Genomic DNA, 61246 nt, shown 5'->3' on the forward strand with positions numbered 1-61246 from the left:
AAGATTTTTTTGAAAGGCAGATTTACAGAGAGAGGAAATACACATGCACTCACATACACAGACACATTCAATCTGCTGGTTCTCTTCCCAGACGGCCATAACAGAGCTGGGCTTGTCTGAAGCAGGAGTCTGGAGATTCTTCTGGCTTCTCCAATGTGGGTGCAGGATCCCAAGGACTTGGGAGGACAGGCTTTAAGTGGGGAGCTGCATCAGAAATGGGGTAGCCAGGACATGAGTTGGTACCCATATGGGATGCCAGCACTGCAGGCAGAGGCTTAACCAGCTGTGCTACAACGCCAGCTCTGAGCTTCCTTTCCTTAGAGGAATTCTGTAAAGGACAGCAATGCTCAGTGTCCAGCAGAAGACACCAGCCATGGTGACAGTGGACAGCAGAAAGGGAGACCATCCAGGTAGCATGCAGAAGCAGTGGGCAGGAGCCACAAGTGAAGGGCATGTGGAAGAGGTGGTGGGGAGCCTGGGAGACATCTCAGGGAGAGCGGAGGTGCTCGGGTGGGGTGGGAGCTTAGAAATGCAGTGGCCTGGGAGGTGGGGGTGGGGTGGCACCTGCTCTGGGTGTCTGGTCCTGGGAGGGGACTGGAAAGCCCAAGGGGACACCCACAGTTGGCATGCCCATCCCTGCACTGCCCCCCGCTAAAGGAGAGAGCCCCAAGGACTAAGCCTTTCCAAATGAGAATTAATACAAAGACAACCCTTGGCTTTCGGGCAAAGGGCACCACCTTGACCTGCACTGTGTCTGGCACACAGGTGCCCAGGCCTGTTATATCACGATGACGTGTGTGGACACACATCGCCTCTCCCCTGCTGGTGCCCACTTCTGCATGTAATGACCACAGCACCCCCTGGCATGGACAACACCCTACTTTATTTGTACAAGAAATGCCTTCCAGGGTTGGTATTTCTTAACTCACGCGGGAGGGGCATTAACTCTGGCCCTGGTGCGAATGCCTCACGCTGGCCTGGTGAATGCCTCACCACAGCCCCAGCATGAACCCTTAACCTTTGGCACCAACCCGAACAGCTCATCTGCAAGGCTAGGATGTGCCTACCTGGGGCAAACTGCAGGCAGCAGCTCTGGCACTGCTGCAACCTTGGGCTCCAAGACCAACTCGGGCTGGAAGATCTGCCTCTGAAAAGGTACTCAGGCATGGGCTGGGGAGCTTTGGCTCCCTGTTGTGAGGACCTGTCAGGCCAGGCAGTGCTCAGCACCCTGAGGGTCACAGGCGCCGGGCCTGTAGCATGGCATGTGAGTAAAGCAGCTGACCGCCATGCCAACATCCCATACGGCTAGAGTCCAGGCTGGCCCAAAGGCCTGAGACAGCAGTGGAGGACTGCCGAGCTCATGACCCCCTGTGCCTACATGGGAGGATGTGCCTGCGTAGGAGGCTGTGCCCACGTGGGAGGCTGTGCGCGTGAGATGGAGCTCCTGGCTGCGAGCTGCAGCCTGGCAGTAGCTACATTCTGGAGAGTGACCCAGCAGATGCCAAGATGTCGCTTGCTCTCTCCCTCTTTCAAATAAATAATAATTTTTAGAAAGACTCAAAAGATAATTTTCAAAATGAGTAAATGCTAAACTGTGTTGTTCTGGGCTTCAAAAATCTTTTTCTTCTCTGTAGTCATTTTATTTTTGAAAGAACTATCCCATCTGCTGGTTTGCCTCCCCCACGTGCACATGATGGCCAGGGGCAGGGCACCCAGAGCTCCACTTGCTCTCGCCCCACTGTGGGTGGCAGGGACCTCTCAGGGTGCCATGGCAGGGAGCTGCAAGGGAGGCAGAGATGCTGGACACTGTGTCTCAGTGGCAACTGCACCAGTTCGGCAAACGCCAGCCCCTTGCTCGGATTTTAAAAGTGATGGTTTGCTTGCAAGTCTGTGAATGTTGTGAGACACAGTGGTACCCACCCTAAAGTATGGGGCAGAGTCCTTCTAAACCAGCTTCCTGCTGCTGCACCTGGCCTATGTGCGTTGCTTCCTGCCACCACCAGGAGCCTTGGTGGCAACCCTGGGCTTCTCCTGGCTTGAGCCTGGCCCAGTCCCGGCTACTGTGGGAAGTAAGCCAAGTGTTCGCTGTCCTGTAGCGATGGCATCAGGCTCTTATAGACTGAGGCTCACATAGGATAAGAGAGGAGGTATTGAGGAGCTTCCGTAGTTCTCATAAACCCTTTTACAGAACTCATCAATTGTCTCCACACCCTTGTTAGAAACTATCTTTTGTTTTGTATATCCACTCAAGTGTCATTACAAACACTATCCACTCAGTTGTTATCCTATGTTGGCTGTTCTTCCCTAGTCAGGGAGTTCGATTCTGTTACTGTGCCTTTCACATCATGGGATGGAGGGGAGGAATGAGGGCGAGGCGAGAGAAGACTAGTCTAAGCAGGTGAGAGCATCATTTCCACAGCGCGGCTCCCTGAGCAAGAGGAAGTGTGGATGTGAGGAGCCACTCTTGTCATACAGTTCACGAGGTGCGATTCAGAAACCCCTTGCACACGCACAGACATCCCGAGGTGAGCGTGACCTAGGGACACTTCAGACCCACCTGCGCACCTTACAAAGGAGCCTGGGACAGTCCATCTCTACCCAGATCAAGAACAGGCAAGCAGCTGGAAAGCCAGCAGGAGCTGAGGAACACTCCCCTACACCTGAACCGTACATCACTTCCACGGGTGCAGGCTGGGAATACATAACATACACCCGTTCCCCGCCACGCCCCACTCCCCAACACACCAGCACCCCAACATCCGACTCCCCAACATGTGCCCATGACCCATCCCCCACACTCCTCCAAGCCCCTCTCCTCAACACACACCTGCACCCCAACACACACCCGCACCCTGTTGGGGTCTGTGCAGTGGATGTGGGGGACACAAAGGTGTGAAGAGTATTGTTCCATTGCAGGCAGGGCCACAAGGAATTTCCCGCTGTTTGGCAGGGCCCAGTGGATGTTTCTACCATCACCTGAATGCAGCTCTACCTTCCTTTGCATGGACACTGGACCACCCTGCGGAAGAATTCTAATCCATTCAGGCATTGTTTGCTACTGTGGAGCTGACTTTTTACTCAATGTGAGCTTGGAGGTTAATGTCAAAAACCCTTTTGTCTTGCAAAAGGGCCTTCTATTATTCCTACTGTCTTGGCTGTCCCCACTGACCTTATGCTAATCAAGGGACCTGTATTTAGGCTTTCATTCTTTCCTCCATTTTTAGGTTCTCCTTTTCTGATACAAGATTGAGTTGTAGAGTAAGAATTGTAGTAGGAACTTCTATTGTTTCTTAGGTAAAACAAATGGCAGAGTTATTCTTAGAAACACCCACTTGACCATGACGTAAAAAGTCTGAGCCAGAGTTTGACTGGTGCTGTATAAACAAAGCGGACAGCTTCCCCCCTCCCACATTGTCCATTATGATCATGAAATCCTAGTGGTCTCTTTCCTCCCTCTTTGCGCCTCATCCACGCACCCTTTGCGAGTTCTGAACTCAGCTGGAGCTGGATTCCGACAGCACCCCATTCCCCATCACACACCAGAGCCCCACTCCCAGAGACCTACATGCACCCTGCTCCCTGTCACACAGCTAATGTGTCAGAATCCATAGTATCTCCCTAGAGATGCCCTTCAATGTTCTGCAGCTCCAGCTACAACCTTGCCAGGAAACTTTTTTTTTTTCTTAAAGATTTAGTCATGTGAAAGGCAGTGTTTGTGTGAGAGAGATAGGAAGGAAGGAAGGAAAGAAAGCAGAGGACAGCCCAAGTCCTTGGGCCCTGCACCCACGTGGGCGACCCAGAAGAAGCTGCTGGCTTGGGGTCCGAGCCCGGACTCCCTCAGCTTTGCTACTGAGCCCATTTGGGGTGTGAAGCATTGGATGGGCCAACTCTATGATGCTCTTTCAGATAAATGATTTTATATTTAGAAAGTGGAATGGGGGACCTGCAGGGCAGCAGGAGGATTTTTCTGGCTTCTGTCCAGCAGGTGCTCAGCCAGGGCAGCGTCACTTGAGCTCTCAGTAGAGGCCAGGGCTCCGAGGCTGCCCTGAGGGACAGCGGTGTCCTCCCAGGGACCGCACAGGGCCGGCATGCTCCCCTGCCACAGCTGCCGGATTCTCCCCAATGGAGACCGGGGGAATGACCACCACGCCCCGGGGATGGAGACTGGGGGAGGCTGACCGCCACGTCCCGGGGGTGGAGACCTGGGGGTGACCACCATGTTCCGGGTTGTAGGCGTGCCGGTCAGCGGCAGCCCCGAGAAGGCGGACCTTCCCTGCGTCCCCTTCCTCCTGGACCCCGCTTGCTTCCTCGCGAGTCGGCGGAAACAGCTTTGCTACAGAAGCACACATTTCCGTTACCGAGGGAGGGCCTTCCACACAGGATCCCATTGGAAGCCCCACAAGCACCTGCCTTTCCGGGCGCCATGTTGGGGAATGTGTGGGTTCCCACAGGCCTCTAGGCCGCACGCCTCCGCGGCCCGGAAGAGGTGGGGCCACGGTCTCCACGGCGACGGCGCCGCGGCGGGCAAGGCCCCGCCCCCGTCCCCGCTGCGGCCCGCCTCCTGCGCATGCGCCCGCTGGTTCCGCCCCTCGCGCCGCCGTCGGCCATTTAGCCGCTTTACGCTCGGTTCGGGGCTCGGTGGGCGTGAGGGTCTCGGTGAGGAGCGGGGGCGGGGGGGAGCCGGTGAGGGAGCTGGCGGCCGCGGTGAGGGAGCCGGTGAGGGAGCGGGCGGTGAGGAGCCGTGAGGGAGCCGGTGAGGGAGCGGGCGGCCCGTTGAGGGAGCAGCCTCGGTGAGGGAGCGGGCCTGGTGGCCTCTCCCGCCGCTCTTCGTCCCGGGGCTGCCCGCGCTCTGAGGGCGGAGGCTGGGCAGGAAGCGGGGAGGAGAGAGCCAGCCCGGGATGGGCCGAGGGCGACCGGATCCCGCCCTGCGCGGGCCTGCCGTCCGCACGGGAGCTGGGTGGGACTTGCGGTGACGGGCGGCCTGGCCCCGAGCTGGGTGCCGGCGGGTTGGCCGTCCCGGAGCAGGAGCGCCGCGGTGCGCTCGGCACTGTCTCCCGCAAGACACCACGGTGTGGTTGAGCACCTTAGTGTGGAGGCTGGGCGTGAATTTCGGTTTCCGTCCTGAGTGACTTAGCCCTGCTTGTCCGTTTCTCCTGTGGGGTGCGGTGGACGCACCTGTCCTTCTGTGAAGAGCTAGAAGTTAAAACAGGGTGCCGATTGGACAGATCGTCAAGATAAACATGTCTAGCTCCCATAGATTAATCTTACGGGCACTGCTTCCCAGTTTTGATTTTTGCATGATTTATGTGTTGTTCATATCACAGAATTTTGTGTTCTGAGGTCATAGACTTTCCAGCGATATTGTTAAACTTTCAGACAGTTTTTCAATAGGTGCATTTATTTATTGGAGAGTTAGAGGACTGGGGACCTTGCAGCCATAGGTTCACTCCCTCGATGGGCTAGGCCAAGTCAGGAGCTTCCTCAAGGTCTCCTGCTGCTTTCCCAGCGCGTTAGCAGAGCACTGATTGGGAAGTGGACAGCCCGGACACAAACCGGTGTCCCCGTGGGATGCTGGCTTCGGTGGCTGCGTCTCTGCTGTGCCGCAGCACCATTGTAGATGGTAGTTTTATTGGTCATGGTAATGTAGTTCTCAAAGCTTTTATCTTGCAGCACTATCTTGCAGCTGTAGCTTCTGAAAATGAGAGAGAAGAAGGTATTATGTTTTCAATAGGAAAATCCTAGAAATGCTGGACTTAAAATTTACTGGGTTAGGCCTACCACCGAAAACAATGAGTGTCACCAAGTCCTTATCTTTTGCGGTCTGAAACGTGAGATTTCGCAAAGTTCAGAAGCTGCTCCAACATGGGAATGTGGCAGTTTCAATATGGCGAGGAGGCCTGTCATTCATATCATCGCAGTTGGAAGCGCAGCTGGCCCGGCCCGCTGCATGGCTGCGTGGAGCTGCAGGCCTGGCGCACCGGAATGCACCGTAGGCGCTCCTGGCGTTGGCGACACCGTGATACCAGGGGGACTTAGCCAAGAGTCGGTAGTTTCCGGTTTTGGTAAAGATGGTGCTGATTTTTTTTCCCAACTTTTTTTTAGGTTTGCCAAAGCCCCTGAGCCATGGGTGACGTTAAGGATTTTCTGTATGCCTGGTGCGGCAAAAGAAAGATGACGCCGTCCTATGAGATCAGAGCCGTGGGCAACAAGAACCGGCAGAAGTTCATGTGTGAGGTACGGAGCACTGCTGTGGGCTGTGCGTCTCGCAGCTCAGGTCCGAGTTAGGACAGTAGTTTTGTTTAGAAGTGGTTGTGACTTGCACACTGGAGAAGAGCAGTTCTTTATCGGGTGCTGTGGCGGCTCATGTGTCTCATCAGTGGTCTGATAGGGCAGTTTCTGAAGCCCCGAGCCGCCTCAGCACTCGGGGCTGGGTCAGCTGGAACAGGTAAGGCAGCAAGTGCAGGTAGCAGGCTTGCTGTGTGATATGTAAAGTCATATTTTATTGTGCAACACTAAGTACAAAGAACGCCAGAACCATTTAAATGGATTATTTTATCACTGGACAGTATAATTTAGTCTTTCTCATCAGTTATTCTGTGAATTCTGGTTTCGTTGTATTTAGAGTATGAGTTTCTAAAAATTAGCTATTAGTTGTTTCTTAGTTGAACGACACATTTTTTAACATCCTGGAGTTACCCCAGTAAATGTGCTCATCTTGCTCTTGGTTCCAGGTTCGAGTGGAAGGGTACAATTACACTGGTATGGGCAATTCCACCAATAAAAAGGACGCGCAGAGCAATGCTGCCCGAGACTTCCTTAATTACCTGGTGCGAATCAACCAAGTCAGGAGTCAGGACGTTCCGGCTGTGGGGGTAAGTCCTGCAGCTGGTATGGGCAATTCCACCAATAAAAAGGACGCACAGAGCAATGCTGCCCGAGACTTCCTTAATTACCCAATGCGAATCAACCACGTCAGGAGTGAGGCCGTTCCAGCTGTGGGGGTAAGTCCTGCAGCTGGTATGGGCAATTCCACCAATAAAAAGGACGCGCAGAGCAATGCTGCCCGAGACTTCCTTAATTACCCAATGCAAATCAACCACGTCAGGAGTGAGGCCGTTCCAGCTGTGGGGGTAAGTCCTGCAGCTGGTATGGGCAATTCTACCAATAAAAAGGACGCGCAGAGCAATGCTGCCCGAGACTTCCTTAATTACCCGGTGCGAATCAACCAAGTCAGGAGTCAGGCCGTTCCAGCTGTGGGGGCAAGTCCTGCAGCTGGTATGGGCAATTCCACCAATAAAAAGGACGCGCAGAGCAATGCTGCCCGAGACTTCCTTAATTACCCAATGCAAATCAACCAAGTCAGGAGTGAGGCCGTTCCAGCTGTGGGGGTGAGTCCTGCAGCTGGTATGGGCAATTCCACCAATAAAAAGGACGCACAGAGCAATGCTGCCCGAGACTTCCTTAATTACCCAATGCGAATCAACCAAGTCAGGAGTCAGGCCGTTCCAGCTGTGGGGGTGAGTCCTGCAGCTGGTATGGGCAATTCCACCAATAAAAAGGACGCGCAGAGCAATGCTGCCCGAGACTTCCTTAATTACCCGGTGCGAATCAACCAAGTCAGGAGTCAGGACGTTCCAGCTGTGGGGGTGAGTCCTGCAGTTGGTATGGGCAATTCCACCAATAAAAAGGACGCGCAGAGCAATGCTGCCCGAGACTTCCTTAATTACCCGGTGCAAATCAACCAAGTCAGGAGTGAGGCCGTTCCAGCTGTGGGGGTGAGTCCTGCAGTTGGTATGGGCAATTCCACCAATAAAAAGGACGCGCAGAGCAATGCTGCCCGAGACTTCCTTAATTACCCGGTGCGAATCAACCAAGTCAGGAGTGAGGCCGTTCCAGCTGTGGGGGTGAGTCCTGCAGCTGGCTGCATTTGCGTGCTTTGTTGGGAGTAAGAAATGGATCATTTCTACCCTTTTAAATTCTGTGGCTGTGTTGGGTTACAGAAATGAGACCAAATAAAGAGAAGGCACACAGATTTACTGTGGGCAAATGGTTCTGCATGAGAGAAAAGGAGGTTTGGGGGCTCACGCCTGTGGTCCTCAACGTTGGCAGGATGTAAGCAGTGTGCATTGGGAGCAAGCCCCATGGCGTGTAGCCTCTGCATTGGGCACAGGCCACACAGCATGTACCTGTGTGCGTTCGGACCAGACTGCATGACTCGGGCTGCCCTTGGAGCTGATGTTGGCCTTTCTGCAGACTGAGTGGAGGATCCGTGTGCTCAGGAGAACGAGTGTTTATTCATCTGTGGGTGAAGGGATTAAGCAACATGATCTTGAATCTCTTGAGAGAATTTTGCAGACTCTTTTTTTTAGAGGTTTTCTATAAGGAGTTACTGTGAGAGGGAAAAGAAGAGGTGGATTTTCCAGAGGGCTGCAGTGGCAGAGCTGGGCAGGTTGGAGCCAAGAGCTGCAGGTCGCCCACATGGGTACAGGGACCCAACCACTGGGGCAGCCTCTGTTGCTCTTCCAGGTGCATTAGCACGAACCTGAATCAAAAGTAGAGCAGCTGGGATTCAAGCCGGTGGTGCCACAGGCAGTGGCTTCATCCTCTGGGTCATGTCTCCCATATCAGTACCTGGACGAGAATGCTGAGGGTTTGATAGTTGGAGCCCTAGAACCAGCATTGTGGTATAGTGTGCTGACTGCCTGTGCTGCTGACATCCCATGCAGGTGCTGGTTCTAAGTCCTGACCAGTGCTCAGCCAATGCCCACACTATAGACTCCTGGCTTCAGCCTGACCCGCCCTGGCTGTTTGGCCATCGGGGAGTGAAGCGACATATGGAACACCTCTGTGTCTGCCTTTCAAATGAGTAAATAGACCTTGAGAAAACAAAGCCTTAGTTGTATTGTGTTTGGCTCTACTAATCGTATAATTTGGCTCTCATTTCCTCTTTGTATTTGGGGTGAGTTTGGGTTGGATTCTGGCATAGGAATATTCAGTGTGCAGGCACTGGATGCTGTGGCTTTCTTGTTTCCTTAGGTAGTTAATTGGTGGGGCACAGAATATATCGAGTCAGTAAATACTGAATCTTGTTTCAGTCTTCTGATCCTTTGCTAGGAGTCTGCCTGTGTGGTTCAGGGTCTAAGAAAAGCTGTTTGCAGACCTCATGGAGACTGTTCTGGACTCTTTCTGCAGTTCTCTTTATTTCTAGCAAATTTGGTTTCCTGGTGCTTTTTAAAAGATCTATTTTTATTGAAAGATTTACAGAGAGAAGCAGATCTTCCATCTGCTGGTTCACTCCCTAAGTTGGTGCAACAGCCTGAACTGAGCCAATCTGAAGCCAGGAGCCTGGATCTTCTCCTGGATCTCCCACACAGGTGTAGGGTCCTGAGACTTTGGCCTGTCCTCAGCTGCTCTCCCAGGCCACAAGCAGGGAGCTGGATGGGAAGTGAAGCAGCCGGGTGTGAGTGTGGGTGGGTGCCAGTGCTGCAGGCAGCAGCTTTACTTGCTACACTCCACACCAGCTCCTCCTTGAGCTCCCGTGCTAGGTTGGGTATGTGTGCGCGCTTTCCTGTGGGTGGGTTATTGTTAGAGGTCCTTGTTGTGACTGTGTGGGGAGGGAGAATAGCACACAGGGAATTTAGTGGGCAGGATGCTCGATGGTAGGAGGCCTGGGTTTCATTCCAGCCTCCATGCCCCAGCATTGTCTTTGCAGGGCTCTTGCACACAAGAGGGCTGTATCTTCTCTTAGTGTCTCTGTCCCAAGCCTGTCGTGTGCAAAGCTTGGGGAAAGACCATGTTTTGAGTTTGAACTGACACTTCAGTTTAAAACCCTGAGCTCACGAAATCTCCATGTGCCTTGTCCCTCACCCAGGAGCCTTGGCTCCCGGGAGCGCTGCAAGACCAAAGCCGCCTTGCTTGGCTAGCAGTGCAGGCCCAGGGACGGGCTCCCTGCAGAGTCCAGGTGGTCACTGTTGGGTCTGATGCTTCTGCTACTGTCTTCGCTGTCTTCGTATTGGCTGATCTAACTGCAGCTGCTCAGTGAAGCCAGAAGGAGTAACGTTGCTTTTGATTTTAAGGGATTGTCCTTTTAAGATAGTTTTTGTGGCTTTGTGTTAGATTTATTTACAGGTATTCAGAAAAGTCGAGCCTGTAACCCTGCCTTCTGTTTTGTTTTCTTCTGGTTTCGGGGTTTTATTTTTTGACTTTAGATCAATTTTGTGTTTGAAAGCAAGTAATAATAAATTGCTATCTCTTGCTCTCATTTTTTACTAATAGTGTTTTACTGCACTCTTTTTCCCATCATCTGTTTGCTTGTTACCTGTGTGCTTCCTTATTTATTAGGGCTTATTTGAAAGGGAGAGATCTCAGAGAGGGACAGTGGGAGAAAGAAGTTATCCATCTGCTGGTTCAGAGAATCAGAGAAACGACCAGGACGTCTCTGGGGCTCCTTGGATGGCAGGGTCCACGTCATAGGACACGAACAGGGAGCTGGACTTGAACCAGCACCACATGGGTTGCTGATGTTGCAGGCAGTGACTTCTGTGCTGCTCCACAGTGCTGGCCTTGATACGTTCATCTTTTGATGCTATTTATCATTCAGATGACCTCAGAAAGTGTCTATAGAGTAGTGGGCAGAGAAAATCTGAAGACAGTAAGTTGCTGTAGGAAAATGAGACCTACTGTTGGGGCAGATATCAGAGAGATCAATGTTGGGCAGGCGGGCTGCGTGGGGCATCTCTTTCTGAGTGGCTGGGCTGGATCTGGCTGACTCCTCTCACAGACCTTTGCCTTTTTAAATTTATTTAAAAGTCAGGGAAACACCTTTTTCTTTTTTTTAAGATGTATTTATTTATTTTCAAGACAGAGCTATCTTCTCTTCAGTCTACTGAGTCACTTCCCAGATTGCAGTGGCTAGAAGGGGCCAGCCAGGAGCCCGCTGCCACTGCTTTTTCAGGCACTTGAGCAGGCAGCTAGATGAGAAGTGGAGTAGCTGGGACTTGAACCAGAGCTCATATGGGACCCAGGCATGGCAGGCCTTGGATTTACCCACTGTGCTACAGTGAGGCCCTGAGTGAGATCTTCCATCTGCTAGTTTCGTTCCCCTAGTGGCCAAGGTTGAGCCAGGCTGAAGCCAGGCTCTGCATCCCATGTGGGTGGCAGAGTTCCAAGTACTTGGGCCATCTGCTGCTGCTTCCTCAGGCACGTTAGAGGAAGCTGGATCATAAGTGGGACTGCCAGGGCTCATATCGGATGCCAGCATCGCAGGAAGTGACTGAACTTGCTATACCGTAACATTAACCCCTAGCAGTGTTTTCTGACTTACTTAAAATTGACTGCAAAGTAACTGTCCTTCAGCAGTGATTCTGCCTGTCTGTAGTAGACTCTGATAGTGAGTGGCTGGTGGCTCGAAGAGCTGCCACAGTGGGCCTCGTCTTGGGGGCCCCGTGTTCCCTCCCACTGTGTGTCTGCCCAGACGTCAACGTGAGTGTATCTTCCCTGTTTTAAGCAGTGAGTGCCCAGTCCCTGGGTTTCAGTCCCATCATTTCATGGTTACACACTCACATATTTGTTCAGCTCTCTGCATCAGAGCTTAGCTCTGTGAGGACTGTTGGCCTTCCTGGTGCATGATTGTATTTCTGTACTGAGAGTGGGACCAAAGTGTGGAGTAGTTCACTGTGTGGGGTAAACCTAATCCACCTCTTGTGGGAGGGTTGTACTTGCATACCTATTCTATTACCTCTCCAGGAGAAGAATTGAGTAGTGGCTTTTTTTTGCCTGAGTGAGAGCTGGGTGGCATGGGGAAACGTGGGCATGCTTGGGTGAGAGCTGGGAGGCGTGGGGAACATGTCCTGAGTGAGAGCTGGGAGGCGTGGGGAATGTGTCTCCTGAGAGAGAGTTGGGTGGCATGGGGAACATGTCTCCTGAGAGAGCTGGGAGGCATGGGGAACGTGTCCTGAGAGAGAGCTGGGAGGCGTGGGGAACGTGGGCGTGCTTGGGTGAGAGCTGTGTGGCATGGGGAACGTGGGCGTGCTTGGGTGAGAGCGGTCTCGTCGCTGATAGGCTGCACACTCATGCTGCTCTGGCTTTTCCTCTTGCAGCTCGCCCCTCCTGTGCCCACACTTAGGGATGGGCCTGACAGCAACATGGCCAATGCTGGAGGGTTACCGACTGCCATGGGGGCACCGCTCCCCCCACATCTGGCTCTCAAGGCGGGTAAGGGCCTTTCTTGCACACACAGCGGACATGTAGAAAAAACAACTGAAAAACTTGGTAAGAGAGATAACTCAAAGTCAGAGTTTGCAAATTGTACCTAGTTATTTTTAAATTTTCTTGTTTTAATCATTTTTATTGGAAAGGCAGCTGTACAGAGAGGAGAGATAGATCCTCTGTCCACTGGTTCACTCCCCAAGTGGCCACAATGGCCAAAGATGTGCTGATCCAAAACCAAGAGCCAGGAGCTTCCTCTGGGTCTCCCATGTGGGTGCAGGGTCCCAAGGCTTTGGGCTGTCTTCCACTGTTTTCCCAGGCAAAAAGCAGGGAGCTGGATGGATGGGAAGTGGGGCAGCCGGGACATGAATTCACATCCATATGGGATCCCAGTGCGTAAAAGGCGAAGACTTTATTTTTTTGTAATTATTATTTTGATAATCTTTGCATAATTGATTAGGGCACAAAGGGTCAAGGGCTACAGGAAAATGGGTAAGACCATTGTTTCTCGGTTTTTTTTCCCCTGTATCTGGGGTAAGGGGGAGATAAAGGGAGAAGCCCCACCCATGCCAGGTCCCAACGTGGGGCGTGCTCTGAGGGCATTCTCTGCTCAAGTGGTTCATAGTTCAGCAATTCTGAATTGCTGCCAATCAAGCATGATGAAATCTCTCCAGAAGCCACTGGCTGACATAGTCCACCTTTGAGTCTCCGTTTGCCCAGATTTTCACTGCAAGGCAAGGACTTTAGCCATTAGGCTATCACGCTGGGCCCAGGAAAACTTACATATATTTAGGATTTTTCTGTCTTTTCATCAAGGGAATAGTTGCTTTCCTTCTTTAACAGAAAATAATTGTGGAGTTGGTGCGTCTGGCTATGGTCCTCCCGGGCCCACGTGGGACAGAGGAGCCAACTTGAAGGACTACTACTCAAAAAAGGAGGAGCAGGAAGTCCAGGCAGTGAGTCGGCCCTCCCAGGTACAGCTAGGAGGGGCGGTGGGTGGAGGCCCAGGGGTAAGTCGGCCCTCCCAGGAATGGCTTGAGGCCGTTTAGGACTTGGTTCAGAGCAAAGTGTAAGATACTTACAAGCCAGTGACTCACACAGGCTGGTCCTTCAGTTGCCTGTGGGAAGAAGTGTGGTGGTATGGAAGGGCTCTGCTTTCTAAGCGCTGTTGTCTCAGCCTGGGGCGCCAGAGCCACAGGCAGAGGCTTAACCCCACGCCATCACCCTGATTGCTGCATTTAAAAGTGTGGTGAGCACAAAGATGTTGTCAGTAATTTCTCTGGAACAGTTTAAATAAATACGAATTTTAAGGAACAGAAGGGTGTCTGTTTTCAGTTAAAGCTGATGGAGCCAGGAGCATTTATGGGAAGGACGAACCGCAGAAGGTAGTATGAGGAGTTCCCCTAAGGTAAGCCTGACTGACACTAGCCTCCCTGCTGACCCCGCAGACTCTGGAATCGGAGGAAGTGGATTTAAATGCCGGACTTCATGGAAACTGGACCCTGGAAAACGCCAAGGCGCGTCTGAACCAGTATTTCCAGAAGGAAAAGATCCAAGGGGAATATAAGTACACCCAAGTGGGTCCTGATCACAACAGGTTTGCTTGTTTCACTCTTTCCCCCCATAGTAAGTTGATTGAATATCCGTCATTGAATGTGTTCTATTTTCTGTCTGTGTGAATCGGCTTCACTGGGTCGATTACCAGCGAGCTGCAAATCAAAGACAAGAGCGCGTGCGGGTTTGTAATATGCTGTTACCGTGGCCTTCACCTTGTGCACTCAAGCGTGTGGCTCTTCGGCAGCCGGCTCAGACGCTGCCAGAAGGATGGTTGTGTTCACTGTGGTTCCAAGTACTGGTCATTTAGTCATTGGTCAGGTCTTGAAAGTGGATTGTATTGCATTTGGGTTGAAATTTCACCTTAGCTTTCAAAGTTTCCAACCCCGAGAAGTTGTGTTGCCGAAGGAAGAGGAGCTCGGCGTGTGCGGTGGGCTCCGTTAGCGGGGGGTGGTGGCAGTGGCAGATGAGCTCGGCGTGTGCGGTGGGCTCCGTTAGCAGGGGGTGGTGGCAGATGAGCTCGGCGTGTGCGGTGGGCTCCGTTAGCAGGGGGTGGTGGCAGATGAGCTCGGCGTGTGCGGTGGGCTCCGTTAGCGGGGGGTGGTGGCAGTGGCAGATGAGCTCAGCGTGTGCGGTGGGCTCCGTTAGCGGGGGGTGGTGGCAGATGAGCTCAGCGTGTGCGGTGGGCTCCGTTAGCAGGGGGTGGTGGCAGTGGCAGATGAGCTCAGCGTGTGCGGTGGGCTCCGTTAGCGGGGGGTGGTGGCAGATGAGCTCAGCGTGTGCGGTGGGCTCCGTTAGCAGGGGGTGGTGGCAGATGAGCTCAGCGTGTGCGGTGGGCTCCGTTAGCAGGGGGTGGTGGCAGTGGCAGTATGTTTCTCAGCCTGCCTGCTGTGCCTCCCAGGAGCACCGGGGTAGTAAGGATTACTCCCAGGAGGCTCATGGATGAGACGCTTTGCTGGGTGCCATGTTCATGTCGGAAGGGAAGGAGGTGGCAGCAGAAATTGGAAAGATCTGCCACGTGAAATTCTTCAGAATGCATCTAAACCATTTTTGAAAATTTAAGCGTTATTCCTTGGATGCATCCAGCAATCCTATCACCAAAGTAGAACTTGGACATTATGGGCCGATTATGCAGGGCCTTCTTGCCCCTGCTTCCTACTGCCCTGTCCAGTCCTGAATTCTTAAATGCTGTCTGGCCTGTTAACCCTTGAGGCTTTAAAGCAAGGGTCCATTTGCTGGTGACGTGTTCCCTTTAACGTGCTGTCCTGAGCTGCTTGGGCCTAGTAGGCACAGTAAGGTGCCGATGTGTGGCTGAAGCTCGTTGCAGACAGTTTCTGCTGTGACAGAAGCAAAGAATTCAGGACGCAATGAGGTGGGAGGCTCCGCCCTGGGGGGCAGCACAGCACTGCTCCTCGCCTACCACGTAGACAGCAACACCAGAGGTCTGTATCAGACACATGTGCTGCTGCTTAGGCTGAACTAAGCAATCACATGGCAAACTACTGTCAACTGATTTCTGGTGTCGCTGTTCCCCCTAGGTGGAGGAGAATGAGATTGAGTGCTGACTTTAAGCCTGGCTGAGAAACATACTGGCATCGGTGTCATTAATGAAAGGGTGGCTGTTGTTCCCCTGAAAGTCAGTGGCCTTTGACCCCTGAAGCCGCTGTGCCTGAAGGTCAGTTCACAAGAGGTAGAGGAAGGAATCTTGTTTCGTGAGCTCCCCCGACCTTTGCTTGCAGTAGAGTGAGGCCAGACCATCCCTGGTGTGTAGTTGTCCAGGGCAGTTCTTCCATGGCGAGGACCCTCGTGTGTGCCTGAGAGCCCACTGAGGTCTCGGCTGCACTGCTCCCTACGACTAGCTAAGCAAGAAGGGGGTGACTGGCCCCGTTGTGTTACCAATGGCTGCTTCCCACTGCAGGCAGATCCTGGAGTGTTGTATGTGCATGTGTGAGTTGACCTTCTGAGCTGCATGGGGAGGTGAAGAATTCCATGAGAGTTTGAGGCCAAATTGATTCCTTGGCAACATGCTAAGTGGAAAATTCCTTTTCCTTGAGTGTTAGGTTCAAGCCTATGGAATAAGAGTAAGTAAATAGATGTGTAGAATCGAAAACCCTACGTTTTCCTCCCATGGACAGTTAGCTCATCAACTTTGTCATAACTGTCTCATGCCATATTTTGTAGTGGAGTTTTCACTTTGTTTTAGAATTGAATGCAACTGAATACCTAGTATTTTTTTTTTTTTCCTTTCTGTGATTTACCTAAGCGGTTGGAAAGCCTGCCTGACTTGGAGGCCTGGATGTACTAAACTCAACAGTGACATCCCTAACCTTCTTTGTGTTGTTACAGGAGCTTTATTGCAGAAATGACCATTTATATCAAGCAGCTGGGCAGAAGTAAGTGTTCCTGCCCCGGGTGTGCTAAGCTATAAAAAGCACAGTGTCTGAGGCTGGGACCCACAGACCATGGGGAGGAACATAACCAGTGTGGGGGGCCCTCTGAGGCTGATGGATTGATGATAGATTAGTTGGGGCACACAGCAAATGCAGACTGAGCCTTGAGGTAGCTCAGCAAGCAGGCTGGGGTCTGGCTCTGAGGGAGGGTTGGAGAAGTGGTCCATCCAGGCCAGGCTCCAGACCCCAGGGTCCTCTCGAGGGCAGAGATCTTCCCCAGGTAAAAAGCAGAGGTAGATATCCATATCCAGACCGAATTCTGTCTGGTTTCTCCCCTTGGTGTCTTGAAAGAGATAAGATGTGCGTTTTGGTGTGGCCTGTGCTGTGTGACCCACAGCATATTTGCTATTTAAAAATACTTATGGTGACATAAATTAGCCTAGTCCACATTTACACATGCAAGAAAATGACACTAGGATTAAGAAGTGAGACGTAGAAGGATGTTTAGGACTGTTCCAATGTCAAAAAATGTGAGCTGCTCTCATCTTCCGGTAGCTAGGATGAAGGGTGAGGAGTCACAGGTGACCGCCTGGCCTGAGATGAAGGCCACAGGGGGAGATAACCAGAAACAGCAGGATGCCATAAGTGGGGCAGATGGTGTCTTACACTTTTTTATTTTAGTTATTTGTTTGGAAGGCAAAGTTAATAGAGACAGCTTCCATCCACTGGTTCACTACTCAAATGGCTGCAAAGGCTGGATCTGGGCCAGTCTCCACTGTCCCAAGGGCGTTAGCAGGGAGCTAGATGGGAAGTGGTCGTGGCTTTTCTGCTATACCATAGCACCAGCCCCATGTTCCTGGTTGTTCCTTTCAAATATCGTGACTTGGAGTCAGCACACTGAGCTCGGTTTATTTCTGTGCAAATTGGCAGAAACGGCTAAAGTTTCTTTCACACTCAACTTCTGCAGTTTGCACGCAAGTTCAGTGTATAAAAAAACCTTTCTAATACTATCATACCTTTTGAATGGTTCCTTGGGAGACAATTTTAACAATTATGGTTTTCGGTGGCTAGGATCAAGAGAAAGAAGGTAAAGGCAGCCTGGACTGCTGGCCTGAGCGGATCCTTGGGCCACTTTGCGCGAAGTTGGTTTTCCTGCTTCCTAGCATGAGCAGAGAGGTGCCAGGAGAGAAATCATGGTTCCTGTTCACGTTGGGAGGCACTGCTGGCTCCCACTGGTGCTGCCGTCCGCACACTGGCCCTCTGGGGAAGTCCATCTTTGCTGTGTGCAAGGGGATGGTTGGGTTAGGGCACAGCTACACTGCTGCCCACATCAAGGGCTACATGGTAAAGGTTCCTGCCTTACCAAGCCAACCAGATCAGTCTTTTTTATTTTTGTCTAATTTTCCAGGCTTTTAGAGAGCACACAAATTACAGACGTGTGCTGTGTCGAGCCCTGGTTTCCCTTTAGTTAATGATTGCCTTAACACAGTAGGCAGAGTGGAATGGCTGGGAACTGAAACACTAATTCAGAACCTAAAAATCAGGCTGCTGGGGATTTGCTGATTCTTGAGCTGCCTTGGCAGGGCCGTGAGAGAAGTCCTGCCCTGCCTTGTGTCAACTGCTCCCTGCCCCATGTGGTCGGTGAGCCGGGTGCACTTCACCCCATGTAGATAGTCACTTTGGATTTAAATGTTGTTTGCCTCTGTATTCTTGTGCTTTCTGAGGTTAGAAGGATGCTCTTCCTCTGTCTGATGCTGTGTGATTGTGATGATAACTGGTATGTGTCCTGGTGTCTGTGTTGGTAGATCAGGAAGAGGAACGAGGCCCTGGCGCCTTCTGTGTGAGGGCTCCTTTGGGATGTAGGCCTGCGGAGACATGGCCTCGTTTTTTGTAATTCTGACTTTACACTGTAGGAATCTTTGCACGTGAACATGGATCAAACAAGAAGTTGGCGGCCCAGTCCTGCGCCCTGTCTCTGGTCAGACAGCTCTATCATCTCGGAGTGATTGAACCTTACTCCGGACTTACAAAGAAGAAGGAAGGCGAGACAGTGAGTCTAGAAGCCTGAGAAATGCATTTGAATGTAGCTTGCTTTCTTTCTTTTTAAGGATTTGTATAAAAATATTTACAGTTGAAAATCTTTTTAGTCAAAGCTGGAGACTGCCCCTCCTGCTGGTCTGTGTACCCAGCTAAGATCCACTGCTTGTGGGGGCACTGCTGACCTGCCGGCCGTGCAGTGGGCGTGTAGCCCGGCTGGCGGATCTGCATCCTGTTCCGTGTGCTGTGAAGTGTTGATGCTCAGTCTTCCCCCCCAGGTGGAGCCTTACGTAGTGAATCTCTCTCAAGACTTGGAGCTTCAACTGCAGAACACAGTTCAGGAGCTGAACCTTGAAGTTGTGCCCCCTGTAAGCATACAGCTTTTAGGTGCACCCTTTCCTGGTGTCTTATACCACAAGGGATTCATGCTACATGTTGGCTTTGCTGCTTCTTAGCCCCAGGACCCCTCGATGCCGGTCGTTCTCAACATTGGCAAACTGGCTCACTTTGAACCATCACAGCGGCGAAACCATGTGGGAGTGGTGCCCTGGTCCCCCCCGCAGTCGAACTGGAACCCTTGGACCAGCAGCAACATCGACGAGGGGCCGCTGGCCTACGTGAGTTCAGGATTGTCACGGGTTCTGCTGCAAGTGGAAGTCATGCCCTTATATGACTCCAGCTGTCTGCTTTACAGGCCACTCCAGAACAGATAAGCATGGACCTCAAAAATGAGTTGATGTACCAGCTGGAACAGGACCAGGATTTGCAGGCGGTGAGTGTGCAGTGTTTAGGCAACTGGTTGCAGAGCCGCTGCACCTCAGCGAGGGGCTGGCCTAGGGGGTGGAGCAGAGTGCTACACCTGCCTGCCTGCCAGTCCTGGTTTCCCATGAGGCTGGGGCTGGGAGGCGAGGGCCTAAGAGAGAACTTGACTCTTAAGTGGAGCTATTTCACATAATAACCTAACTTGGAAACATGATGTTAGAAGGGTTAGAGCGTGTGGAATGTTCATTGGAAACAGGGAGACCAAAATGTGGTGATGACCACAGGATTTAGTGAGAAGAGGGTGTTCTGTTACAGATGGAAATACGACCGAGTGGGAAGGAGTAAGTTCTTGCAGAGAGGGCAGTTCTTGTTGTATGCAGGAGTTGAGGTGTGGCTGTCCACACAGGTCTTGGAGGAGAGAACGTTGCTTCCTGTGAAGAAGTTTGAAGATGAAATCCTGGACGCAATTAGTCAGAATTCAGTTGTCATCGTCCGAGGGGCCACAGGGTGTGGCAAAACCACACAGGTCCCCCAGTTTATTCTAGACGACTTCATCCAGAGTGGCCGAGCAGCAGAGTGCAACATTGTCGTCACACAGGTGAGTCGCACACCAGCCTGGAGGCCGTCTTCTGCTCTCCCAAGTGCATGAACAGGGAACTAGATCTGGAGTGGAGCAGGAAGGACACAGACCAGTGCCCGTGTGGGGTGGAAGTTTTGCTTACTGCACCACAACACTGGCTCCCATACATAGTTGCTTAATAATAAATACTTCCATCATAAGTTTTGTGTACACTTCCTGGCTATTTTGTTGGATAAATGTTTCACTGTGGAATTGTTCCAGATTTGTATTGTTTAATTTGTGTGCAGTTTTACTGTCTTTGAAAAACGTGCCTGGATTCCCCGTAGAATCAACAGTGAGTCAGGGCGGTACTTCTTTTTTTCAGTGTGGTTTCAGATGTTTCTGGTTTCTTTCTTTTTTTATTAAAAGATTTTTTATTGGAAAATCAGATTTACAGATAGAAGTAGATTGAAACAGAAAGATCTTCCTTTTGCTCAGCCAATCTGGAGCCAGGAGCCTCCTCTGGGTCTCCCATGCAAGTGCAGGGTCCCAAGGCTTTGGGCCATCCTCTACTGCCTTCTCATGCCACAAGCAGGGAGCTGGATGGACAGTGGAGCAGCCAGGACACAAACTCGCATCCATATCGGATCCCAGCACTGGAAGGCAGGGATTTAGCCACCGGGCCATGATGCTGGACACGTTTCTGCTTTCTGTTACTTGTGAGGGCTGCTGTGACAGTAAAGCAGCTTGTTGAAAGGGCCCAGAAAATTCTATGAGTGTGATTTATACAATTAGTGAAATGTTTGCACATGCCCTGACTTAGACTCATGGCAGACCTACACCATGGCTAGTTACAGAGCCCATTTCCTCACAGAACATTTATCGAGGGCCTGGCGCGGTGGCGCAAGTGGTTAAAGGTCCTCGCCTTGTACGCCCGGGATCCCATATGGGCGCCGGTTCTAATCCCGGCAGCCCCGCTTCCCTTCCAGCTCCCTGCCTGTGGCCTGGGAAAGCAGTCGAGGACGACCCAAGGCTTTGGGACCCTGCACCCGCGTGGGAGACCCGGAAGAGGCTCCTGGCTTCGGATCGGCATAGTATCGGCCCGTTGCGCTCACTTGGGGAGTGAATCATCGGATGGAAGATCTTCCTCTCTGTCTCTCCTCTCTGTATATCCGCCTTTCCAATAAAAAAATAATAAAAATAAATCTTTAAAAAAAAAAAAAAAGAACATTTATCGAAAGGTATTTGATGGAACAACAGAGAGCGTTCTTCCATCCGGTTGCTTCACTGTCCACGTGGCCACACAGCCAGGGCTGGATCAGACTGAAGCTAGGACTGTCCTGATCTCAGAACAGCAGCAAGCCAGGCGCTCGGGCCATCTGCTGCCACCTTCCCAGGTGTATTGGCAGGGCTGCATGCCAGGTTGGCCCACGCAGAGCCGCGTCTGCACTTGTCCCTGGTTGCCTGCTAATGGGATCTCGGGGCGTACATGGTGCACCAAGACTGAAGCAGGAGTTAGACCTTCAGATCTCTGTCATCTCTATAGCCCTCCCTTGCTTGCAGGCTGAAATGGTAGAAAATGCTTTACAGCATTATTGGAAGAGCAGATGAATGCAGAATAGAATGGCTAGCCGTCTGCACGCTTGCCATAGGGAAGCAAGGTAGGGTCCTGTAGACCAGAAGGAGGTGTACATACACAGGAATGGTAACATCTGTAGGGACAGCTGCTGCTGTTAGCCCGTAACCCTGGGCATCTGTTTGTATTTAGAAGACATTGATAGATGTACAAGCATTTTAGGTTTCTTATGTTTTTAAACTATAGGAGCCTTTGTTTTCTTAGTATATCATCACTTGTAATATTGTAGACTCTCACCTAACTTTGAAACAGTTTCTCATGCAAGGAACTAAAATAATATTCCCAAGAACCTGTAGGGGATTGCGTCTACAGATGTGTCTGCACCTCTGTAGCCTCATATAAAGTGTGGTTCCTTACCCATTGTGTCCACTAAAAAAAGATGTTTGATTTATTTGTACTGGAAAGGCAGATTCACAGAGAGGAGAGGCAAAGATATTCCATCTTCTGGCTTCTCTCCCAAGTGGTTGCAGTGGCCAGAGCTGAGCCAATCTGATCCAGAGCTAGGAGCCAGGAGCTTATTCTGGGTCTCCTACATGGGTGTAGGGGCCCGAGGACTCAGGGCCGTCCTCTGCTGCTTTCCCAGGCAGTAAGCTAGAGAGCTGCATGGGAGATGGAGCAGCTTGGCCGTGAACTGGGTCCGTACGGGATATTGGCACTGGCCAGCAAAGTGTTAGCCTCAACAGCGTGTTGAGGCATCGTGCTGCCTTCCCATGATCTTACAGTTTTAAAATTAGTGTGTTTAGCATTTATCTTGGGGTGCTTGTTTCTTGCTGAAAGCTAGCGAGCCCTTAGTGTTCCCTGCTATGTAAGCTTAACAAGTAGTGAGTTTGCTAACTTTCTCATCTTTGCCCCCTTCTGGGGCTCCTGATGCGGAGGTGCCACCGAAGGTGCTCCTACAGACAGGGCTAAGAGGTGATCTGTGTGTCCAGGGTTTGTGTGGCGTGGCAAGCAGTTATGAGAGTCTCTTCCATGTGTTCAGTCCCTTCATCGCTGGAGACTCCCTGGGACCAGTAGCAAGGTGACCTTTAAAACACAAAATGGAAGATGTTATTCTTGTCTGATACAGAATTAAAAGTTTTTCTGCCTTGGTTCTTTTAAGATAAATTTTGGAGCTTACTAAAAAAAATAGCACAGCTCTTGATGATTGGTTATTCTGAAGTGCTAAAAAGGCCTGCCCTTTCTCAGCCCAGGAGGATCAGCGCGGTGTCCGTGGCAGAGCGGGTGGCCTACGAGCGCGGCGAGGAGCCCGGGAAGAGTTGTGGCTACAGCGTGCGCTTTGAGTCCATCCTGCCCCGGCCGCACGCCAGCATCATGTTCTGCACCGTAGGTCAGTGTGTGTGTGTGTGCGCGCCTGCTGCATTTGGAACGTCCTTGGGGGCCATGTGAAGGAGTGGTTAACAGAACAGTGCCACTCAAGCTGATGAGCCAGTCTCCAGGTTCTGTGCCTAGAATGTTCTGTCGTCATTTTCCTGGTGAAGAATACAGAGGCCTGCTGGTCTTGTAGCCTGGAGGAAGTGCAGTCAGTGAGAAGCACATGTCCTTCAGCTTGCACTCTCACTTTCTCAGTAGTTTCCGGAAAAAGTTGTTTGTTTCTACATTGGCTGCCTCCCGTCTTTCTGGCCCATCCTCCTCTTAGTAAGGTTGTTGCTGTTTCTTTTCAAGGTGTGCTCCTGAGGAAGTTGGAAGCAGGCATCCGAGGCATCAGTCATGTGATTGTGGATGAAATACACGAGAGAGACATTAACGTGAGTAGTGGGTCTGCAGACTGCTGCAGTTGTAAACAGCAGGAGTCCAGGGCAGGGTGGGGGGTGGTGCTGATGGCAGACCAGGAGGGCAGGGCGGCCGGGGATGCTGATGGCAGACCGCAGGACTCGGGGCCGCTGGAGGCCGCTGGAGGCCGCTGGAGGCCGCTGGAGGCAGACGGAGTGCAGAGCCCAGGTTGAGTCTTGGGGTGCTTTGTCATGAGCCAGTGCTAGCTTCTCAGGTCATGGACTTAGTGAGTAGCACTGAAGGCATCCATTTGTGATAGAATCCCTGCCTCATGCGCATATCAGTAGGGTCTTTATCTCAGTCTACTGTGCAGGAGACAGAATGGAGCCAGCACCATTGCTTCAGGTCCGCACAGCATTTTTAAAGACAAAATAGGTATAATTATTTTTTAAATACTTTATTTAACCTGCTGTAGTGAAAACTTTTTTTCATTGATGCTTGCATAGTTGATCAGAGTGAGACGGATCGAGGGTCAGGGAACAGTGGGTGTGATCATTGTTTGCAGGCTCTCTGTTTCTTTTTCCTGTATCAGGAAGGAGTAGACAAGGGGAGAAGCCACACCCAGTTTCCCACCTGCCCCAGCACTCGGTGATGGGGAACGGCCACCCATTGTTGACCCAGAGTCCTGATGTAGCGTACACTCCGAGGGTTCTGCCCAGGTGGTTTCAGAAATTCTGACATATTGTTGATCTTGCCAATCCAAGGATGAAAGAATACTTTCTTTTAATTTTTATCTTAAATTTTGAATTTTGTGACACAATTCTGTAGAGTCTGGGATTCCTGCAAGAGAACACTTTGGATGTCCACCGGGTAACTTAGCCCAGCTTAGAGTCTCCATTCGCCCAGATATTTGCTGTCATTGTTGGACTGGGGTACATGTCTTTCACTGCTACAATAGCAGATGTCTTCCGTAGGCCCCAGTGGGTTGCTATGTCCTCTATGTGGATCTGAGCCAGCTGTCCACTGCTACATCTTTTCTACTGAGGAGGACATTTTTTCCATTGAAAGATACTTTGACGAGATTCTCGTACATTAGTATAGAAGTCTAGTGCAGGTCAGTAAAGACTGCATCACAAGTAAGCAGAGACGGGCATGTTCCAAGAGGAGCGTGTTGGCCCTAAGGCTCCTGGCAGCAGGACAGCGGGACACTGCCATGGGTGACCAGTGAGGTGCTTTGTCTGCTGCTAAGCAGGGACGCAAGGTGGTGGGGTTAGGAAGGCACCTCCTGGCGTACTTGCTCGTGATCATCAGAAACGGGCATGCTGAGGTGAGCAGATGCCTGCTTCTCGGTTTAGTGTGGGTTTTCCCTTGTTACTAAAGCTGTGGAGCTGCACATTTTAATTCTGAGATAATGTTTTTTCCCTTTTCCTTATCCAAAGGTACTCATTTTTAATCCTCACAGGTATCTCGACACAACTTTTTTGTTGTTACTGTATCCGTTCATTGTGATGAGCCTCCCTGATGTCTCCTGGCTGGGTCACAAGCCTGCAGGTCCACCTCATTGTACAGACATTTCATTGCTGCTTTTTTTGTGTTTATATTTTCATAGACTGACTTCCTGTTGGTTGTACTGCGTGATGTGGTGCAGGCTTATCCTGAGGTTCGCATTGTTCTCATGTCAGCTACGATTGACACCAGCATGTTCTGTGAATATTTCTTCAATTGCCCGATCATTGAAGTTTATGGGAGGACTTACCCAGTTCAAGGTAAATACTGACAGGAGAAGGTGAACACCTCGTGTGCAGGTTTAGAGTACAGTGTGGTTGTCAGATGTGTCAGCGTTCATGGGGATTTCTTGTCTTGGTACTAGTCAGACAAGCCTGGTAGGCCGTACTGGATGACTTCTGAAGAATGGTAGCTATCCAGAGTGACGTCAGGGGCTGGCACCATGGATTGTGCCCTGGGAAAGCAGTGGATGTTTGCCAAGTTCCCAGATCCCTTTGCTCCTGGCTTCAGAGTGGACCAACTCCAGCTGTTGCAGCCATTTGGAGAATGAGCCAACAGATGGAAGATCTCTTTCACTCTGCAACTCTGCCTTTCAAATGAAAGTAATTTTTTCGTCCAAATAAAAAAAGTGACTTCAGAGGGGAAACTTGGCCACTAGCTCAGTCAACCTGCCAATGATTGTGAGGAGTAAGTGACATCTTCAGTAAGTCCCTGGCTGGAATGGGATGGGATGGGATGCCAGTGGCCCGAGGTCAAGTGTTCAGGCCGCACAGGCATCCTGGACCCGTGAGAGAACGCCAGTGATGTGGTGGGCTCAACTTGTCCTTCAGCATTTACACTGAGAACCTTCTTGGAACATAAACAGGAGCTGGCTCTGTGTATGCATTCTTACTGTTTTTAAAGATTTGTTTATTTTTATTGCAAAGTCAGAGAGGAGGAGAGACAGAGAGGAAGAGCTTCTGTCCGATGATTCACTCCCCAAGTGACCGCAATGACCGGTACTGTGCCAATCTGGTCAGGAGCTCTTCCGGATCTCCCATGCAGGTGCGGGGTCCCAAGGCTTTGGGCCATCCTCGACTGCCTTCCCAAGCCACAAGCAGCGAGCTGGATGGGAAGTGGAGCTGCCGGGATTAGAACTGGCGCCCATATGGCATCCCAGGGCGTTGAAGGCGAGGACTTTAGTCGCTAGGCCACAGTGTTGGGCCCCCTTACTGTGACATACTTTTCCGTGCATTTATCTCCTCCCATATAGCTCCCAGACCCTAGGTGTTTGTGGAAGGATGCACATGGCATAGGTTTGGGAATGTTGTCCCAGCACAGCTGGCTGGTTCTTGGGAGCACATATCAGAGGTACCTCCTTCAGGGTCTACTGTCTCACAGGCCCCTTCCCCACAGAGACGCATTTGGGGGTCAGACATGTGGTACACTTGTGCTGCTGTGAGACAAGCCTCTGTACAGACCAGGATTGACGCAGTTGTCACAGCGCAGTCCTGTATGGCTGCTAGAGGCTTTCTGATAGAGGGGGAGACCAGAAGATAGGCGGGTTCTCTGTGTGTATGTGTACATGTGCGCAGGCCACCCCCAGATGCAGCCCCGCACCTTGCACCTGCACAAGCGGGCAGTGTAAGGCCACCTGCCTGTGCCCATGTGGGAATGGGAGCCAGCTAACAGTGTGGCTGCTTTGCTTGCTTGGCAGTTGTGAGGGTCAGGGTTATGAGTGTGGTGGTGGTTGACCACTGCCGTATCATGAACCTTGCTGCGGCTTGTTGTTGGCAGAGTACTTTCTGGAAGATTGCATTCAGATGACCCAGTTTGTTCCTCCGCCAAAGGACAAAAAGAAGAAGGATAAAGACGATGATGGTGGTGAGGATGATGATGTAAGTTGCTCTCGTGGGCATAATGCTGAAGAGAAAAGAATGTGGGGGAATTGATTGAAGTCCGGCTCAGTGACCAGCTCTTTGCTGTCAGGTTTATATCATTGATAACACAAAGATTTAAAAAAAAAAAAGATGCAAAGAGAAAGTGAGATAAAGGCAATGGATTGTTCTAGTCAGCCCTATTTTCTGAGATGGACTGTTGGACCACAGCTTGTGGAAAACGTTGAAAGGAAGAATTTTGTATCACACTCCTGGGTGTCCTGTGCTACTGCTAAGATGGGGATGGCATCGTGGCATAGCGGTTAAGCTACTGCCTGCAGCACCTGTGTCCCGTGTGGGCCCTGGTTTATGTCCCAGCTGCTTGCTAGTAGTTGGGGAACAAAAGTGAAAGATGGCCCTTTGGGCCTCAGACCCGTGGGAGACCCAGATGGAGCTTCTGGCTGCTGCCTGACTTGCTTTCTCTGTGATTATGCCTTTTTAAGTGAATAAGATGAAATTGTTTTACAGATTGGTTTACTTTTTGAAAGGCAGAGTTATTGTAGATAAGGGATAGAGATTTTACTGTCCTCTGGCCCCAATAACCAGAGCTAGGCTGGTTTAGTGCCTGGGGGCTGGAGCCAGGAGCTTCTTCCGAATCACCCACATGAGCGAGGCCCAAGTACATGGGTCATCCTCCACTATTTCCCAGGCCATCAGCAGGGAGCTGGTTGGAAGTGGAGCAGCTGGGGCTCAAAGCACCCAAAGGGAAGCTGGTGCCACAGGTGACTGCTTTACCCACAGTGCCACAGCACCAGCCCCTGAAAAGAGAGAGAAACAATTAATTTGGAATTAGGAGATGTAGCTGTTGACCATCCAGGAATGTGTCACTTTTTCTGCAGGCGAATTGCAACCTGATATGTGGGGACGAGTACGGGCCAGAGACGAGGCTGAGCATGGCCCAGCTGAACGAGAAGGAGACCCCCTTCGAGCTCATTGAGGCCCTGCTGAAGTACATTGAGACCCTGAATGTGCCTGGCGCTGTGCTCGTGTTCCTGCCTGGCTGGAACCTTATCTATACCATGCAGAAGCATTTGGAAATGAACCCGCATTTTGGTATGAGTCCAAGTTCTCCTGTGTGTGTGTGTGAAGGGAGTCTTTGATTGTGACCTGGCCCAGACTCGAAAACAAAACTTGGTGTTGTGTGGATTGCATGTGTGGTAAATGGCAGGTGTCAAGCATCTGTGGTCTGAGTCCACACCCTTTGGGTGCCGTTACAGGGAGCCATAGGTACCAGATCCTGCCTCTGCACTCGCAGATCCCCCGAGAGGAGCAGCGTAAGGTGTTTGATCCAGTACCGAGTGGAGTGACCAAGGTAAGCTTGGGAAGGGCTGTGACTGCAGGCTTTGCTGGAGCAGGCCTGCAGAGCGCCGCCAGTGCTGCCTGGGAGCCAGCAAGGGGCATCTTCCCTCCCGGTTCAGGGCTGTCGGTGTCCAGCTAAGAAGCGGTCCCTGCTGGGATGTGCTTGGCATACGCTCTGAGGCATATTTTCTTCTTTTCATCACAGGTTATTTTATCCACAAACATTGCTGAGACAAGCATTACCATTAATGATGTGGTTTACGTCATTGACTCCTGCAAGTAAGCTCCCAGGGGCCCAGCACTCCCTCCCTAGCACCTCTGTCGCTGTACCCCTGGTTGGTGTGCACGCTGTTGTTGTCGGTCACAGGAGATGGGGACAGAGCTGGCCGCTGGCCTCACTGCTCCCACATGTGCTTTCTGATGTGTGGGCAGCCAGCAGTGGGAGCAGTGGCAAGGATGCTGCCTGTGATTATTATAAAGAACTTTCTACTTGTCATGAGGTGAGCCACTGAGGAGACTTAGTTCTGCTGGCACATTTGTGCCCTATATCTCCTGCCTGTGAGGGAACCTGAGGCGGGGGAGGTTCCAAAAGATGGCGTGCGATTGTGCCACCTTGTCGCGTCATGGTACATCCTGCATAGCCAGCAGTCACGTGGGCCTTTGGTCAGGCTGGCCCAAGTGAGTGGTCAGCACTCCCGTGGCTGGGTCAGAGCACGCTGAATGTGTGTTGGTTAGGTAATTGCGGCCGCACAAGGCTGTGAGACTGGTCTCAAGCCGTCCAGTTAGCAGGCGAGGAGTGCATTACACTGCCTTCTGCTGTGCTGCCAACATGGGAGACAGAGGTGCTGTGTGGGCCATGTCCCTTCTTCAGCATCTGTGTGATTGCCCCAGGCAGTGCCAGTGCACTGAGCAGTGACCGCATCTTCCTCTTTAGGCAGAAAGTGAAGCTGTTCACTGCTCACAACAACATGACCAACTATGCCACAGTGTGGGCATCCAAAACTAACCTGGAACAGCGCAAAGGGCGTGCCGGGCGCGTGCGGCCTGGCTTCTGCTTCCACCTCTGCAGCCGCGCACGCTTTGAGAGGTGAGACCGCCTGTGCCGTGCCCCCTCGTGCGACTTCAGCGCATCCCCGGGTCCTCTCCACCTGCCCAGCACAGGAATGCCTCTTGCTAGTGTCCTGGGGGAAGCTCAGCCTGGGTAGCAAGATTGCTAGGAAAGGAAATGTGAAACTTGTGGGTGTGTAACTGTGAGTTTATTTTGACCCAACAGTGGTTAACTCTTTGAAAAGTAAATGTTAAATATAGCTTTTTAAAAACTTTGCAGTGATAGATTTTCTTTTCAGTGTCATCACATCTCCTGTTTGCTCATTCTCTGTGTCCCTGAGAAGTAGAGAAGATTATTTGAATAGGGAGATGAAACCTGTGGGACTCACACCTTGCCAAGGCCACTGCAGAGCCGGGGCTGAAGCCCATGTGTCATGTTGGTCTTTCTCCCTCGGTACCAGCGAGGCTTCTTGGTTGGTGGCTGTGGGAGAGCAGTAGAGGTGGAGGCCCACCTGTGCTTGTCTGGAGAGCCATGTGCTGTGCAGCAGGGAAGGGTAGAGCCTGGGATTTGTGGGTGCTGCACAGTGAGGCACAGCATGCTTACAAAACAGGTTCCTACAATACACGAGCAGACTCCCTGGTCATGGCAGTTACTAGCTTAGTTCAGACAAGCATGGCCCGTCAACTTGGGAGCATGGCTGCAACACTCGGAAGGCACCATTAGATGATCTTTGAACAGAAGAAGCAAAGTGTAAATACATCACAGAGAAAACCTACTGATCAGCAGCAGTGTGATGTTTTTACTCATTTATGAGAGGACAAGAGGGATTCCTGACCTGTCGGGCTCCTGTGAGGTGGAGAAACTTGGTCACCAGCCCTAGCCCTAGCACAGTGCCTGCATATGCGGTCACCAGGCAGTGCCAGCCTGTCGAACTTGGAATGGGTGGATGCTTTGGAAGACCCTGCCCAGGAGCACTTGGAGTTACCTGGACACAAGGTCTTGCTGGCTACCACTTTTAAGCCACATTCGTCCACGGGTAAAAGACCTGAAGGAGCCATGGGGAGCAGCCCTGCTTCTCCTCTGCTGCTCTTGCGGCTAGTCTTGTCCAGAGGACGTCTTGAGTGTTTAATTAGGAAAGGGTAGGGTTGGGGCCGATCTAGTGTCATAGCTGCATGAGCAGAAAAGGGGTGTCTTGACCTGCTTGTCTCCCCCAGGCTTGAAACCCACATGACACCAGAGATGTTCCGGACACCACTGCATGAGATTGCCCTGAGCATAAAGCTGCTGCGCCTTGGTGGCATCGGCCAGTTCCTGGCCAAGGCCATCGAGCCGCCACCGCTGGACTCCGTGATTGAAGCAGAGCACACACTGAGAGGTGGGTTCCCATGGAAACCTGCCCGGGGCACATGGGGCTCTGTTGCCAACATGGCCATGAGGACAAGGATAACTTGAGACTAGAGATGATAGGGGCAGGAGAAGGTAGGATTTCGTCTCACAGCAGTACTTCTGTTCAGAGCCTGCGGTACCACAGTGGTCGTTTATATTCATCACCTAGAATGCGCGTTTGTGTTTTCTTAGTAGACGGGCGGGATCAGATGCAGGGGCCAGTACAAGTTCACCTGCTGTGTGAGCTTCAGGTTTGCTTTTCCAGATTTCATTGTTTTTCTTGTAGAGCTAGGTGTCAGACTTGTTAAGGCATGTCGGAGCTTAGGGTTCTGTTATATCTCGAGCAGACGGCAGCGACCTGCACAGTGCTGCTACCGGTCAGTCCTGGTCATGGTACTGACTAGTAGTGAGTACTAGTAGCTGTTTCAGGCACCTCCTTTCCCGCGTGTCTTTGAGGGCAGGGATAAGCACTCTGGGTGTACGGATCTGCTGGCGGGCCCGTTGCAGCAGTCTGGAGAAGCCTGCTGCCTGCCTCCGGTCAGTGTGCCCATTACCCCCTCCACAGAGCTGGACGCGCTGGACGCCAATGATGAGTTGACTCCTCTGGGCCGGATCCTCGCCAAACTCCCCATTGAGCCTCGCCTTGGCAAAATGATGATCATGGGATGTATTTTCTAGTAAGTGCTATGTGTTACTGCTGCTGCTGTTCAAGGCTTCAGCATCTTAGGCCCCACCCCTGGTGGAAGCACATGGACTGAGTCTCCTGCCCTAGAGAAGAAGGCGCACCATGTAGTGAGGAAAGTGCTTCACTCAGCAGCCTCTCCTGAGAGTGGAACTGTTCTTGGTGGTTATGGTGTCCCTAGGAAGAAAACAAATAGCAAGAGTTAAAAGATTTATTTACAAGTCTGTTACAGGGAGGAGGGGCGCAGAGAGCCCCGTATGGTTGCAGCACCCGATGCCTGCCAGCGCCAGATGCCCAGGACTCCAACCAGCACCCACGTGGGACGTTAACATTGCAGGCAGTGACTTAAACTGCTGTGCCCCAATGCCGGCTCCAGTGATGTTTTACTTTGTCCTAACCCTTGGATGATTAGGAAGTGTGATGAACAGCAGAGTCCCAAGGCACCGGGTGCCATTAGGCTAGTGGTGGTGGTTTCCTTTACTGCCTGGGCGGAGCGCCTCTGGTTTCCTCAGCCAAGCCGGGTCCGTGCTGAGCGAGACCAGTGAGCAGCCAGCCCTGCCTGTGGTGTCAGCCTGCGACTGTGCTCCGTTTCAGTGTGGGGGATGCCGTGTGCACCATCTCTGCGGCCACCTGCTTCCCAGAGCCGTTCATCAACGAGGGAAAGCGCCTGGGCTATGTGCATCGGAACTTTGCTGGGAACAGGTTTTCCGACCACGTGGCCCTGTTGTCAGTATTCCAGGCTTGGGATGATGCAAGGTGCGAGTTGAGAGGGTCTTGTAAGCTCTGGGTGCACTCTGCCTGGTTTCTCGCCCTGTGCAGAGCTCTGGCCTGTAACATATCCCATTTCTCCTAGAATGAGTGGGGAGGAGGCAGAGATTCGCTTCTGTGATCACAAAAGGCTCAACATGGCTACCCTGAGGATGACTTGGGAAGCTAAAGTTCAACTGAAAGAGATCCTCATCAATTCTGGGTTTCCAGAAGGTAATTCTCTCAGCATCTCCACAGACGCAGATGTGCTGTGTGTGTGTGTGTGCACAGCACCTAGTGTCACACCCAACTGTAAACGTGGGTTGAAGGTTTACATGAAGTCCTGTCAAAAGAGAGTTAGACAGTGTTTGAGAAGTGATGCATCCGTTCCCTGAGGCTCCTGGCAGCACTTCGTGCCACACGCAGTAACTGATTGCATGGTTGTAGATGTCATGTGTCTCCTGTGGGCAGTCCTGTGTGCGGATAGGAGTGTCTGTTGAATAATCATAGAACTAGGCTGACCGAGAACAGACTCCTCCACCCTTGACGGCCGTGTTTCCAGTTGCTGGCTAGGTCCTCCTAAGGCCTGTCCTGTAGGAGGCACGTACCTTTGCTCCCTCATGGCCTCCCGGCCTGTCACTTCATTTTTTTATTTGGACCATGATCCCAAGTTTCCATCTGTGGTTTAGTTTTCTTCCTGTGGAGATGGAATTTCTCCTTGAACTGATCTAGTGCAAGGGTTTTGAGGAGAAGGGAGCTAGGGGCCGACGGCTCGCTAGTGTTAGCTGACCCGCGGGTGATGTGGTGCTTGGCCATTGTCTGACTCCTGTTGTGTTAACCTCGTTCTTAACAGACTGTTTGTTGACACAAGTGTTCACTAACACTGGGCCGGATAACAACCTGGACGTGGTTATCTCTCTCCTGGCCTTTGGCGTGTACCCCAACGTGTGCTACCACAAGGAGAAAAGGAAGATCCTCACCACTGAAGGCCGCAACGCGCTGATCCACAAGTCCTCTGTGAACTGCCCTTTCAGCAGCCAGGACATGAAGTACCCGTCCCCCTTCTTTGTATTTGGTGAGAAGGTGAGAGTGTGAGTTTTGGTGGCTTAGTCTAGTTCATTGTCACTTGGCAGTTTGAACACCACCAATTTACTCTTTTTCCTCATGTCCGCTCGCAGATCCGCACCCGAGCCATCTCTGCCAAGGGCATGACCCTCGTCACCCCCCTGCAGCTGCTTCTCTTCGCCTCCAAGAAGGTCCAGTCTGACGGCCAGATTGTGCTTGTGGACGACTGGTATGGACCATCAGAGGGGGTTCTGGGCTCAGTCTTAGAGTCTATATCCCGCGTGGCGGGCGTTATAGGGTATTTGTAGCATGGTGTCCCCGCAGAACAGTGCGTCCTGATAGCATATCTTGTGATGCACCGACTGTACCACTGAAAGCAGATGCATTAGGTACGTCCCCCACATTGAGGGGATGGCACCACTACCACAGACATAGACCCCCAGAGGTGCTTGGCTTCCCTGTGGTGTATGTGTCGATTGGCCACAGAGCTGCCTACAGGAACTCGGGGAATAATCGCAGTAGGCTAGCCACATGCCCGGAAGCCTGCAGTGTCCCACTATTCCAAGTAGGGCTGCGTTCTTCCGGGAGGCTGGATGGTCTGTACTGGGAGCAGTATTTGGGCTGAGAGCCTTCCTGGTGTAGGATTCTTGCATGTTTATAGGGTTGTCAGGCTGTCTGCCTGAGTCTGGCTTGCCCGGTAGCCTCAGGTAGACTCGCCCTGTTGACTGTCTTCTGATGTTTTGTGGCTTCTCTCTGTCTTAGGATCAGGCTGCAGATGAGCCACGAAGCTGCTGCCTGCATCACTGCCCTGCGGGCTGCCATGGAAGCCCTGGTGGTGGAGGTGACCAAGCAGCCCAGCATCATCGGGCAGCTGGACCCGGCCAACGAGCACATGCTGAACACCATCCGCCAGATCTCCCGGCCCTCGGCTGCGGGCATCAACCTCATGGTGGGCAGCACACGGTAAGGGTCCCACTGCCTTCTCCTGGCACCAGGCCACGCATGGGCATCTCTGGGAGGCCCAGAGTTAGTTGAACTTCTAGAGAAACGTTAAGGGTGGACTTGAATTCTGGCCGAAACACTCAGAACCAAAGGATGCTAGTTGACTTTTGTGGTGTGCTCCTCTCCTGCTCAAATAGTTAGGGACAGAGGGGGCCTGGCAAGTACGGAGCCCATCCAGGGGGCCGCGCGGTGGAAGGTGATGGCGCAGGTGTCGTTCCCACCTTCAGCGCTGCCGTGCGGCTGGGAACCAACCTAGCCGACTGCGTGTGGGCATCTTCTCTAAGGCTTCATCGGCCTCGGGCGTTTTCCATTTGGGATTACTCCCTGCTTACAAAGGGCAGGCGAGCAGCACGAGCCACTCCCGAGTCTCCCCGAGGGTTGCTTGTCTGGCCTGTGTGCCGTCACTGGTGGGACAGGTGCAGCTGAGATTCCATGTCAGTGTAGTGACCACCTCAAAAATTCCAAACAGTGACAATAATTAATTTTAAAATTCTGGCAGTTATCCCAATGACTCTGCAGGAGTCACTCCCTGCCTTTGTTGTACATGCACGGCACTCGAGCACGAGGGAGAGAGCTTCCATCCTGCCTTAGTCCTCCCCAGACGGTGGGGACTCTGTCCTCATCTGCCACATGAGCAGGGAGCTGGGCTGAAAACTGCCACCACCCCATGAGGGCTGCCTGCACTGTCACAGCCACCCATCCGACTTGTCCTGTTCTTGCCCTCTGTGTGTCAGGAAGGAATGTAGCCCCAGGTGACGTCATTCACAGGCCTCAGAGCGAGCGGCTGAGAGATTTTTGAGAAGGGAAGTGTCATGGCCAAGCACAGGGGAAGAGCAGTGAAGATAGGAGGGTGGTGGGTACCCTCGTGACAGAGCGAATCAGAACACTGGAACAGCAGTACGTGGGATCAGCAGCCTGGTCTATGGTATAAGGACAGTGGGGAGGGAGGGTTAAGGGGAAGTGACGGAATTCATACAGACGGGGAGGGGATCAAAACAGGCTGTCTGCACTGTGGGTGTGTCCGTGGAAACCCCAGCCCTACGCGTGTTTTTTGGTTCTTGGTTCTTGTTTTTCTGTTGGAAAGGCAGATTTACAGAGAGGAGATAAGAGAAAAACCTTCCATCCACTGGTTCACTCCCCAAGTGGCCGCAATGGCCAGAGCTGAGCTGATCCGAAGCCAGGAGCCTCATGCTGGTGCAGGGTCCCAAGGCTTTGGGCCATCCTCGACTGCTTTCCCAGGCCACAAGCAGGCAGCTGGATGGGAAGTGGAGCTGCCAAGATTAGAGCCAGCACCCATAAGGGATCCTGGCAAGTTCAAGGCGAGGATGTAGCCACTGAGCCATCACACTCCCTGCCCCTGCCCTCCTGCCCCTGCCCCCCTGCCCCTGCCCCCCTGCCCCTCGGGTGGGTAGCACCTTCGATTTTTGTAGTTTCTCATTGCTACTAGGAAATCTCCCAAGACATTTTTTCTCAGAAACTGTTTCTGAGTTAATAAGGAAAATGGTAACAAAGACAAAATTACTTATTCCCAACTCCCAAGAATGTGAGTTCCTAACACTTGCCTTCTTGGAAGGAAGTGGGGTGAGAGGGCCCATTGCCAAAGCTCTAGGCCTTGGAGCATACAGTGGTGACCCCAGGGAGCACAGTGTCACGGGGGCCTCAGACTCGATTCTCTCAGCTTGTTGGCTTTCCGTAGACAAGGCATGGCAGGGTCACCTTGCTAAAGTGGCTTTGTCCTTTTCCTAGGTATGGAGATGGCCCCCGGCCCCCCAAGATGGCACGCTATGACAATGGGGGTGGATACAGAAGGGGAGGCTCCGGCTACGGCGGTGGAGGCTATGGCGGCGGCTACGGCAGCGGCGGCTACGGTAGCGGCGGCTACAGAGGAAGGGGAGGCTATGGAGGAGACGGCGGCTACAGAGGAGGGGCCCGGGGCGGCTTCCGAGGGGGCTCAGGCGGGGACTACAGGGGTCCTGGGCGAGGAGGCTACCGAGGGGGTGGGGGTTTCCAGCGAGGCGGCGGCAGGGGCGCCTACGGTGGGGGCTACTTTGGGCCGGGCAGGGGCGGCGGTGGTTATTAGGGTTGGTCGTGCCAGTGCTTGTGCTTAGGGAGTTAGACCAGTGCATGCCCCGTGTTTTCCCAAGAGGTTCTGCCCGTGTGTCCGTGGCCTCACCCAGTCTGTAGTCCATTGGAGTCCCAGGAAACCCAGCGTCTGGATCCATCAGTGGTCCTGTTTATATTGTGTAAGATATAGGCCGTTATAAAGATACCACCATTTGTATTTTTTTTCCTTTAGGTTTTTGCCGTTAAAGTTAACTTGGTATTTTTTTGGGGGGGGGGCTTTTGTTTAATATTATTAAAAAGTGAAGTATTACACAGACTCTGGGGTGTGTAATTGATTGCTAACCTTGTGTGTTAGAATCGTTTGCTTTAGCCACACATTCCTTGGTTTTCAGTGTAAGAAGTGTGCCCTCAGTGCAGGAAGTGCACCAAGTGATCCATCCTTTCCTTGGAGCCCCTCTCGAGCTGCTGCTCTCGTCCTGCACAGCACCGAGAGCCACTGAGGAGTAGCTGGGCTGTCCTGGCGGTCACCGGGAGCCCAGGCCGGCCAGTGCGGAGCCCCTCCTTCCTTCTGGCATGTGATCCTGCACTGCCCTCCTTGGGGAACCAGGCCTGCTGTCCTGTACCTGAGGGGATAAAACCTTTGCATGCGATTAGTTGCATTGGGCATTCTCTACAGTTTAATTCATTACAACTTCAATTCATTTTAGGTTTTGTGTACTTGTTTGGGAAGAGGACAGACTGGGCCCTTCTGTCCACTGGCTCAGGCACCAGGGCCATCCTCCACTGCTCCACCAGGTGTTGGAGGGAATGGATCAGAGGTGGGGCATGCAGGGCAGGAACCGACATTCTGATAGGCTGGTTTTACCAGCTGCGTCGTGGTTATTTTTAACGTTAGCTTACAATCACATCTTTAGAAGTGGCACAGCTTTAATAAGAAGCATGATTGGGTTAGGTCAACCTGTTGATCTGCATGTTTTGGTGTTGTAGCTTTGTCAGCATTTCCAAATCCGCATCCCTGTGAGTAATTGCAGTGGTTTTTAATGTTATTGGTGAGGTCATCAAATGGTATCTTACATCATGGATCTGAAAATATCCAGTTTTTTTCACTGCTGCTGTGTGGCAGCAGATGGCTGCTCAGATGTTGGGGGGCCCTGGAAGGAGCAAGGCTAGGACGTGGAGGTCTGGAATGACAGTCCTTCGCGTATCCGAAATGGCCCGGTACTAGATGGGCCCTGGGTTTCCTCCTTGAGGGAGTGAGGCCTGGGTCCTTACACTGTCTCCTGCATGCGCACCCCAGCCGAGCTCTCCCAGGCTTGGCCCCCCGCAGGCCTGCTCTAGCTGAGGCCAGGAGCTGGAGCCACATGACCCAGGGCTCCATGTCGGGGGCAGGATCCGGCCACTTGAGTGTTGGTCAGCAGGAAGCTGAGGACAAGGGTGCCAGCCCATGCGTTCCCGATGGAATATGGCAGCCTGGGGTGGGAGGAGCCAGTCTGAAGACCGCACTTCCTGGTGTCCTGTGTGATGTGTAGGGTGGCAGTCTGGAGGGCTGCATGGTGGGGTTCCCTGTGCGGCCTTGTAGAAGGTTCTGGGTCTTCCACTTGGCTGCATTTGGATATCAGACAGTTTACAGTGTAACTACCGGCTGTCCATGAGCAAGGAGTGACTGAAAGAGTGACAAGGGTGCTGTCGCCCACAAAGCTGGGGCTGGGAGCCTGGGACTTAGTCCAGGTCTGCCAAGTGGCTGGCACAGACCCAAGTCTGAGATGGGGTGTGTGCTTCCTCGGAGAGAAGCACATGGAATGCCGTCCGGGGAGCAGGTGTCAGCCATCGCCCTAGGCTCTGGCATTGGTGATGGGGCTGCGACCCTGCAGTGTGCGTGGCCTACAGGGTGGCTTCCCTGATATGGGAAATACACATCAAAGCCTGCCTAGCACATGTTGCAGTGAGTCCGTGAATGCAGCTGAATGTTCCAATATTTTAATGAAGCTCTAAGAATATGAATCAGATTTCTGGAATGGACTTTAACTCGCCACCACCTGAATGTCCCCCTTCAGGTTGGCCTCCAGCTTGTTGTTGCTCATCTCCAGGTCGAGGTTCTGCATGACCTTGCCAAGCACTTGGTCGTCCTTGGTGTCCCCCGAGGCGGCCCCGTTGCCCAGGGCGTCCACGATCAGCAGCTGGCCCGTGGGCTGGAGGATGCTCACGCCGTAGCCGCTGTTGCTGTGGATGTGGTTGTTTGCCATCCTCAGTCTGGGGGCCGGCAGCACCTGGGAAACCAGTGGAAAAACTTGTCAGTGGGTCCTTCCAGGCTCACTGCAGCGCCCGGCGTTCAAACAGTGGACTTTCAGTTTTAAAAAGTGCTGCTTTCCTCCCACTGGTTAATCTTAAATAATCCTAAGTGTTTCGTGAGAAAATACCAAACTCCATAGAGCTATGGTAATAACCCCTAAAGCTCATCGCTGTTACAACAATGCATGAAATCATCTCAGATGGTAATGTGGCATGGAGAAGACAACCAAGACAAGCTGACCGGACAGGGGCATCCTTAGCCAGGGACTTGGGGTGGGCAGTTAGGGCCTGGGTGACACCCAGGCTGGGTGAGTGAGTGCTGGGTGCATGAAGCCGAGAGGCTGGACTAGCAGGTGTCAGGAGGAGGCCAGGACAGTCCTCATGGCATTTAGCTTGGTGACGCCCTGGTCACAGTCTCTGCCAGGGAGTCCCCACGCCAGCCCAAGCTGCTGAGACAGCCAGCACCTTGTGGTGTCTCCACGCACACCCCTAGCAGCCACTGCTAAGTGCAAAAGGGGTGGTCCGAGTCTACATGTGGAGTGGGGAGGAGACAGGACTGCTAGTGCGGGTCGAGTACCCCTCACGCATACCAAGCCTAGAATTAAACAGGTAATGCCAGAAACTACTTCCTGTGCAAAATAGGACATACTATATAAATTCAGCTTCAGGCTGTGTGGCTGAAACAGGAACTGCATGCCAAGACTTGAGACGCCCAGCTCTTTGTATGACCAAAGTGTAGCTATTCCGGTAAAGGGAGATCCCAGTTGCTGCTGCCTCCGGCATTAGTGGATGAGGAATGCGCAGCCCCAGCAAGCGACAGTCCCTGCCCAGGGAAGCAAAATGGCACCACTTGGGGCACCCCGACTTGAGCCCTGGCTCTGCTTCACCTCAGCTGCCTTTCAGGGTGCTTCTGGACTACAGCTTGAGGGCTGGGTGGAGCTGGGGAAGATGGGTTACTGTGCTAGCGTCCCAGCACTGGGAACGGCTGGACTTGTTCATGTGTGCTGTCACGCTGCCTTCCATTGAGAACAAGGTAGGGGTCTAGGCATGACCAGCCTAAGATGGGCACAAGGGTCTCAGCCGGGGTTCTTGTCCCGCACCCCCCACACTCACAAGACACAGGGTACCTTCACGCTGACGCCGCCTAGGGCGCTCTGGGCGCTGTCGCTGCTCCTGAGGTCATTACAGTGGTGGATCTCATTGCGCTCCAGGACGGCCGTGCTCCCGGGGTACAGTTCGACGCCGGCGCCCTGTGTGTCAGGGGCACGAGGTGTGTGTGGGTCCGGAGAACCGCTGCCAGCTCACAGCCCATGGTCCTCCAACCTCGTGCATCCAGTGCCCGCCCCTCCAGAAAGCGCTGCAAGGGCGCGCTCCTTCTTTCTCCTGTTCAGCCCTCCAAGCTTTTCATGATCTTAACATCACTACTAAACACTAAAGTTTTCTGTTTCTCAGAAGCCTCTGACTAACCTAACGATCTCCGACAAATCAAGGACTGGACACACTCGTTTCTGTGCTTACAAAGCAAGACGCTTACAAGTACTTACAAAGCACTGACCTGTGCTCTGTTATTTGAAACAAAGCTAAGGGGGCCGGTGTGGCGGCCTCGCAGGTTCAGGTGGTGCCTGTGACACTGAGGTCCCATGCGGCCCCCGCTCGTGCTGGTGCTCAGGACCCTTCACCCACGTGGGAGACCCGGACGGAGCTCCTGTCTCCTGCCTTCCTGTCCTTGCACGGCCCAGGCTGCTGTGGCCAGCTGGGGAGAGGCTAGCAAGCTCTCTGTGTCACACTGCATTCCCTAGTGAAACTTGTCCTGAAAGCGCCTGGCACGGATGGGCCTGCTCCGGCTGCCCCGTGTGCACGAGCCCTCCCAGCCTGGCTAGCCACATCACGGATGTCGCACCTGGGCCCCCGTGATTTCACTGTCGGTCACTGTCAAGGCCGCCCCGGTGAGAACGCACACGCCTGTCCCTTCACACTTGAGCACGCAGTTTTCCAGAGTCATGTGGCCTGACTCGACCACCACGATGCCGTCCACCGTCCCTTGCTGTACCAGCGACAGGTGTGTTAGCTTGACATTGTCGGCTTTGGACACAACGAAACTGTCGTGAGAGGGCTCCGAAGTGATGATAATCTCCTCTCTCCTTCCAACACCTGATTCGTAGGGATGGAAACGGTCAGCCACCGGACGCCAAGGCCTGCAAGCGCCCCGGGCGGTGGGGGGCTGTTCCACCGCTTCCCACCAGTCACGCCCATCTGCTGCCGTCTGCCTTTGAAGTGTGAATCTGGGTTCCTGCCAGAATGCACTGAGGGTTCTCACAGCGTGACTCCCGTGCCCGTGCTTCGCTGACCAAGCAGCGGTCACATGCGGGACACCCCGACTCAGAGCCCCTAACCCAGGACAAGCCGAGACGCCTCAGCCGACCTGCTTGCTGTCATGTGAGTTCATGTGCAGACTCGGTAAGGCCGTGGGATTTCTGAAAGCTTTGAAACCCTTGCATATGTTTTCTCGACTTGCTGATGACCCTGGCTGACCCAATGGTCATCCTGTGATCATCAAAAAGCAGGAACGTTTTTGCCTGGTTTTGGAATTGTTACCATTTGAGGAAGGTGTAGTCCTGATTTTATGCAAGAACTAAAACCCCGGAGTCCTAATGAACGCTACCAAGAGGGGCATCCACTTGAGCCAGCACTGATGCCGGCCGACCTCTAGGAACAGCCCCAGCTAAACCCACGGGCCTGCCCGCGCCTGGTGTCACCCCAGGGACCTCTTACCTCCAGCATGGGGAACCTGCAAGCTTAGCACACCTTCCCATGAGAGAGGAATTTGCTTTTTTTAACAACACACTGAGTGTTTGTTGACTAAAGTCACATCAGAGAGCGGAACCTAGTTAAAAATGTGGCCAGTAGGTCATGACGGTGGAAGACTGAATCCTGCTGCCCCGGCGGTGTACGGGGCGCCTGCGTGGTGCACAGTGCCTCCCGCACAGCAAGCCACGCATCAAGCACAAACCCTTTATAACGATGTCCTCGGTCAGCACGGCGAGGTTCGAAGCCTGGTACTCTCCTGGGAAGATGACCACTGTGTCCCCACTGTAGCAGCTGTCCAGAGCCACGTCCAGGTCCCCGTGCTGCTGCAGGAGTGTGTCTGCCGACAAGCCCTTCACCTGTAAAGGCAGACAGGCCGCGGGGTGCCAGGCGCGCCCCCCTGAGCCCTGCAGGACAGCCCTCTCGTCCCCAACACGCACACACAGTCAGTATTCATGTGCGGATGCTGCCAGTGCACCTGCTGGCCTTGGAGGAGCTGGGGCTCCACAAGGCACCGGCTGCCCACGGGCCCTCTGGCCGGCCTGATCCTGGGCCCCAGCTCTCCTCTAGGCACCTCTGCCAGCTAACCCGAGATGCCCTTCTGCTGAGCTAAGTCACAGCCCCTCATGTAGGACAGGCTGGAGCTAAGACAGTGGTGGGAATGTGGGGGACCCTGTGAGCACTGTGAGGGAGGACTCCGTGGAATCTGTGAAGTAAAATGCACCCTAAGTGCCCAATATTTTAAATCACTGGAAAATGGCATTGTGGTTCACATACTCTTCCCTTAGTATAGACATGACACTTGCTATGACTTGTTCTAAAAATTAAACATTATGAAAGAAAAAATGTACAGAAAAAGCTAACTTGTAAGTTGGGCCATATAAAAACTTCTATTGAGCTGTTTTCTCTAAAATTTTCCCACGCATGTACTTGCTCATGTGCCTGCTCGCCGCACACCACGTCCTCCTGTGGCACACGTATCCGCGCTGATGCCACTGGAAATACCACGCAGCATTGTGAAGCATGCGAACGGCCAACACACAGCTGGTGCTCTGGGGCGTGGGCAAGCCTGGGAGGCGAGTGCAGGGGCGCGCCTCATGAACAGCAGCTCGGCAGGCCTTCCTGTGGCAGGGATGTGAAGGCTGAGGCCTGAGGGCGATTCGTGGCAGCTGCACCTGCTGAGCAGCTGTGACACTGCCTCACACAGGTCCAGCATGCTTACCCCTGGGGAGATGGCATGGGGACACAAGCCAGCCTCCTGCGGCCCAGTAGCATGAGCTAGGCCAGGTGGTCTGTAGGAGTAGCGCAGGGTGGCCGAGGGGGACCAGAGTGCAGGGCAGACGGCCACCAGACAACCGGAGGCCGGGAGGGAGCGTAGAGGCCCACACAGTCCACGCACGGCCAGGGGAGAGCCAGGACAAACCAGCAGCACGCCCGGTCTGCTCTGCCATGCACAGTGAGGGACACCTTCGCTCACAGGAGGTACACACACCAGCGTGGCCAGCTTCCTAACTGCCCATCTCCAGCTAGTCTGTGATGGCCACACTTCCCTAGCTGTGCCCACGTCCGCCTGTCTGCTCTGTCATTGTAACTGCTTCAACCTGTTCTTGCCACGGCCACATGGCTGACGGGCCCCAGCTGCGGGTCGCCCCAGTGTTCACTCACCATACTCTGCTGCAACCGCTGGGCTGAATGTAACAAAGGAAACCATGCACTCATGAGTCACAGGGGGATGCAGCTGCCGGTGGTTAATAGTAAAGTGGACCAGCGAGGACGAAACGAGTCTTACCATGTCTGTGGTCATCACTTTGGCCACAATGTGCGTTATGGTCTTTCCGAGGTCTCGCTTTCCCTTCCTGCGTCTCAGGATCCTTGGAAAGAAAGGCCCGTGAACTCTAGGGTTGGAAACAGTCATGGTTAGGTCAGTACCTAAAGCCGAGCATGTCAGAGACCCAGGGGTCAGCTGCCAGTCCTCTCAGCTGTGGGTTGGCTCTGGCTAGGCTATTCCTGTCCTGGTAACATGACACCTGCTTGCCGCCCCCGCAGCCCACAGCCTCAGCTCCTCCCCTGAAATCCACAGGTTAGTTGGGCTTGTAGACAAAACAGACTTGTCTCTCAAAGACATGGGTTCCACAGCCCAGCTGGCGCTCAGTGGACTTCTCTGCTGGTCCTAGTGAGCTGTCCTTCCAGTCTATCCTTACAAGTCTCTCTCACTCAGCCTGGATCAGGTCTGTTTCTCCAACAGGAAGTGAGAGGACACACACAGCCCCACTGGCCGGTCAGCCAGGAGCCAGGACTGGCAGCGAGCTCTGGCCGCTCCTCCTCTGGGTCTCCTGTGGCAACTCTAGTTACTGTTTGGTGCCTGGGATTTTTGAGCCTACATCCCAGTTAGCACACATCCTTTTTGTAAGGTAACATTTCCAGAAAATTTCTGCAGTTCCCAGGCAGCTTCCCCAGGGTGGGCTCAGTGCAGTGGCTGCACCCCAGAACGGCGGTCCCCTTAAGATGGACAGGTCACGCCCACTCCATCAGTAACAGCTAGGCATGGTCCCTCCTGGTCCTCACCACCTGCTGTGCAGCCACCATCCACAGGGTGAGACATCTTGACCCTGCAGGAAGCCTGCTCCTTATCACTGTCCTGTCTAAAGATGAATTTGGGACCACGTAGCTTACACGGTCCCCAATCCCAGGTAATCTGTTCCGTGCAGTCTCACTTGAACACACACTTGGCTCTGTTCTAGGGACCAAGACGCACCCAGGGTTGTCCTTGCCTCCGGCCACCAATTCCACCTGTGTCTCTCCTTGTTGATGTTTCTAGTACAGATACTGCTTTTAAGTTTATAGAGAGGGCTCAGCACAATGGCTCAATGGGTTAATCCTCTACCTACAAGCACCATCATCCCATATGGGTACTGGTTCATGTCCTGGTTGCTCCACTTCCCATCCAGCTCCCTGCTGTGGCCTGGGAAAGCAGTGGAGGACAGCCCAAAGCCTTGGAGCCCTGCACCCATGTGGGAGACCAGGAAGAGGCTCCTGGCTCCTGGTTTCGGATTAGCTCAGCTCTGGCTGTTGTGGCCACTTGGGGAGTGAAGAGCGGATGGAGCATCTTTCTGTCTCTCCTTCTCTTTGTAAATCTGACTTTCCAATAAAAATAAGAAATGTTTTTTAAAAGTCCATAGAAATTACAACTAGGTTTATTTTGGTGCAAGAATTTGAAATTCCTGTGTAGCTTTCTTTTTCTAAGATTTGTGTATTTCAAAGTCAGAGTTACTGAGAAAAAAAGGGGTTCACTCTCCAAATGGTCATAACAGGGTTGAGCCAGGCCAAGGTCAAGGATCTCCCTGCGGGGTCTCCCACGCGGGTGCAGGGTCCCAAGGCTTTGGGCCGTCCTCCGCTGCTGTCCTCTGCCTAGAGGTGTTGCTGCCGTGTGGCTCCGAGAGCCCTGCCCACATCCAGCTAAGCCGCTCACCGCAGTCGCAGGTCCTCCCACATCTTGAGCAGGCTGCACAGCATGACGATCTCGTAGTATTTCTTCCAGCACTCCACAGCCTCGGCTGCAGACGGGTCCTCCTTGATGCTGCCCTGGTACTCAATGAGCTCCGCGCGCTTGCTCTTGTACTTCTCCAGCGTCTTCCGGAACCGCTGTGCGATGGGGCCGGGGATCGTGCCGTCCTGTATGTCACACCACCTGCAAGGCAGCGCGAGCTGGGACGGTGCCCAGGCCGACGCCCCGCAGCCCCCACACCTGCACGTACAAGTTGATCCTCTCTTCAATCAGAGCAGTGTAGTTCTCACAGCTTTCCTCCTCATCCCAGTCTCTCCACAGGAAATCATAGAAAAACCTACGGAAAAGCAAAGTCTGCCAGGGCTCTCCGAGCCCGCCTTGCCTGAGGGGCGGCTCTCCAGAGGACAGGGCCTCAGGACAGAGATCTTGAGATGGACTTCCCGGAAGCCACAGCAGCAGGTGAAATGGGAGGCCCCTGGCTGCTCTCAGACCCGGCTGCCCCAAGCTCATGTACGGGACAAACAGAACTGCAAGGCTGACTCGCAGGAAGACACATGGTGTTCATTTCCACAGCTGCTGGAAACCCATGGCCAAATGCAAGATCAAACACTACACACAACACCTCCACAAGGAAATTTACCCGTGATTTGATTAAAAACAAGCAAATCAGGCTGCTGTACTGAGTCAACTGGCTCATCCTCTACCTTCAAGCACCGTCACATCCCATATGGGCGCCGGTTCATGTCCTGACTCCTCCACTCCCCATCCAGCTCCCTGCTGTGGCCTGGGAAAACGGTCGAGGATGGCCCAAAGCCTTGGGACCCTGCACTGCGTGGGAGACCCGGAAGAGCTCCTGGCTCATGGCTTTGGATCAGCACAGTCTGCTGTTGCAAAGTTGGGGGATGAACCAGCGGGTGGAAGAGCTTTCTGTCTCTCCTCCTCTCTGTAAATCTGACTTTCCAATAAAAATAAAGCGTAAACAAATGGGGGGAAAAAAGAGAAAAAACACAAGTTAACCTGGCAGTGAGCAAACAGCAGTGACACGTGACCAGCTCTGCCTCCCGGGGCCACCTTACCTTGCCACCTCTAGGGCCAGGGCGATGTCGTCCACGGCGGCATCCTGACCCTCCACGGGGTACACCTCCAGGAGGGGCACGCTGTGCCCCAGCTCCTCCAGGGTTTCATCCACCACTTCGCGAGGGATGTTGGCGATGTTGGAGGCGAAGGGCTCAGCCACCGAGACACTGACCTTGAAGCAAGGCGAGGAGCTCTGGCGTAGCTGGCAGGTCACCTGGGCGGACAGGCAGCCATGAGCCCACGGGCGGGACGCTCGCCGGGGGCTGCCTGGCAACCCTCTGGGCAGAAAGGTGTTCTACTAGCCAATAGCACAGCAATCACAGACCTGTACTGGATCCAATGCCAGCAGCCCCCAGCTCAGGTCTTCACTTTGGGTCCGTGAGACGCTCTGAGCTCCCCCCCCCCCCGCCGTCTCTGAAGCCCCACTCTCTGTGAGCCCCTGGCCTCTCTCCTCAACGCTGACAAGCGTCCTGTCTCTCATGGCCTCCCACCACGCTGGAGTTTCTACTTCTCTGCTGTATCTGGTGACCGGCTGTGTGAGCTCCTGCTGGAGAGGGAGGCACCACAATGCTGGCGGGAGGGCCATGTGCATGGAAAGAGGGTGACCCCTGCAGGCTGGAGAGCCAGCCAGCGTGCCGCTCTTGCCCTGCCCAGCCCTCAGCCAGCACCCCAAGACCGCAGGCCTGGGATTTCCACCATCACTTCTGCAGAGGTCACCTTTGGGCCTCGCTCTCCCAGATCTGTCCTGGAACTCTGCAGACACAGGGCAGGTCCACAGACACCTGATAAGTTCTCACAAGCCTGGTCCATTTCCCGGCAGGTCCAGCTGCTGTGACACCATCTCCCACAGGCACTAGCTCCAGCCCTGAGCGCCCCACCCGAGCCCCGGCTTCCTGTGTGGGGAACCAGAAGGCACGATCCTCTGGCAGCGTGGCCTCAGTGGTTGTGGTCGTTTCGGAAGATCTCTGTTGCTCTTTCAGACGAATCACAAAAAACCTAGTTTCTCTGTGGTGTTGTGCAAGTTGTGCCTTGCTGTCTTGAGGTTCACTGACTCCTACGCATGTGTGAGTCCGTCTGCTCATCTGTGCATATGTTCATGTATGACGCACACGCATTGCATACATACAGGCCACTGTGCACGTGTCGTTCTGTATGCAAATATTTATTATGTATGCGTTTGAATATGCATGTATATTTATACCCGTGTGTGTTATGTCACAAGTGTGTGTTTGTGCGTGTACTTGGGCAGGTGTGCATGTCTGTGCATTGTGTATTGGTTTATAAGTGTGTGTATTGTATCTTCGTGCAGTATTTGTGTGTTTATGCATGCATGTGTGGCTGGACGCATGGGCCTTGCGTCAGTCTTCAGCTGTCTGTCAGCTCTGCATACAGCCTTGGGCACTCACGCCTTGTCCTGGGGGATGGGCTCCTGCTGGCCGGCCGTGCCTTCACCTTCCCAAGCCCAGGGTTCACTCAGAGCAGAGGCAGCCTGCCGTCCCCACCTGCTTCTCCAGGCTCTGCTGTGGTCCCCGGAGGCCATCTTCAACCTCGCTTAGTCCTTGATACAGCCTTCTCTGGGCCTTGAGGGTGGCTTCTAGACTGGGCTCAGGCGGTATGAACTGGGCCTGGCGGTCTAAACTGGCCTCACTGGCCCAGCACTGCTGATGCCTCAGGAGACAGCCATTCTTGTTCTGTGAAGTCACCTGCGGCTCCTGGATCTGCTCTATGCCTGCTAAATATGGCTGCTGTCTTCCTTCCCATCACCTTTGCTCCGGGTTACTTTCAAAAGTTCCTTTGCTGTCATTCTGCTGGTGGGGGCTCTAAGGACAGAGAACTCCCACACATTTTCAGGAGGAAAACGACACCAGCATCATCCACCATCAGTAGTGTTGCCTTCTGAGCAGCAGCCCCTGGAATGCGACAGGAAAAAAACGCAGTCCAAGTTCTAAGTCTCAAGTCAAACCTTGAATCCGCACGCGGACTCGTGAGCAGAGCGCGAAGGTGCAGCCCACAAGGCACCGTCAGGTCCGTGGTCCTGGGCCAGGACAAACGGCGGAGGAGCCGGGGCTCTGCAGGGTGACGAGGAGGCGTCCCTGGGAAGCAGGCGCATATATGGTGAGAGGGGATGGAGAACTTAGGAGAGTCTGAGGGGAGCCAGGGAGGGCCCTGGAGGCCCAACAAGGTCAGTGGAGCTCGAGGAAAAGTGTCTGGGAAATAGAAGCAATAAACCATAACATGCCTTACATCTGCTCTGTCACACAGCCGGTATGGCGCCCCAAGATGCGACCATGCCAGCACCCTGTGTGAGTACTGTGGAAGGATGGAAACAGGAAGGGTGTGGGAACCCACCGGGAACGGCAGGTGGCAGTGCATTGGGAAGCACTAACCCTGCTTTCCAGGGCCAGGGCTGGGTGCTGGCACCCCTGGCACCCAGGCACGGGGTAGACCGGGCATGTGGCCATGACGTCCATGTTCAGGTAAGGCAGCTGGCACTGCAGGTACGGGGTAGACAGGTGGCCATGACGTCCAGTCAAAGCAGCTGGCACTTCAGGCACGGGTGGACAGAGCATGCCTGTGAAGTCCTTGGTTGGGCAAAGCAGCCAGTGCTGGCACTGCACGCATGGGGTCAACAAAGCATGGCAATGGGGTGGACAGGGCATGGCCAGGACGTCCACAGTCAGTCAAGACGGCTGGCACCGCAGGCACGGGAGGACAGGCCATGGCGGTGACATGCACAGCCCAGTGCTGCCCTGATAGAGCCCAGCAGGCAGGCAGAATCTTCCCCCCTGAGCTCCAAGATGGACAAGGATGGGAGAGCTCCATGCAAACACCTCTGGATGCCCCAGAGCCAAGATGGAGTGACAGGAGGTCGGGGAGGCCTTGCCACGGCAGAGCTTTCAGACTAGCTGGAGGAGAGAGTGTGGCTGGGGGTGGGGAGAGTGGCTGGTGGGGGAAGGGAGGTTGGTGGGGGAAGGGAGGCTGGAGGGGAAGGAGGCTGGTGGTGGGAGGGAGGCCCCTCACCGCGTTTCTTTCTGCTGCACAACCAGGACAGGCAGGGAGGTGGGTAGCCACGCGGTCCCCCCTCCCCACCCCAGTCAACAGCTCTCCACACCTGCTCCTGGTCTGGGGGCGGGCGGCCGACAGCTGCAGGGGGTCCATGGTCCAGGGAGCCCTTCTGCCTCCAAGCCCCATGCACTCTGTGCAGGGACAGCGTTCTGTGGGCAGAGTTCAGACGGCCTCTGCCTCGCGGGCGGATCACCACCTCCTCCACCGGCAGCTGGCCAGGTGCACTCACACAGCAGTGCACCTCGGCTGCACCGGCTCTGGCTGCATTGCTGGTCACCACAGAATAAAGTTCCAAAAACTGTTTTAGAGTTCTCGACACACTTGTCAAATTCTTTTCTTTTCTTTCAAATTCATTTCTTTGTTCCGTCTTTCCTTCCTTCCTTCCTCCCCTCCTACCTTCCTTCTGTATTTCATTTTGTTGGAAAGGTAGATCTTCTATCCACCGGCTCACTCTCCAAATGGCCATAATGCAATGAGCTGAGGCTCTCCCACGCGGGTGCAGGCTCCCGAGGCTTTGGGCCATCCTTCCTCCTCTGTTTTCCCAGGCCACAAGCAGGGAGCTGGATGGGAAGTGGGAACAGCCAGGACACTGGTGCACATGTGGGATCCTGGAGCTTGGAGGTGAGGATTAGACTGTTGAGCCACCACAACAGCCCCACCAAACTGCATCAAAATTCCTCCTGGAGTCGGGCCACCTTGTAGCTGGGTACCTTATAGTCCCACATTATGCGTGCCAATCTGGGGCTCATGGTCCCCAACTGACCACCCCTCAGCCTTGCACTCTGTGGACATGAAGGCAGCCAAGGATGGTGGAACGCTGAGGCGGCACTGTGTGCCCCAGCAGCAGAACCAGCCACACGCACATCCTGCCATCCCTCTGATGGGCCTTGCAGGGCTGCCAGGCTCTGCCCCCACCTTGCTGTGGCACAGCCTGGCCGAACAGGCGCCAGGCCCCAGGACCCACTCAGGGGACACTCCTTGCTTAAGCTGCCGAGTGCATGGTCAGGCCCTGGTACACAGCACCCTCCCTTCGCCCTCACCCTTCCTCTGCCCCCAGCCCTACCTCTGTGTAACCCAACACCCTACATTACAGTGTCCAGGTAAACCGTGTGAGGTGGGTCCACGGTGGCCTGAAGCTGTAGGGATCTGGGACAGCATCAGGGCCCTGAGGGAACATGGCCCTTGCTGCAGGCACATGTGCTTGCCTTACAGCCTTGGGCATGCATTACAACAGTGAAAAGCATAGCTCCCGGCCAGAAAATGCAGGGAGAAACACTACAAACAGAACATTCCAGAACCATGGCCAGTCCCAAAGCCTCCCCCCCCCCCCCACTCCCGGTCTCCTGCACCCTCTGAGCTGGAAACCACCCCAACACCTTCCCACAGACTGGCTTGCCGTTGTTGTTACCCAAGCGGGTAGCTTCACACGCTTCAATGTGGGCTCTGCCTGCGGCTACACCATCGACCTCCACACAAACCACAGGCCTCTGGGAGGGACACCAAATGCTGACGCCATGTGCCGCACGGTGCAGCCTGACATGGCCAAGAGTCTCACACCGGGCTTTCCCTGAGTTGTGAGCTGCATTTCGCCTTCCCTCCCTAACCCCACAGACGCGTGGGTAAGGCTTGCCCCAGAGACGGCCAGGCCCCACGCTGTCACGTTCATGCCAAGCCTGGGCCCACCGGCCTAGCTCTGTCAACTCCTGTCAGCATCCACCGAGTGCCCGAGCCCCAGCAGGTCCTACCAGGACCAAGTGTCTCAGCACCAGACACACTCACCTCCACCAGGATGCCCACAAACGGGATGGACGTCTCCTCAAACTTCACAAAGAAGAGCTCTGGGTTTGTCTTCCACACGCCGAGCCACGTTTCCTTCAACTTCAACCTCTCTGACAGGTACTTGCTCATGGCCTCGTCAACGTCCTCTGCCTGGGAAAAGAGAAAGGTGCTTGCACGCACAGAGCACACCAACGCCTGTGACACACTTGCAACATGCATGCAGGACATCATACAGCATAACACACGTGTATGAACAGGGCATCACACCATAACACATGTGAATGAACAGCGCATCACACGCCTGTAACATGTGAGGACAGGGCACCACACACCTGTGACATATCTGTAACCCACATACAAACAAGGGCACCACACATGTGTAGCACATGTGTGTGAACAGGGCACCACACTAACACATGCAGACGTGACCATCACGTGCATGTAACACATGTATGGACAGGGCGCCACACTGTAACACACCTGTAACACATGCAGACATGACCACCACATGCATGTAACACATGTATGGACAGGGCGCCACACTGTAACACACCTGTAACACATGCAGACGTGACCACCACATGCATGTAACACATGTATGGACAGGGCACCACACTGTAACACACCTGTAACACATGCAGACGTGACCACCACATGCATGTAACACATGTATGGACAGGGCGCCACACTGTAACACACCTGTAACACATGCAGATGTGACCATCACGTGCATGTAACACATGTATGGACAGGGCGCCACACTGTAACACACCTGTAACACATGCAGACGTGACCACCACATGCATGTAACACATGTATGGACAGGGCGCCACACTGTAACACATCTGTAACACATGCAGACGTGACCATCACGTGCATGTAACACATGTATGGACAGGGCGCCACACTGTAACACATCTGTAACATATGCAGACGTGACCATCACATGCATGTAACACACATGTATGGACAGTTACATCACATGTCTCTAACATGTATGTACACACTGGATGTCATGTTTGTAACACATGTGTTTGAACAGAGGACCTCACATTCTGATAAAAACATATGTGAATATAGAGCATTTCATGCTGGTGACAGATGTGCATGTGTGAATAGATACAACATTCATAATGAAACGTGTATAACATCAAATTACACTTATGTTAACCAAAAGGCCGAGAAGCGATATCATCAAATTACACATTGATAATGAAAAAACAGAACTATGGTATCCTTAATACTGCATACACTTTAAGCAAAACTGCATTTAAAGGGAAATGTCATTACAGCATTAAAAATAGAATAAACTTGATCCATTCACTTTTATTAAAGAGATAAATCAGGTTTTGTGCATAATCACACCTATTAAAATATGCTAATTATTGTTTGAGCACACAGTAATGACTTTCTCAACTTTAAATACGTGGTGGCCTTGAGTCAAGCATATTTGCTACGCCAAGTTTTACAGGAGCCCCAGGAGCAGGCTTCACGGCTCGGCAGGCTTGTGGCACCTGCGGTCTGCCACTGCTTCCGGTCCACTCCAGCTCAAGGCCTCAGCCCGCCCAGCCCCAACAGCTGGGCACACCCTGGGGTGCCCCCATTACCGCCTTTCAACTAAAAATTAACATTTTCAGTAACCAGCTAAGCTATCCCCAGGGTGTAGCCTAGCCGGCTATGGGGCATGAGACCCTGCCTGACCGGCAGCGCAAGGATTCTGTCCAGCCGCCTCCCCAGTTCATAGCAATCGTTAGCTTATTCATGTGGAAGGCAAGGCAACAACTGAGAGAAATGCGGAGACAGAGCAAGCTTGCATCCTCTGGTTCAGTCCCCAAGTGTCTGCAACAGCCAGGAGTCAGGGACGCCAGCTGGGTCCCCATGCACACGCAGGCGCTCCCCCATGGCCGCCCCAACCGCCCGCGCCACCGCACCTGGCAGCCCAGCAGCACCGCGTCACAGTACAACGCCACCTTCTCTGCCCGCCACATGCCCCGCAGCGGCGACGCGCACACGGCCGGCAGTGGCCGTGCCTCCTCGGCGGGCCCCGCGGGCATCCACCCGGCTGCAGCCTCTCCAGGCTCGGGCTCCGCCACCTCCCCGGGGCGCTCGGCCGCGGGGGCCCCGGGCGGTTGCAGCCGCCGCCGCACCGCCTCCCTGCCGGCTCTGCCCTTGACCGGCCGCGGGGCAGCCACCACCGAGCGCACAGGGGCCGCACTCGCCACCTCCTCGCCCGGGTTCAAGACCCGCAGCGGGTCTTCGGGCCCCGCAGCCCTCAGCCCCGACGCCATCGCCTCCGCACCAGGCCCGTGCCGGCCGTTGGGCCCCCGCCCGATGCGCCAATGGGCGGGGCCGGAACCCCGACGCGCGCCCAGCTCGAGGGCGCGACCTGCCTTTCCACGGAGAGGTGCTGGGTCCGGCTCACCCCTCCTGCCCGCGTGTGCTGGGCTCCTGCCAGGAGGTGTTTTATTCATTTGAAATCCAGAGAGAGAGAGAGAGATTCCATCCCCTGGGTCACTTCCCAAATGGCCGCCAACACCTGCAGCTGCCCAGCACGAAGCCAGAAGCCCAGAACTCCATTTGGGTCTCCACCATGCTGCAGGGTCCCAAACGCTGGGCCATGCGCTGCTGTTTTCCCAGGTGTGCCAGCAGAAAGCTGGATCCGAAGTGGAGCAGCTGTGTGGGATGCCGGCACCCAGCAGAGTGTTTTAGGAAGTGTGGGAGCTGTACCTGTACCCCAGCTCATTTCAGCAACACAGGCAGCAGTAAAGGAAAAAACAAAACAGCTCAGCCAGGACTGGCATTTCAGTGTTTCCTCTCAGCTTGTGCTATGTGAGACAGCGTAAATTCCTCCATGCACTGGTTTCCTCTCCCTGGACGGCTAAGGCTGGACCACAAGCTCAGTCCAGGCTCTGGTGTGGGTGGCAGGCACCTGGTTGCTTGGGCCTTGGTGTCAGCAGGCCGTGGGCGCCACGATGGGCGGGGGCAGTGTCCTACCTGAGCCAAACACTCACCACTGACTTCTTACACTCAGGACTGTACGATGTGTATTTCTTTAGTGACCCTGGAGGGGTGGAGACGGACCACACTTCTCTCGCCTGGTCTGTCCCCAGATGCCTGTGTGGCCAGCATTCAGGGGACTGCGCTGACCCACAGGGTGGAAGCTGTCGCTAGGGCGCCCCAGAGTCTGCGCTGGCAGGGGCTGCAGCTGGGGCCAGCCCGGGGCACTCCAGCCCCAGAGCAGGCCTCATACCCGACAGGCCCGACCCTGCTCTCCAGGCCTCCTCCATCCCAGCATGGCTCCGTTTGCTTTGTGGTGCTACACTGTAGGGCGTATTCCATGTTTTGGGAGCGCGTTGAGTAGCAAGTGATTCTTCAAACACGCCATGCCCCACGCAGATGTAGTCGGCAATCCTCTAGGGTGCCACATGCCTGGTCACGTGGTCCCTAGTGGAGAGGGGAGAGGGTCCCTTCGTGCTGCGGTCCCAGGGTATCAGTACTTTCAAGATTGACTTACGTGACGTCCTGCCTCTGTGAGCAGACAACTTTCGGGGAGCTGCAACTTGGCAATGGTGCTGGGAGGTGACGTCTGGCATGCCCTGAAGCTCCATGATGTAGGTGTGGTGCTCGGGGCCTTATGTTAATGGAGACGGACTCAAAGCAGGGCTGAAGGCAGGGCTTTGGGGAGTGTCTGGATTAGGCTATTTGGGATCGGGCCTGTGGAACCCTGCAAGGGTGATAGATGTGACCTGTCTGCCTCCCTCCCACCCATCTCCCTGCTCGCTGTCTGCCCCATCTACCCATGAGCCCTTCTTCTACACACCCCAGAGCTCACCAGAGGCTGAGCCAAGAGGATCCCCAACCCATGTTGTTCCATGAGCCCTCAACAGCACACGCCTGCTTCCATCACAGTCTCTGTCACGCCCATCCTCGTGGCAAGAAACCAGCGACACAGCAGTAGGCTGCAGACCCCAAGCCAGGGCAAGCGGGTGCGGTGGCAGGCCAGCTGTGCAGGCAGTGACCAGTGGGCCCACTGACAGAGGGCATCAGTGGACGGAAGCTCAGGGAGCTGAGGGTGCATGTTGGGTCATGAGGCCCTGGTGTGCGAGGCTGGAGTCCATGTTGTACGTCACATCAGGGCCCTGCCCCACGTGTGGCCCTCAGCATCCGTCCCACATTGAGCCCCGTCTCCAGGTGGTGACAGTGACTGGCTTCTGCACGCTGTGTTACGAGAGGAGCCAGGTGGCCAGGACAGACCCTCAGGATGGCTCGCTGCATCTCAGGGAACCTTGCCTGGATCAGGGAGAAGTGAGCTGGGGTTCAGGGGCACCTGGGATTCCATGTCATCACTGTGTCCCCATGGCACCCCCCCACAGGTCTCAGGCTGCACGCCCCCCTGGGACAGGAGCTGCTGGGGCTATGGCTCAGGCCCCTGGAGCCCTGCCTGGTCAGTTTATCTTCCTTCGACATCAGGGTGTGGTAAGAGCTGTCCGCATGGCATCGGGGTCTGAACACTCCCTGACGGGCGTGTCTCACACCATCTGGCCCAGGTATAGAGTGGATTCCCAGGCAATGATTTGCAGAAGTGTCTGAGGGGAGTGGCCTCTGAGGACATCAGCGATGGGCAGATGTGGCAGCATGCTGAAGGTGCCCAGTGCTCCCAGCAGCAGCTCTGAGCTGGGCTGTCCTCCCTCGCGGTGAGACAGGCTCCCGGTCGCTGGTGTGGGCTGCCATGAGAACCCATCCGGGAGTCCACACTGTAGCTGGGACATCAACCCCAGCTCCGACAGCCAGGGCGAAGGCCACCTGGGCTGGCTTCCCTGCAAGGCCTAGAGTGAATTCCCGAGTGGCCTCAGGTGCACCCCAAGTCATTACAGCTTATTTGCCACCAGAAACTCACTTTGGACCTCAACTTGTATTCACATAAGTGCATTGCGGGGCTGTATGCGGACTTGTAAATGCTGGGCGGCCTGCACTCCCAGGCTCCCAGGAGTAAAGGCACTGCAGCTGCCTGTCAGGGCGCCCTGAGAACTCAGGTCCACGCACACAGGACCGCCGAGCAGCAGATTCTTCCAGTGGGGGTGGCATAGGCAGTGGCCTCGGGGCAGCGGGGGCAGCGGGGGCAGCGGCCTGGATCCCGCCGAGGCGGGGAGAAGCCGCTACCCGGGCATGTGTGTGGCTGGGCTGCAGTCTCAGAGCAGAAGGTGATGACATGAGAGTCACGCAGGTGCACAGACACCATGCGTGGTGCAAAACTCACCTTCGTTGTCCGCTCCCTACAGGCATCTGAAGCCCCATGTGCAGAGGGGACTGAAAGAATGGAATGACAGGGAGAGGCGGCCCTTGTCACCCCCATCCTCAAATGCTGGTGCAGTTGAGGCTGCGTCAGGCTGAGCCAGGGCCTGGCCCTGCACCTGGGTCTCCTGCGCAGTTCTTGGTGCGCGTGTGGAAGCCTGTGGGACTCAAGTGGCCTCATCAGCCCAGCTTTAATGCCCTGGCGACTCCAAGCATGAACACATGGACCATGATGGTTGCAGACAGGCCCCATGCTAAGCCCTTCATGGGGCAGAGCATGGGTGAAAATGGAGTCGGGCAGCTTTCCGGACGACCAAGAGCCCAGCCTTGATCCAGCAATTTCCGTACGGTGTGTCCCTGCTCTCACTCGTGTGCTTAAGCCCAGCCTTGTGCGGTAATGGCAGCCCCAGGACAGGCTCAGGGTGCAGCATGCTTTGGTTCTCATGACACGGTCAACGTTCATGTGAGAGGGTGGGCTGGACCATGACCTGACTGACGCCAGTCCTCTATGGCCGTCGCCCAGACCCCAGTTCTGGGGTGTCACGGGGACGCTGTGACAGGGGCCCGAGTCTGAGGAGAAGTTCTGGGGTGTCACGGGGACGCTGTGACATGGGCCTGGGTCTGAGAAGTCATCTGATCTGTCACAGACACGCTGTGACATGGGCCAGGAACTGAGAAGTCATTCTGGTATATCACAGGACGCTGTGACAGGGACCCGAGCCTGAGGAGAAGTTCTGGGGTGTCACGGGGACGCTGTGACAGGGGCCCGAGCCTGAGGAGAAGTTCTGGGGTGTCACGGGGACGCTGTGACAGGGGCCCGAGCCTGAGGAGAAGTTCTGGGGTGTCTCGGACCCCCGCGCCTTCCCGCCTGCGGCTCCCGCTCCGACCACCGGGGGGCCCCGGGGAGCTGGGCGCCGGCGGCCGGGTGGGGCCGCCGCATTCCCGGGGCCTGACTCAGGCCCTGCTGGACCCGCCGGGACATGGCTGCCTCCGCCCGCCGGGGCTGGGCCTGCGGCGGCCCGGGCGTCCCTCGGGAGCGGCCGCGGGCAGGCAGGGCTCCGGGCTCCGGGCTCCGGGCTCCGGGCTCCGGGCTCCGGGCGGGCGCTGTGGGTCCTGGGCGCTGCTGCCCTCCTGTGCTTTCAGTCGCATTTACTTTGTGGACCTTTGTTTTCCTAAAGCTGCAGAAGCACAGCGCCTGTGCGGCAAATCAAGCTGAATTGCTGCCCAGGCCCCGTGCACCCTGGGAAGGCGGAGGTTGGCTCCAGTCCTAGGGCTCCGGCCCTCCCCTCCGCCCCAGGACTGGCTCCCAGCTCCTGGCTTCAGCCTGGCCCGGCCCTAGCTGTTGCAGCCATCGGGAGAGCGAACCAGCAGATGGAAGAGCTCTTTCTTTTTGTATCTCTCTATCTCTGCACTCCAAGTAGATGAAGCATTGCCATTATTTAATTTGGGGGACCATGCTGTGGAGTGCTGGCCGTCACTGGCTGGGGGCTCGGGGGAATTCTGTGTTTTTTGTTAGCATGTACAAACAGTAGCTCTTTGTCTGAGCTGTGAGCAGGACAGGGGCCGCCCCCTGGGGGAAGGAAGCGCTTCCTGGCAGGAAAGAGGTTCTACAGCCTTCGCAGTCGGGAGGCTCTGGAAATCCCAGGGAAAGGGCATTGCTGGGCGCGGGCAGCATCCGGAGGCACGTTTCCCAGGGTGGAGCCTGGGAGCTGGTGCAGAGGGCGACTGGGCCCGAGTGCCAGAATGGGCTGCCTGCACACAGCCAGCCTGAGCCGCTTCCGGCTGGGCAGTCTGTGACAGGGAGTGACAGAACTGTGTCACCCGCTGTGAGACGCCAGGAAGAGGACCTGTGCAGGGCGCCGGGTGCTGGCCGCCATTCCCTGAACCTAGAGCGCCTGGTGCCCGAGGCCACAGCAGGAGTTCTCCAGCCACATGATACACACAGTGCAAGTACAGCACACACAGGCAGACACTTGGTTCACTGTGTACACAGCACACACGGTGCACACACACAGCACGCTGTCATGTAGACACACATACACACGTGGTACAGTGTACACAGCACATACAGCTCACAGGACATGCTGTGCACACATAGGCACATGTCACACATGTGTAGCCCCACACCCTGAGTGAGGCAGGCTGCTATTTCAAGTACTCGTGTGGGTGAGTTTGTTCATCCACCAGCTACACTAGACACTGAGCCAGTGTATGTGTTAAACACAAGGATATGTAGGCTGAGGTGTGTCAGCAATGGTGTGTCAGGCTTTCTCGATGTCCGTGGAAACTGGTCTTAGCAATCTACTGTATTCATCTTCCGAAACTCCCAGAATTCATCAGCCGTGGGAGACCGGGCAGAGCGTGGCCGTGGGCTTGCCCTGGATGCCACAGAGCTCCAGGCGGGCAGGCGTACCGGCCTGGGCTGCAGGTTGCCAGCTGCAGAACTCAAGGCAGCTTTGCAACGAGGATGTTCGTGCACCCAGAGGTGCCCAACCCCACCCTTCCCAAGACCAGAAGCTTCAGGTTTTTAGTAGTACTGATTTATTTAAAGAGTTCCAGGGAAAGGGGAGGGAGCGAGAGCGTCTGCCTGCTGGTTCACTCCTGAGATGGCCACCACACTGGGCCAGAGCTCCTCCCATGTGGAGGCAGGCCCGCCTTCCTCTGCTGCTTTCCCAGCCGTTATGAGGGAGTTGGATTCGAACTGGAGCAGCCAGGACATAAGCTGGCGCCCGCATAAGGTGCTGCTGCTGCAGGCGGTGGCTTCGCTGGCGGTGACGCAACTCCAGGGTTATGACACAACCCGCTGTCTGTCCTCGGTGAGATCTGAAGATGATGTCCCAGCCAGCAGCCCAGGCGAGTTGAGATGTTCTCATCTGCTCCTTGGGAAACTCTCCAATCAGCTTGTTCCCACACAGTAAGACGGTCTCAGTCGGGTGTGTCTCACAAGCAGGGTCCTGGAGGCCCCACATGTCACGCCTGCCACACATGGCATGTGGGAGCCCTTGGCCTGCGGGGCTGTGGGTTTGCTCCCAGAAGGGACACCCCTAACACAGACATAAGGACAACAGACTCCGGCTTGGAGAAGGCCGTGCGTGACGGTGCTGCTGTTGCATCTCAGAGAGGAGAGGCTGGCGGGGCTGAGCGGGCACATCTGTGCTGTGCAGGGCCTGAGGGCTTGAGTCCTGCAGAGTCCCTGCGGACTCTCGCCTGTGGAGATGCGTGTGCACACACACAGGCGCACATACTCCAGTTCAAAACAAGTTCCTGTTTCTCTTTTTTTCCTGGTACCTGCCCCTAGAAGTCTGCTCTCCATCACAGGCATGGCTCAACCCATGCACTTAGCCATGCGGCTAAGAATCTTACCATCCTCAATGACCCCATAATAGCTCAGAGCCACTGGCCAGTGCCTGGCTCGTGTCACAGTCACCCGTGTCTCATGGGAGGAACATTCCGGTTCCTCGTGGTCCTGAGGCTCCGTCCACAGCAGTGGCTCAGTTTTCTTTAGGCAGGCTCTGCAGAGGAGCCATGCGTGAGCTGTGTGGAGCCACGGCAATGGGGCCCACGCTGAGGCATAGCGGATGAAACCCCTGCCTGGAACACCAGCATCCCACATGGATGCCAGCTGCTCTGCTTCCCGTCCAACTCCATGCTGGTGGCCTGGGGAAGCAGCGGAGGCTGGCCCAACGCCCTGGACCCCTGCACCTTCATGGTGCTCCCGGCCTCTGGCTTCGAATTAGCTCAGCTCTGGCCCCTGTGTCTGCTAAGGGTGCGAATCAGCAGATGTGTCTCTCCCTCCCTCTCGCTCTTTGTAACTTTGCCTCTCAAATAAATACAATAAATCTTTAGAAAATGATGGCGCACACAGCAGGTAGGCTTGGCTGCCGCTGCTGTGCCCCCCCGCCCTGGCGGAAACTGAGGACTTAAGTTAATCGCTAAAGGCCATGAATTTGAGGTTGGGGTCCAGAAATTCAGCATCCCCAAGGAGATACACACCCAGTGGCGCTGGTCTCAGCCACAGCCTCCTGAAGGCCAGGCCGGGAGAGCGTGTGCAGACAGGCGGCTGGACGCCTCGAGCCGTTGGCGTGGACACGCCGTGCTCTCAGCCCCGTGGCTGCTCTGCCGTAACCTCGGCAGTCACCTGTCAGAGATGGACCTGGAGGGAGGAAGCCCTGGGCAGGCTTTGGCAGTTCAGCAGCTTTGGCCAACCTGTCCTCCAGCCTGCTGCTGTGGGTACCCAGAACCTACCCCACCCCACCCCGTTTCTTTTAAGTTAAAAAGCAGAAAACTCCAAAATTTCCCAAGGGCTTTAAAGTGTTTGGTTTGGGGTCAGAACGTTGGTACAGCAAACTGTTTCTCCACTCTGTGGTGCCAGCACCCAATAAGGCGCGAGTTCGTGTCCAGGCGGCTCCACTCCCATTCTGCTTAACAGCCTGGGAAGGCAGAGAAGATGGCCCACGTGCTTGGACCCCCGCACCCACGTGGGACACCTGGAGCGCCTGGCTCCTGGCCTCGGATCAGATGGGCTCAGCTCTGCCGGTGTGGCCATTTAGGGGGTGAACCAGCAGATGAAGGCTCTCTCTGCCTTACCCTCTCTGTAATTCTGCCTGTACAAATAAACTTTTTTGAGCACTTCATGTTTGTTAGCTTGCTCACAGCGGCTGGAATCACAATGTTGTCCCGGTTGCTGGGGTCCTGGGAATGTTACCACTGAGTCACTCCCCAGGCGGCTCTACTGGCCAGGCCTGCGCCAGCCCGAAGCCAGGCCGAAGCCAGGCGCCAGCAGCCAGCAGCTTCCCTCATCTGGCCACACCCAGCCAGGCAGACAGACACCCTTGCCGGCCAGGCCACATCACTCCCAAACTGAGCTGAGAGGCTGTGAGGCCAGGCCGAAGGTCAGAGGAATTTAAAGACGCCTCCAGGCGGCCACTTGACTCCAGCTAGGAAAGCAAGGCAGGCCGGCCCCTAGGGAGGCGGCATTCAGGCACCGGCTAAGCCGCCCACAGTGAAGAGGCGACCCGCTCCTGCTCTCAGAGGCCCTGGGCCGCTGGGCAGACCAGGGGTCCCAGTGCAGGGGCCATGGAGAAGGCATGGCCGTGAGGGCTCAGACACACATGTCCCTGAATTGCAGGGCATGCAAAGGATGGGACGTCAGCGGACGAACTGCACGGGGCAATCAGAGACGTCTCCACAGCGGGGGGAAGGCCACTGGGGAGGTGTGGGCCTGAGTGAACCCTGGGCCTGGCCGGCTGGCTGCACACACACTCAGGAAGGCAGCTCTCCTCAGAAAGCGCTGGCATTTGTTGGAGAGAGAAGACGGAGCCCCTGCTGTGGCCCACCTCTCCAGTGGCACACACATGCCAGGGTGCACTGCTGGGCCTGCGTGCGGTGGGAGCGGCTGCGGGGCGTCTCCACTGCAGTGCCTCAGGCCCGCACCCCCAGTCATGCTCTATGTTTTACTGTTAACTACGCAGGACATAGACTGCACTGTCTGCGCCACTTTTTTTTAAAGATTTATTTTTATTAGAAAATCAGATATACAGAGAAGAGTAGAGATGGAGAGGAAGATCTTCCATTGGTTGATTTACTTCCCAAGTGGGCACAACAGCTGGAACTCTACCAATCCGAAACCAGAAGTCTCCTCAGGGTCTCCTGCATAGGTGCAGGGTCCTAAAACTGTGGGCCATCCTCAACTGCTTTCCCAGGCCATAAGCAGGGAGCTGGATGGGAAGTGGGGTGGCTAGGATTAGAACCAGTGCCTATATGGGATCCCAGTGCATGCAAGGAGACGACTTTAACCACTAAGCCATCGTGCTGGGCTCCATGTCTGAGCCACTTCCAACTTCAGCATATGCACCTGCTTGGC

At 54.4% G+C, this 61246-nt stretch overlaps 2 protein-coding genes across 5 annotated transcripts; one reads left to right on the plus strand and one right to left on the minus strand.

The window, feature by feature from the left end:
• Positions 1-4615: 4615 nt before the first annotated feature.
• DHX9 (DExH-box helicase 9) lies at positions 4616-35874 on the plus strand. 4 transcript variants are annotated; one of them, XM_040985344.1, is made up of 28 exons: positions 4616-4656; positions 6103-6234; positions 6732-6872; positions 12099-12213; positions 13051-13163; positions 13656-13804; positions 16108-16154; positions 18065-18201; positions 18467-18556; positions 18644-18805; positions 18883-18960; positions 19357-19548; positions 22331-22472; positions 22808-22890; positions 24465-24621; positions 26138-26238; positions 27117-27330; positions 27495-27589; positions 27782-27855; positions 28511-28663; positions 29839-29999; positions 30576-30687; positions 31287-31448; positions 31546-31673; positions 32293-32522; positions 32618-32733; positions 33267-33467; positions 35253-35874. In XM_040985344.1, exons 2-28 carry the CDS (start codon positions 6124-6126, stop codon positions 35584-35586), a joined length of 3798 nt encoding a protein of 1265 aa, XP_040841278.1. In that variant the 5' UTR covers positions 4616-4656; positions 6103-6123; the 3' UTR covers positions 35587-35874. The 4 variants fall into 4 exon arrangements, with proteins under 4 accessions (XP_040841278.1, XP_040841277.1, XP_040841279.1 ...); XM_040985343.1 differs by lacking the exons at positions 4616-4656; positions 6103-6234; positions 6732-6872 and adding an exon at positions 7262-7517 and having other exon boundaries at positions 12099-12270; XM_040985345.1 differs by lacking the exons at positions 4616-4656; positions 6103-6234; positions 6732-6872 and adding an exon at positions 7527-7646 and having other exon boundaries at positions 12099-12270.
• Positions 35875-37534: 1660 nt separating this feature from the next.
• SHCBP1L (SHC binding and spindle associated 1 like) lies at positions 37535-52379 on the minus strand. The gene is made up of 10 exons (XM_040985182.1): positions 52023-52379; positions 50092-50241; positions 45246-45460; positions 44420-44506; positions 44134-44352; positions 42454-42559; positions 40870-41023; positions 39760-40010; positions 38987-39109; positions 37535-37837 (listed from the first exon to the last, which is right to left on the minus strand). Exons 1-10 carry the CDS (start codon positions 52377-52379, stop codon positions 37592-37594), a joined length of 1908 nt encoding a protein of 635 aa, XP_040841116.1. The 3' UTR covers positions 37535-37591.
• Between the last annotated feature and the right edge of the window lie 8867 nt (positions 52380-61246).

The sequence above is a fragment of the Ochotona curzoniae genome, unplaced genomic scaffold (assembly GCF_017591425.1).
Source record: "Ochotona curzoniae isolate NIBS_2020 unplaced genomic scaffold, NIBS_Ocur_1.0 contig_430, whole genome shotgun sequence".
In the NCBI taxonomy this organism is placed as follows: Eukaryota; Metazoa; Chordata; class Mammalia; order Lagomorpha; family Ochotonidae; genus Ochotona; species Ochotona curzoniae.

Coding starts and splice junctions, on each gene's coding strand:
- DHX9 (XM_040985343.1), top strand. CDS start 7,278: ATGGGCAATTCCACCAATAAAAAGGACGCGCAGAGCAATGCTGCCCGA. Junction 24,622..26,137: donor GAGGACTTACCCAGTTCAAG/GTAAATACTGAC, acceptor TGTTGTTGGCAG/AGTACTTTCTGGAAGATTGC. Junction 26,239..27,116: donor ATGGTGGTGAGGATGATGAT/GTAAGTTGCTCT, acceptor CTTTTTCTGCAG/GCGAATTGCAACCTGATATG.
- SHCBP1L (XM_040985182.1), bottom strand. CDS start 52,379: ATGGCGTCGGGGCTGAGGGCTGCGGGGCCCGAAGACCCGCTGCGGGTC. Junction 45,461..50,091: donor TTGTGGGCATCCTGGTGGAG/GTGAGTGTGTCT, acceptor CTGTCCGCCCAG/GTGACCTGCCAGCTACGCCA. Junction 41,024..42,453: donor AAGTGATGACCACAGACATG/GTAAGACTCGTT, acceptor CTGCCTTTACAG/GTGAAGGGCTTGTCGGCAGA.